This window comes from Benincasa hispida, chromosome 6, assembly GCF_009727055.1.
Source record: "Benincasa hispida cultivar B227 chromosome 6, ASM972705v1, whole genome shotgun sequence".
Taxonomy (NCBI): Eukaryota; Viridiplantae; Streptophyta; class Magnoliopsida; order Cucurbitales; family Cucurbitaceae; genus Benincasa; species Benincasa hispida.
Genome location: NC_052354.1, coordinates 41,257,008 through 41,329,096, shown reverse-complemented (window position 1 = coordinate 41,329,096; position 72,089 = coordinate 41,257,008). Strand labels below are relative to the sequence as shown.

The 72,089-nt window shown below is 35.5% G+C and overlaps 2 protein-coding genes across 3 annotated transcripts; one reads left to right on the top strand and one right to left on the bottom strand.

The window, feature by feature from the left end:
* Positions 1 to 26,320: 26,320 nt before the first annotated feature.
* LOC120079583 (DNA-directed RNA polymerase 3, chloroplastic) lies at positions 26,321 to 49,827 on the top strand. Of its 2 annotated transcripts, XR_005482273.1 has the most exons (20): positions 26,321 to 27,197; positions 28,243 to 28,443; positions 28,535 to 28,668; positions 28,985 to 29,054; positions 29,208 to 29,266; positions 29,441 to 29,558; positions 33,854 to 33,967; positions 34,348 to 34,476; positions 41,705 to 42,121; positions 42,492 to 42,542; positions 43,466 to 43,536; positions 44,433 to 44,517; positions 44,659 to 44,811; positions 46,325 to 46,399; positions 46,530 to 46,619; positions 46,884 to 46,931; positions 47,013 to 47,127; positions 47,894 to 47,997; positions 48,763 to 49,101; positions 49,175 to 49,827. XR_005482273.1 is itself a non-coding variant. In XM_039033816.1 (19 exons), the coding sequence occupies exons 1-19, from the start codon at positions 26,403 to 26,405 to the stop codon at positions 48,871 to 48,873; spliced, it is 2,940 nt and encodes a 979-aa protein (XP_038889744.1). In that variant the 5' UTR covers positions 26,321 to 26,402; the 3' UTR covers positions 48,874 to 49,827. The 2 variants fall into 2 exon arrangements, 1 of the variants encoding a protein (XP_038889744.1); XM_039033816.1 differs by having other exon boundaries at positions 48,763 to 49,827.
* Positions 49,828 to 50,264: 437 nt separating this feature from the next.
* Positions 50,265 to 56,478, bottom strand: LOC120080217 (serine carboxypeptidase II-2). The gene is made up of 10 exons (XM_039034798.1): positions 56,041 to 56,478; positions 55,696 to 55,803; positions 54,978 to 55,073; positions 54,787 to 54,879; positions 54,498 to 54,583; positions 54,146 to 54,403; positions 53,436 to 53,569; positions 52,367 to 52,462; positions 51,482 to 51,587; positions 50,265 to 50,602 (listed from the first exon to the last, which is right to left on the bottom strand). Exons 1-10 carry the CDS (start codon positions 56,312 to 56,314, stop codon positions 50,441 to 50,443), a joined length of 1,413 nt encoding a protein of 470 aa, XP_038890726.1. The 5' UTR covers positions 56,315 to 56,478; the 3' UTR covers positions 50,265 to 50,440.
* Positions 56,479 to 72,089: the final 15,611 nt, after the last annotated feature.

The window sequence follows — 72,089 nt, the reverse complement described above, 5'->3', positions numbered from 1 at the left end:
CCACAACTCAATCTAGAGCACTAAGAGGATAGTAGGGAAGATCTTGTGGTGGTCTACATAAGGATTCAGAAGATTTTACAGTTGAAAATAAAGATTTCGTTGGTTCGGCCAAAGTATGTTCATGAAACCCATTATACTCTATTTTCAACATGTTTCTTTACAACCAAAATTAATGAATTAGAATGCTTATGGATCTTGATTTCTTCCGTTGCATACTAGTGTCAATCCAACAGGACAACCCTTCACAGATCGCTCGTGAGTACAGCTGGGCCAATAACTGTTATGCCCCTATAGTTACATCTGTCTCCTTAAGTACCACTGATCCCTCTAACGAACATAAGTCATAGTCCTACTATGAATGAGTCCTCTCTTCCAAAGAGAAGTTGTGGCAACTATGTTCAAGCCTCGGAATCAACCCTTAAGGGAGAAATTTCTCTACTTATCCCTGCTTCAGGAAAATAGTGAATTCCATCTTGTGAATTGAGTTCCCAACTCCCAGATTAGACAAGTTCCCAGAAAGGTAGGCATGTTGAGTTGGCAATCTGGCCACTTTCACCCATAGTAATCAAAGAACCACCTTCAAAGGCAAGAGTTCCCAAAACACTCAGGATTGCGGTCATGCCACCTATGGTCGTTTAGGTGAGATGTAAGTCTCTAATATCAACAGTGTTATATACAGAGTCTAGTCATCTCATGGTCCAAGTCTTATACAAACTCTTTGTATAGGACACCTTCACTCGCACGTCTCCACATGAATGGTCAAGATCTACCATCTGTAGTAGTTTACAACACTTGCAAACCTCTATAAAGAGGGTCATATCCATAATGTTACCAGGATCAAGTATCCTGCCTTAATCCTTATCCTACAGACCTATTTAGGTTATCACTTAAGGCATGATCCACTTGTATATCACATTTACATGCTTAAGTTCACATTTCTCTAAAGAGGGTCATATCCATATTGGATATGAGTAAATGTCAAAATTAAATAACACTTATTTTATTCATTAAACAATGTGTATCTTTACAAAACAACGAGACTCAGGGAGAAGTAGGACACCAATCCCAACACTCCCTTGGGCAGATTCTTGTGATCATATATGAGAGCATGAGCAAGACATTCTTTGAGGATTATTCACCTCCACAGCCCCTTCCAAGTGACGATCAGAGTTTCGCCAGAGATAGAGCTCGAGAGAGACTTCTCTACCATCCATCCATGGCACCAGCAGAAGCCTTAATGCATTTCGGATGAAAAGCAAGAGATTGCTTACATCTAGCCCTCCAACTCTCCTCTTATCTCTGTATTGTATTACATTTTGGCTTAAGACATTAATACATTTTGTAATCAATTCATCTCTTAGTTCCTTCAATACCATCTTTATCATCTTCTTCTTCTTTATCATCATCTACATTCATCATTTAGTTAAGTATCAAAGATAGTCACATACTTAGTCATGCGGCCTAGAGATATGACGCATGTAGCAAACTACTGAAAGGTGTGTGTTACACGAGTATAGTGAGTTAATCCTCTTTGCTTAGTGTAAGGTTGTCGTAATGCTTGTCTATGAGCTAATTAGCTACGACCAACTACTCGAGAGGGTAAGTAATGGAACACACTAAAGCAAAGTAAGCATTATTCCTAGAGATAGGAATGATCTTATGCTCGACGCAACCATGCATTATAGAGATATAAGCATGCGACTGGTCACCGAGAGGTATGCGATGCGTTAGTGTGGTGAGCTGGGATTACTTGAGCGGCCAAATATAGTGAAGTCACCTTATTATGCATTAACAGTTGCTACATCTCTACCAATTCTCATAGTTAAACCTTCATTACTCAATCTGTTTAGTTAAGAATAGGAGTAGCGCATAATCAATTAACTTCTCTCTTTTTACTTTTATTCATCGCCTCAAATGCATTACGTCACAAACATTATTGAGTTACAAGTTCCTGTATTCGACCTCAGATCATCCCGAGAAACTTTTGTTCTTGTTATACTTGGCGAGAAAGCAAGAAAACTTGTGACAGGAACGCATGGTCATCACATACGCGCTTAACGCATATTGCATATTTTTCAGCCCAATGTATGACCATAAATGCATAGAGATTAACGCATAACAAAAGACTAGTGCATTTTTCCTTTTCACCTTTCCTTCGAACACTCTCTAAAAAGTTACCACTAGCAATTGGAATAACCAGATCGTTTCATAACTTCAACCAATATTCTTTCTCAAACAAAGAGATTTCCACATAATGCTCCTCCAAGCATATAAACCAATTTTGTAATTTAATTAACATTTATTTTATCATTCGTTTAAAATTTTTAATTTGATTTAAGACATTAATTTCAATTTCATTTTACCAACCAACCATTCATGTCTGACTTAGAATATATATTTTGAAATGAAAATTAAACATAGTATTACTCAATGTGTATGATTTTTTATTATTAACAATAATATTGAACTTGAAATACATAAACTCCGTTGAAAATAAATGTTAAAAGTTTAAATTCTACGATTAACATGTTGTAGTCAAACTAAACACATATTGACATAATTAATATGTACTTAATCCTAAATAAATAAATGTATGTGTCTCCATGTTGCGAAATATTACACTTTTACCATTAGGTTTTGAGTTTAGTTTCCATTTTGGTCCATAAGTTTTAGAATAGTGCATTATCATCGTTGAATGAGAAATTTTGGCCAATCACAAATCGTCATGTAATTTCTCAAATTAATGGCAAAATTAAAAATTGTTAATTTTGACGTTAATTAAACGTTGACATGTGTCCCAAATTGAAAGTAAAGGCAAAGGTTGGTGGATCCCAATGATGTTGTGTCGTTAATTAATTTGGTCAAATTAAGTATTTATATTTGGGCTTAGGTCCGATTAAACCCAAAAAATAGGTTTAATTTGGCCAAGAAGCCACCTAGACCCAAAATTCAATTAATTGAGTCCAAATGTCAAGTCTGGACCAACCAAGCCTAAGCCCACTTAAGGCCCATGGAAATGAAAGAACGGTAAAGTTTCATAGAGCAAGATCGTCCTAATTTTTGTTTTTCACATAATGAATTAAGAATCAAGGAAGAATTGAAACTTACCCTTGAAGACAAATTCTTCATGTATTCCCTCGATTCGGCCACGAACACTTCAATCTGGATCTCGATCTTCAAACACTAAAATCTCAAATAGCCACCACCAAGAGGTCAACCCCTGTATTCTCTTGGGAATAAGAATTCAGGAGTTGTAGGCTCTGAATTTTGGGAAGAGGGAGAGAATTTTGAGAAAATGAAAGGAAATTTGTGTAGGAGAGTTGTTCTGGACAAATCACACATAGAGACCACTTCTCTTTGAATCTTTTGTGAAGAGGATGATAAACCGTAAGAAACTGAACAACCCCTCATACACAATTTCCACTAGAGAGAAGAGATGGGGAGAGAGTTATTGTAACTCCTCGATTAATTTAAAATATTAATTGAAAAAAAAAATTAATGAAATTATTTTAATTATATGATAACTATTTTATCATATAATATATATTAAACTATATGTTATATCAAATATAATACATAACCTATAGCTTTCATATTGTATCAAATACAATATAACCCATAGTTTTTATTTCTTCTAATCATTTATGGTATTTAGTATAAATTACATTTATACTAAATTTAATAATATGAATCTCCTCCATATAATTAGTATTTGAATCATATTTAAATATTAATTTCTCTCAAAATAAACTTTATAGTATAATGTATCAAATACATTATATTAATTATATCATATATAACTAGTTTAATTAATTATATCATATATAATTAATTCATTTGATTAATTTGAACAATTCAAATTAATCTAAAATTAATTCTCAATACTCCCCGTTAAGCTACAAAGGGGACCTTATGGACTTGTACATTGAATCTCCAATGGTATTTTGATAATTAATTAAACTTTTTAATTAAATTACCCAACATCCATTAATTACTAATCACCCCACTAAAGACCAATAATATGTCGCATATCTCATAGACCTAAACTTTCTAGATGACCTTCGAACACTTTAGCTGTGAGAGCCTTTATAAATAGATCAACAATGTCGTGCTCCGAAGCAATCTTCATAACAATCACGTCACCTCGATGTATATTCTCCCAAATCAAGTGATATTTTCGCTCTATGTGTTTGCCTTTTCAATGACTCCTAGGTTCCTTAGAATTTGTCACAGCACCACTGTTATCACAATAAAGTGTGATGAGCAAAGACATATTTGGAACAACTTCCAAAATAGTAAGGAACTCTTTAAACCAAACAACCTATTTAACAGTCACATAAGCAGCTACGTATTCGACTTCCATAATAGAGCCTGTGATGCATCCTTGCTTGATGTTTTGCCAAACTATAGCTCCTCCATTCAAAGTAAACACTGACTCTGATGTGGATTTTTGAGAATCTCGATCAATATGAAAGTTAGAGTCCGTGTTGTTGGGGTTGATATCTCGTAAGGTCCTGTAGTTTGTAAACACATGTATGAACAAACATTTGGTGATTAATAATATGAGATATTTTATTCACTTCAATATATGAAATATGAGATATTTTAGTTGCATTAACCACAAACCAATAAACTAAGATCCCTGGTTATAGTTGTACCTTAAGCATGTATGTGGAGACGTACAAGTGGATCGTGTTTTAAGTGATAACATAAATGGTTTGTAGTATATGGGTAAAGGAGGAAGACCTTATCCTGGTGACGCTACGAGTGTCGCCTGTTTTGTAGATGTTACAAGTGTTATAAAGTGTTACTGATGGTCTAATCCTGACCATTTATGTATTAGACATGCGAGTGGGATACTCTATACAAAGGAGTTTGTATAAGACTGAACCACAAAATGTTTAGTCTCATTATATAACGTCGTTCATGACAAAGACTTTCATTTCACTAGGATGGTCATAGGTAACATGACTTTAATCCTGAGTGAGTTGTGAATTCCTGCCTATGAGGGCGGTTCTTTGATTTGCATGGGTGCGAATGACCAGATCGCCGACTCAAACCTACCACTTTGGGGATTCGTCTAATTGGGGAGCTGGGAACTCAACTACACAAGATGGAATCCACTCATTTTCCAAAGCAAAGGTAAGTAGATAAATTGCTCCCTTAAAGGGTGATTCTAGGGCTTGAACAATGTGGTGCCATGATCAAGTTATTTGTACTGCCTTATCTAGATATTGCGGCCAAAAGAGATTAAATATGCGCCAATTGTATGGAAATTAGCAATACAATAGTTATGAATTATCGCAATCACCCACTAACATTGTTAAGATGGAAGAAAAGGAGATTTCTACTCTGTTTTGCAGGAAACCAAGTCACCGCTTGCGATCAAGACTCAAGAAGAACTGACCAACGCATATCTGTCACATTACGCCCGTCAATCAACACTGAAAAGACGATTAACGCAATGACGGCACAATGCGACAGTCGATCCAGAGCTGACTTTCAACCACATGCGGTAATAAAAACAACACTGCATGCAAACACTCGATCAAAAGATGCAGTTGAGCAACAGAAAAGCGAAGGATTGTGACACGTGTATAACTAACGGTTGTGTAGATTCAACAGTCTGATTGCATAACAAAGGAATAATATCCCTCCATCTTCGGAATTTCCATAACAACAAGTAGGGACCACAAGGCCAGAGTCAAAGATCTTCACCTATAAATACCCCATAGAATTCATAGAAAAATAGGTTACTCGATACAGGGTGAATTGCTGCTAGTATATTGAGAGAAAGGCTGAGCTGAGTGCTAAACTGAAGAAATCCGGGAAGAAAAAGAGGCAAGGCCGAGAGGTTAGTCACAGTGTTCATCTGTCAAATCCCCGCCGCGAAGCTCTTTTACTTAGATCCCTGCTACCAGTTGAGCAAGCCTGAGAGGGAAGCTCATCTATTCGTCCAATCCATCCAATCCAGCAAGCAGATCTCCATCCAAATCGGTGTCGAGACGTTGGCACTATTTATATTTGTTTTATCTCTTTTCATCATTGTAGTTCATCTTCTTTATCTCTACATTCGCACACCATGTATTAGATGCTAAATAGATATATTGAATGTCTTGATCGCTTTCATCACCACTTTTCTGTCTATTTTCGTTCCTCCGTTTATCGCTTTCTTCATGATGTGTTCTTAATCCCCCTGGTAGTTAATATGAATTAAACGAGTACTTAATATGTGTTAAAGAGATAACTTGTGTTTAGCTAAGGCATGCTAGATGACATCTTCACCTATGAGAGCAGAATTGAAGATTCTTTCTGATCTATCGAGAGAAGGTTAGAAGAATGCATTAATTAGAGCGAGTAGTACTTCCAGACATGGAAGCAACCTTGCGTTCATTACGTTCGTCTCTGTTTCACCACAGACATGACCGATCACTGAAAGATGTACGCTAAGGGAAAAACGGAACCGTACTTATCACTTCAACGCAATTAAGAACTTGCGATGGTTATATTAGTTATATTTCAGTTCTGTTTCATACATAAGACTTGCTGCCGCATTACATGATCTTTGTAGATTCTTCACAACCAGCCTTGACCTCAGTATCTTGTATCATGAAGCCTGTATTTTGTACCATCTTAGCTTAGGTTTACTGCACTTTATTTTATTATCGCATTTTTATTGTTTTCCTTTACTTTATTGCAATTTTTATATACTTGCAAAAACTATACTTTTAAAGATTGAAAATCCTGGTCGCATGTATCATAAACATAACACAAACACTCCCTATGTTCGACCTCACTTGCAATGAAATTATACTTGGTTCCAACGTAAGGAAACTTATGATAACGCACAGAATACTACTAGAACATCCATGAATAATGCATATCTAGAAGTAGTATTGCATGAATTGAGTCAAGTCAGAGCATTATTGTATATCAATCGGCTTGAACCGTGCATGCATCGTATAACATAACTTCAATGTTACATGCCACACCTTCTTTTGGCCCAAGAAGGGGTTCACTCATAGTAGGACTATGACGTATTGTTCATTAGAGGAATCAGTGGTATTTAAGGAGTTAGATGTAACTACAGGGGCAAAATGGTAAATTAGCCCAGCTGTACGTACGAGCAATTTGTGAAAGGTTATAGTACTGTTGATTGGTTATATCCAATGGACACAAAAATATATTTGTAGTACAAAGAGTGCAATTGTCAGTCTTTAGAGGAATGTCCGCGGATGGTGGATATCGTGATTATTTAGTAAGTTATTCATATACCATTAGAGCTTTAAGCTACATGTCCATAAGGTCCCCTTCGTAGCTTAATGGATTCATGTTGATAATCAGTTTTTGGGTTAGTTTGAAGTGTTCAAATTAACAAGGGGGAATTTGATTATATACGATATAATTAAATCGTTTCAATTACATGTGATATAATTTATTTGATGTATTAGATACATTAATTGGAGGAATTAATATAAATATGATTTATATTAAATGCCATAAAGGAGAAAAATAACTATGGTTTATATATTACATATGATGTGATATTAAAACTTTAGGTTATAAATATAATATAATAAATTATTTATTATATTTATTTATAATTAAATTAATTATAAGATAATTGGCTTCAGTTTTCTCTAATAACCAAATGAGTGGGAAGTTATAATCAGTTTTTGATAACTGATGGATAATATGAAAATCTTTTTCATTTTTTCATAATTAAATGCACATAAAGAAAAATGATATATGATAACCTTGAGAGCGTAAACGATCAAGCATCGAGTTTTACTAGACAATAGCTATTCACTGCTAAACAATCGAGTACCCAAGTCTAAATGATAGACTTCTACATTCTCCCATTTACTCGATCGTCTAATGATCGTTCGATTCCTCTTTCCCTCTACCAAATCCATACAGAGCCTACACCTCCCAGATTCTCACACCGAAAATACCAAGTAGCCTCTTGGTAGTGTTGGGTTTATATTCGAGGGTCGAGTATTGAGTCTAACTCGATTGTGATCGAGGATTTGACAGTTCTTGCTGTTTGCTGGATTGTTTGTGTTGCGTTCATGTTGTTGAACGTTGGGTTGATTGATTAAGAAAATACAAGAAGAAAGGCTCTTCAAAGGTGAGTTTACTCGATCTCTTGTATTTTTTTTTGAAGCATGTTGTATTTTAGATTTAATGCATAACTATTTTGTTGGATTGTAAATGTTCATGTTCTTTCACAATGGGGTTTGGAATGATCTGCTTCCGCTCATTGGTTCTCTGTTTCAAGAGTTCATTCACATGTATCCTATAAGAATCAAATCCTTATCTCCATACACAAGCATATACCTCGTTCTCTGAAGGTACTTGAGGATTGTTTTGACCGTTGTATAGTGATCTATTCTTGGATTGGATTGATATCGACTAACAATCCTTATTGCATAGCAAATGTTAAGTTTGGTACACAATGATGCGTTATTTTATTAAGTGTGGAATATGGATGATATGTGTTGGTGGATAGCATTGTGCACTCAAGTTTCTCCAGCGGATTCCAAGTGTAAATTCCTCTGAGTTTCCTGGTAAGTCCAGGGTTGATCACAGGGACTTGTGAAAATAGTTTGCGTTGATAATTTTCTTATGAAAACTTTACGTTAACCGGGCAAATAAATGAAGTGGTTGGTTTGTGTTGTGTTGATAAAAGGAAATAAATAAATGCGGCAGAGTTTGAAAAGAGTTGACAACGGGAAATACGATGAATATACGGTGAACGGGTTGAGAAGGGTTTCAGCTAACACTCCCTAGGTTGCATTCATGCCTTGGGATCATGCAACATACATACAATAGTAAACCATCTCTCGACGTGAATGCCACGACTTCTAAGGCTAGAACGCATGCGATAAATATGCGATAAATCTACAAGGTTTACACATAAACCTCTATTTCTATTTATGCGATGACATTCACACAAATATGCGACCACATAATATCATTCCTATTCCTAGGGTGCATGCGATGCAAGTTGACAAAAAGAGCTTATCTCTTAGTCCCTATTTCTTGTTCATGTAGGCTTAATCTTGCTCTTTCAAGTCAGATTCTAACTTAGCTCTCTCGAGACATTAGGTTATTTCTTTAGATTCTCTCTCGAGCAACTCTAAAGGGATGTTTTGTACAGCATAAAACAAGACAATCGCAAGCAATGAACTTCTTAGATCATGTTAGCTTAGTTCCTCTCAACCCATTCAACTAGCTTAGCTACTCATGCGTATTAAAAGAGTGAGTAGATGTAGAAATATAACTTCCATTGAATAGATAAAAGATGAAGTACAGAATAACAATGCAAGTATAGTAAAGAGCTTGGAGCAATTTCTTGCCACCAGGTGTTACACTGTTCTACTCGTGCTCTAAAGATATTCTCGCTTTCGCGAGAGTCAACCTGCTCTCTGCTCTTATGCCCCAAGGTTCTCTCTCGAGCCGCCTTGGACGATCTCTAGCATCACCACTCTTCTCTAGCTCCACCGTGAAATGGAAAAGAAAACTATGAACAAAAGTGTGAACTTGTAAGGTGATGAAGTAATCGACTACTTAACCCCTTTTCTGAAGAATGCACTTGGTATTTATAAGGCATCAAAAGGTGAAAGGTGGCTTCTCTTTCCTGGTTATACAGATGGGACAACTTTAATTCCTGACTGATGCGCCGATAATTGTCACCGATAAAGCTGGATGTACTTTGTGACCATTATCGGCTGTCAACTTAATTTGGATCCGACTACTGTCAGCTTTCTGTCCCATCGATCTTAATTGTCCTTTTGTCCGGATGCGTCCATTATGTTGCGGTAATTCTTCTTGGGTGAGTATTTGTGAGCGCGATCAACGTAAAGTCTTGCAATGAAGTTGCGCTCGATCGATGAATTCCTATGATTGCAATCTCTGTAATTCATTAATGTGTATTCTGCACAAAAAATACAAAAATCAATAGTTCCAATGTGCTGACGTACGCGACCGCAATATTATAGATTTTATGCTTAATGGACGCAATTTATCATTTTTCATCAACGCAATCTAACATTGTTTAATAACTTAGCACTATGATAAAGTGCATTTCTGCCCATTATCACACAACATTGCACACATAAGGCTACCAATAACCGATGCATAGAGAATTCGTGTCATTGCCTCAACATCTTGAGGGTTCTTAGGACATTGTTCCTTAGACAATACAATTTCATACCTGAAATGTAATAGGAATTGTGCATCGAATATCTGACAAGCATCTTATCAACATATGATGCTTGACACAAGGCTAACTTTTTGGATTTTCGATCCCTGGTGATCTGTATCCAACAAACTGCGCCTCTCCCAAATCTTTCATTTGGAATTAGACGGTCAACCATTTATTACGTCGGTCAGAAAACCTACATCATTCCCAATTAGTAGGATATCATCCACATGCAGCACGAGGAAAGCTACTGAGATGTTAATGATTTTCTTGAAAATACAAGGCTCATCAACATCTAATCAAAGTCATAAGATTTGATCGTAGTGTCTAACCTTATATTTCAAGATTAAGATGCTTGTTTCAGCCCATAAATGGATTGATTAAGCTTGCAAACTTTTTACTCTTGATCTTGTTCAATGAATCCTTCTGGTTGATTCACATAGATGGTCTTTTCAAGATTTCCATTCAAAAAGATAGTCTTGACGTCCATTTGTCATATTTCATAGTCATAATATGTGGCTATGGACAAGAAAATTCTAATAGACTTTAACATGACAACGGGTGAGAAAGTTTTTTTATAATCCACTCCCTCAACCTGGGTATAACCCTTTTCCACAAGTTTAGCTTTAAAAGTTTGTACCTTTCCATCTACATCTATTTTTCTCTTGTAGATCCACTTAAAATCTATAGGTTTTACCCCATCAGGTTGATCTACAAGCTCTTAGATATAATTAAAGTACATAGACTATATTTCTTGATCCATGACTTTAATCCATTCATCCTTGTCAACATCTTCTATTATATTGCTCGTTTATAAAACAATGGATCCTCAACACCATCATTAGCTATGATGTCTTGGGCTTCTGTTAAACCCATGTAACGTATAGGTAGGTTCATAACCCTCCCACTACGTCGAGGTAATCTCAACTCTTGAGATAGATATGAATGACTAGATGAACCAACATCAACAACTATTGTTGATGCATCAGCCCCTTCAATAACCTTTGTTGAAGTCTCAGCATATTCATTAGAAATCTCACTTAAAACAATTTTGCTTCGTGGTTTATGATCCCTCATGTAATATTTTTCCAAGAAGGCAGCGTTTATCAATACAAACACTTTATTCTCTTTTGGATCAAAAAAGTACCCACCTCTCGTTTCCTTGGGGTAACCTACAAATAGGCAAACTTTTAAACGAGGTTCCAACATTTTGGGATTTGTCATTAGCACTGATAGACATCCCCTAATTATGAAGTGGCATAAACTACCTTTACGACCTCTCCATAACTCAAAAGGTGTTTTAGAAACACTCTTTGAGGAAACGTTGTTCAAAATGTAAACAACATTCTCTACTACATATCCCCAAAACGAGTTGAGAGGTTGAGCATGGATCATCATAGACCGAACCATATCCAATAAGTTTCTATATCTCCTTTCCGATACATCATTCTGTCGAGGTATACCTGAAGCTGCGAATTGGGACGTAATTCCATGTTCTATCATCTAGTTTTGGAATCATAAGTCCATATACTCTTCAACATGATCAGATCATAGTGTTTTTATCTTTTTACCTAACAAGCTTTCAACCTTAGTCTTGTACTCCTTGAACTTGTGCTTCACACTTGTGTTGCATTAGGTATAGGTACCCATATATAGAATAATTATCTATGAAAGAGATGAAATATTCATACCCTTATCGTACTCTTACATTCATCGGACTTTTCAAAACTCTATAACCTTGTCCAGTAACGTTTTCTTATTTTGCCTTTAAAGCATGACTCACATACAGGTAAAAAGTTTTTTTCTAAAACATTTAGAAGTTCACTTTTCACCAATATCTCAATCCTATTGAGATTAATGTGATCTAACCTTATATACCATTTTCTTTAGAAGAAATTCTCGGTCTTTTAACAGTTGTTGTTGTTTTGAACATTTCAGTATTTAGCACGACTTTTGTAACTAATGACCTTAGTATATACAAGTTACTTTCCATTAAACCAAAGCCTCGCTCCATTTCATTCTTAAAAATAAACACTTTATTTTCAGAGAAGGATAGATAATACTTTTTTTTTAATCAGACAAGAAGCATAAATTAAGTTCCTCTTGATATTAGGAACTACACGTAAGTCACCTAATAACATATATCGTTTCTTGTCCAAAAATAACTTAAGTCGGCCTATGGCAACAGCTGAAATGACCTCACCAATATCGACTCTGAGAGTCATCTCTCAAGCTACCAATTGTCTCCAAGAATTAAATCATTGATAGGAAGAACATATGTGATTAGTATCTATTGAATTAACTATCAAGGCAGAATCATCATTCTCTACTAAACACGTCTCCAAGATAAATAAATTAGATTTATTTTCTTCAAAGTTATTCCTTTTTTGGAGAATAGTGGGACCAACTCCATAACCTATATCATGAACTCCAAATTTCATCTCAGAGAACAATCCTCGTTGATTAACTTCACTAGATTCAGTAACATTTGCTTTCTCTATTTGTCCCTTGACATTCAATATGGATTGGAGTTTAACGCGGGAGCTAACATTACTGGTTTCATCGTCATCAACCCCATTTTTCTTAAATTGTGAGGACTTTCACTCGAACAATTATTGCATTGATTGCATGATCTGATATGCAGCACCCATGCTCTCAAATATTTTGGCTAAGGCATCAGGTATGCTTGCCAAAATGTAGATTCAGGCCTTATCATTAGCCTTGCTCCACATTTCGTATGCATCACGAACATTTCGTGTTGCATCAGGTGTTGGGACCTGAGGACATTCCTCTGTGCTTCACTGAACCGAGACACTCTCAACTAATTATTACACCATAATAACTCTTATTCCTATAACAATTAGTCATCATTGATTTGGTCAATAAATCATTAACTGGCTTAACAATTTCTCGTAAGTGTGACCCTTCATTTTAAACCCTAGAGTTTCGCCTCAATGAGCCAATCAAAGAGAAAAAATCAGTTGGGGTAAAAACTAAAGCGATCATATCCATTTATGAAGTTCACCTTGATATTAACCTAATGTACAAACCATCCCAAGGGGATGCTCCCAGAGCGCCTCGAGGCCATGCAAGAAGATCTCATATTGCAAACTAATGAAGGAAACTGTAGGACATATTGACACACATCCCTCTCCCACTTACTATAAATACTCTCTCCATTCACCTTGATATTGACCCATGCAAACATCCGAAAGAGTGGGCGCTCCTAGGACGCCTCGAGGCCAAACATGAGTCTCACGGTGTGAATATTAAAGGAGAAATGTGAGTGCAAAATTGAAGTATCGTATACATCTTTTTCCTCTCGCTGAGCATTTTAAAAAACCTAGGGTTTAATTAACTAGGGAAAAATACGGCTAATTATTTTTACTAAGTGATTGTTTAAGTTTGCCCAACAGTAACACTTACTTTGGATAGTTAAACAATTTTAATTAATGTTTGTTAAACACTTTAACAAACTTTAATCGACAATTGCATGCTTGTAGCAATTCTGTCTAATTCACCTTTTCATGTCAGTTCCTAGGTAGAGGTGTTTTATTTCCGTCAACTTTAATACCCCAACCTAGACAGAATTAGCCATAGACAAAAGCTCTCTTGTAGATACGTTTGCTACAAAATTTAATCTTTTATTAAAACTAATTTAATCATATTAAACTGATTAAAAAGATTAAACTAATTTCTAATCTCATTAGAAAAGTTGTGATCTTAATTCTATGTGAATCATATTTTAAAACTATTTTAAAAAATGATTTTAATCTAAGTTTGCATTCAATTATTAATTATTGATTTTAATTTATAATTTCATTTAATTATAACAATTATAAAGTAAACGAAACAAATTAAAACCATTCATTGCATCGAATGACATACTTAATAAAATTATAATAATTACTAAATTATCTAAAGTAGTGTCATGCATCGTGCAATTCTCATTTCATTACTAAACATATATAACACTTATATACTAAAGTAATAAAATAATTAATAACATACATACATCCATATATCCAAACTATATATTATAACTCTCATAATATAAATGTTGCATGACTATGTTATTAATGCATGCAAACATATATTATAACACTTATATTATATGATGTACGAACATGCTATAATTAAATCATGCAACTATATATTATAACATTTATAATATAAATGATGCATGAATAATGCATAATCTATGGTGAGATTTTACTATATGACATACATTATGACATATATCATAAAAAATAAATCATACATCAAATGCATAATTAAAACAACAATTTATGGATGGAGATTGGACTCATAAACCATTAATTAAATTAATATAACATTTATATTAATTTAGTTAATAAAAAAAACTAACTATCACATAAATAATAGCTTAACCGGTTCAAAATAGGTGAACTGCGTCTTGAACCACACGAATTGGACCGCCCACAAATCACTCGAACCAAGCGAACCGGACGTGAACCAACTCAACCACAAACCAAACCGCGTGTGAATCAATAAAAATTTTCGTCTTGGAGTGTAGTAATGTTGTGACCTACGGTTGCAACGTTACGGAAAATTTTTTTCGTCCGCCCTTCACAACGTTGCAACGCTACTGTATAGTAGCCACTATACATTTGCGCTTTCGTCGATTCTACTCCGATTTAGGCCTTGTCTTCACCAGTACATCGCCGAAAACATCATGGATGACTCAATATTTTAATAATATAGACTTAAATTCAATTAATGCAAAAAAAAGGCGCTCTTACAAACTAAATATGTAAAAGTAAAGCAGTATCCTGAATGTATCCACAATTACAAACTACATTCATGCATTCATCATTATGAATAAAAAAAAATGATACCCACCATAATTCTTTAAAAAAAATTGGAAAAAATAAATTGGGCCAAGAACTTGGTTCTGATACCAATTAAAGGAACGATGAAGTTCCGCAGCGGAAGCGAGATCGTCCCAATTTAGGAGTTGTGGATCTCGATCTCCAAAAACTGAAATTCCAAATGGTCATCACCAAGAAGTCAACCTCTGTATTCTCTTGGGAATAATAATTTAGGAGTTGTGGGCTCTGAATTCTTGGGAAGAGGAAGAGAATTTTGAGAAAGGGAAAGGAAATTTGTGTAGGAGAGTTGTTATGGGAAAATCACACATAGAGACCACATCTTTTTTAATCTTTTGTGAAGAAGATGATAAACCGTAGGAAACTGAACACCCCTCATACACAATTTTCACCTAAGACAAAAGAAGGGGAGAGAGTTACAACTCCCTCCTTAATTAATTTCAAAATTTAATTGAAAATAATTTAATACAATTATTTTAGTTATATGATAACCATCTTATCATATAATATATATTAAACTTGAAGGATCTCATATCTAAGAGTTTCATGAGTGCGTTCAGATTGCTTCGATCTCACTGTGACCGAAATACACATTATACATTCAACACATACAATTATGGAAATAAACTCTAATTAACGGCATGCTACAAACAACAAAATAACAAAGGGACAGAGTTCCATACCAGTTGAAGACAATCTTCACACTCCGGAACTCCAACGCAGCGGAAACCCTCCAAGAGATCTACCAACGCCCGGTGGGAACGTCGACTGCAACAGCACGATCAACGCGAACACGAACGCTGCAACGGGGATGACACCACCACTAATGAGCCCCGGGTATTCTCGGAATGAATACCCAAAGGGTGGGCTTTGGTGAATTCGGTAGAGGACGAAGGAAAAACGAGTTGTGTAGGGGATAAGAAAGTGGGAGAGAAAACAATGCTATCGTTAGCAGAAGTGTTTATCGCTTAGAGGAGCTACACGATCGTGTAGGATTTGCTTAACGACTATTTAAGAAAAGGTATACGATCGTTTAGCTAAATTGACACACTATACGATCGTTTATAGAAGCTATTTGATCGTCTAGGCAACAGTGTGCAATCATTTAGGCATGAGGTATACGATCGTTTAGGCGGAGAACGCTATCGCATAGGCTCTCAAGCGATCGTTTACTTTCACCAACGCGCGCTTCCGAATTCTTTTGGGCGAATGACCGATGAACGATTGAACCATTCAAAAATAAAAACCTTTTTCATTTTAACCCATCAGTTACCATAACCAACGCTACACACTAACCCACGTCCGAACGTGGTAAAATGATTAATTATCATATAATTAATCAATTATTAAATATAATCATATTATATTTATATCCTATAGTTTGATATTACATATTTACTATAGTATTTCCTCCTTTACTTGATATAAATCATATTTATATCTAATTTCCTCCAAAATAATTTATCTTATACATTTAGCCAATTATATCATATATAATTAACCAATCCAATTATATCATATATAATTAACCAATCCAATTATATAATATATAATAGAACTTCCTCTTGTCAATTTAAACATTTCAAATTAACCCAAATACTGGTTCTCGACTTTATCCAAGCTATCCAGGGGACCTAATGGACCTGTGGCTCGAAGCTCTAATGGTACATGAATAGCTAACTAAATTCTTTAACCACGAGATCTACCATCCATTAACTGTCAAGCATTCCACTAAAGACCAACAGTTGAACTCTTCTTACCACATATATATTTCTGTGTCCATCGGATATAACCAATCATGAGTACGATGACCCTTCACAGATGCTCGTAAGTACAACTGGGACAAATTATCGTTTTGCCCCTGTAGTTACATCTCACTCATTAAGTACCACCAATTCCTTTAATGAACAATACAACATAGTCCAACTATATGTGAACACCTTTCGAGCCAAAAGAAGGTGCGTGATACCACATCGTTCAAGCCCCGGAATCAGCCCTTAAGGGAGCCATCTATCTACTTACCCCTGCCTCGGGGAAGGAGTGAATTCTATCTTGTGTAGCTGAGTTCCCAGCTCCTAAATCAGACGAATCCCCAAAATGGTAGGTTTTAATCAACACCTGGCCACTCGCACCCATACAAATCAAAGGACCGCCCTCAATGGCTGGAGTTCCCAACTCACTCAGGATTGAGGTCATGTTACCTATGGTCATCCTAGTGAAGTGAAGTCTTCTGTTATGAACGGTGTTATATAACGAAACGTTAACACTTCGTGGTCAGGTCTTATACAAACTTTTTGTATAGGACGCCCCACTCGCTGTCCCAACACGAATGATCAGGATTAGACCATCTGTGACAAGTCACAACACTTGTGACCATTCCACAAAGCGGACCGCGTCGTAACGTTACAGGATAAGGTTTCCCTCCTTTATCCATATACTACAGACCATTTTGGTTATCACTTAAGACATGATCTACTTGTATGTCACCACATATTATGCTTGAGTCACATACAGATAACCAGAGATTTTATGTTTATTGGTTTGTGGTAAAGCAAATAAAACAATTAACCGAGCAAAATACAAGATGTGAAGTAAATATCATATATTAACAACACAAGTGTTCGCACATACTGTTTACAAACTACAGGACACGAGACTTTAGGGCATCAACCCCGACAAAACTATATGTTATATTAAATATAACAAATAGCCTATAGTTTTCATATTGTATCAAATACAATATAACCTATAGTTTTTATTTCTGTCAATCATTTATGGTATTTAGTATAAATCACATTTATACAAAATTATTTATATGAATCTCATCCATATAATTAGTATTTGAATCATATTTAAATATTAATTTCTCTCAAAATAAACTTTATACCATAATGTATCAAATACATTATATTAATTATATCACTTATAATTAATTTAATTAATTATATCATATAAAATTAATTCCCTCAACTAATTTGAACAATTCAAATTAATCCAAAATTAATTCTTAATAATTTATGTTGAGCAACAGAGGGGACCTTATGGACCTGTATATTAAAGCTCCAATGATACTTGGATAATTAATTAAACTTTTTAATTAAATTATCCAACATCCATTAACTGTTGATCACTTCATTAAAGACCGATAGCTGCACTATTCACATTACAGATATATTTTTGTGTCCATTATTTGTAACTAGTCAATATTGCGATGACCCTTCACAAATTGCTCGTAAATACATCCTGGCCAAACCATTTTACCCATGTAGTTACATTTAACTCTTTAAGTACCACCGATCTCTTTAATGAACAATAAGTCATAGTTTAATTATGACCAAATCCCTCTCAAGCCAAGAGAGGGTGTGACCACATTGTTCAAGCCCCGGGATCAACCCTTAAGGGAGAAATTTATCTACTTACCCCGACATTAGTGAAAGAGTGAATTCCGTCTTGTGTAGTTATTTTCTCAGCTCCCCAATAAGACGAATCCTTGTAATGGTAGGTATATTGAGTTGGCGATTTGGCCACTCTCACCCATGCAAATCAAATGACCGCCTTCATAGGCAAGAGTTCACAACTCACTTAGGATTCAAGACATGTCACCTATGGTCATCATGGTGAAATGTAAGTTTCTATTATTAACGACGGTATATAATGAAACTAATCATTCGTGGTCCAGTCTTATACAAACTCTTTGTATAGGATACCCCCACTCACATGTCTCCATATGAACGATCAAGATCAGATCATTTGTAGTACTTTACAAAACTTGTAACATCTACAAAGTGGGCTGTATCTGTAGTGTCACAAAGATAAGGTACCTGCCTTATCCATCTACTACAGACCATTTAGGTTATCATTTAAACATGATCCACCTGTATGTCTCTACATATATGTTTAAATTACATAAAATAATCTAGGGTCTTAGTTTATTGAATTGATTGTATACTTATAAAATAAAAATGATTTTAGTAATAATAATTTGTTTATACAAAGTTTACAAACTACGAGAATACAAGAGAGATTTAGTGTTGGGTTTTATGTCCTAAAACTCGTGGTTTGTAAACAGTATAACTTATTTTTTAAAATTCAATAAGTTGTTATTGAATATATTATTTTTTAGAAATTCAATAAATCTAAGTCCTTTGACTATTACATGAGTACTTGGACTTTACGTGGAGACATACAAGTGGATCAGGTTCGAGTAAATAGACAAAATAATCTATAGTATATGAATAAGGTTTGGTGCCTTATTCTGGTGACACTATTGGATACGGCCTACCCTGTAATTGTTACAAAGAGTTGTAAAGTGCTACATACGAAGTGATCCTAATTCATGCATGTTATGACATGAGGAGTGGGGGCGTCCCGTGCAAGTGAGTTTTGTGCAAGATCGGACCACAAAACCAGTTACTCTTACTTTATAATGTTGTTTACTATTTAAGACTGACTATTTCAAAGCGATGACCTAGGTAACTTGACCTTAATCCTGAGCTAACTATGAATTTCTGTTTGTTCGGGATTATCCTTTGATCTACAAACGATGAGAGTAAACCAAATGTCTCTGCTCAATAAGCCTCCCATTTTAAGGATAAGAGCGGATGAATAGCTGGGGACATAAGGTGCAAGACAGAACTCACTCCTACCCGATTAGGGTTAGTAGAGAGGTTGTTCCCTTCAAGTGCTGATTCTGGGTTTTGAACAAGAGTCCTCACCCTCTCATTGGCCCGAGAAGGATTCGATTTGTTGATTGGATCAAAAATTAATTATTCATTAGGGGATCAGTGGGACTTAAGAAACAATAGGTAATTTCGGGGGTAAAACAGAGATTCGACCCAGTTGTTATTATGAACAACCTGTGAAGGGTTAATTTACTAATCATGGTTATATCGAGTGAACATAATATATCTACAGTGAGGGGTGTTCAACTATGAGCTTGAGTGGAATCACCCATTAGTTAACGAATGAGGGTTAGTTCGGTTTAATGAATTTAGCCGATTAATCTCAGATTGTTGGAGCCCGTAATCTGTAATTTCGCAAGGTCCCCCTACTAGCTCGTAAATGGATTAGCGCTAGAATAACATGATAAGTTAAGTTGAAACGTTCATATTAGAATGAAATTAAATTGGATAAATAATATTTAAATATGATTTAAATATTTGAAGATGGAATTGTGTAAAATTAATTTAATATTTGATATTAAATTAATTAGAATTATTTAAATCGTTTAAATAATTATTTATTAATTTTATTAAGAAAATTAATTTATGACATTAATTTTTTAAAATTAATAATATTTTCAATTTTATTAAATAAAATTGATTTATGAAATCAATTTTGATAAATTGAAAAAGAAAGGAAAAACACAAAATGAAAATAAGTATTCTCCATTTTCTTTATCAAGTAGCTCACTAACAACCCACTTCTCATGCTTCATTAACTCCATGCATGAGCTGCATCTCATGCAACTATCTCTTTGCATGATTGTCTGCCATATATTGAAGAGATTGGAGTGTTTTGAAGTAATGCAACTGATCAAATTTTTCTGAAAAAATCGTGAGAAGAAAGGTGTTCTTCATTTGGGTTGCTGTAGTGAGTGTGTCTCCAAATTCCCTTAATTCAGGCTTATTTTGAGTCCCGCTACCCAATTTAGAGCACCAAGAGGATAATAGGGAAGATCTGGTGGTCTACAACAAGATTCAGGAGAGATTTGCAGCTGGTTTCAAGCTTTGAGGAAGTTCTACAAAAGCATGTCTTGAAACCCATTTATTTATGTTGAAGCATGCTTTCATTTTTGCCAAAATTAATGAATTAGAGTGCTTATGGTTCCTAGTCATTTCCGCTGCACAATAGTATATTCCAACATTTAGGACACCAATCCCAATAGGAAACTCTATAAATAGGAGTTTTACCCCTTCATTTCGAGGGAAGATTTGGAATAACTAAAGGCTAAAGCTCTAAAAACTAGAATTCCATAACTCTAAAGATTCAAAGGTTGAAGCTAGTTTTAAATATATGAAGAACAACTCCCTTTTGAAGATTAGAAGACATACTAAAGCTCTAAAGACTGAAGCTCCCAAGTTTTCAAGACCAAAGTTCTCAAGTGTCAAAGTCTGAAACTTCTCAAGTTCTTAAGACCGAAGCACTTAAGTTTTGAAGAAATGAAGATTGAAACTAATATAATCTTAAAAGATTAGAAGACTTCAAAAAAAAAAAATGTTCGTATTTTCACAACCTACAAGTTGACGATTCATTCTCCTTAAACTCAAACAAGTTGATCGACAAGTCAAAGACCAATCCGAGCTAATCAATAAGCCAGAGGCTGGTCATGGTTGATCAACAAGTCAGAGACCGATCATACTCGATCGACAAACCAAAGGCTGATTTAAGTTGATCAAAAAACAAATCAAAGGTTGATCTAAGTCGATCAACAAACCAACCAGAGGGCGATTCACGTCGATCAACAAGCCATATGGCAATCCAAACTAATCAACAAACCAGAGACTAATCCAACCCAATTAATAAGTCAAAAGATCAATCGTCCAAGAAGATAAACAAGCTTAAGAATTAAAGTTTACTTTTTGAGATAAAGAATAAAATAATCAAACATTAGAGATTGTATTCACTTTACTGAAATGACTACAAATACAAAATTCTATTTTCACAAATTAAATTTCTCCAGAAATCTTGTTGAATAGTCATTCTTAAATTTTGAGCTTTGTTTTCATTTAGTTCATAAGTTTCGATGTCTTACATATTACTCTTCAATCTTCACTAATACTCACTTTGGCATTTCACTATTAACTTCCAGTTAATTATTTTAAAATAACTATGATGTGAAAACTTTTAATTTATTTTGATAACGACGAGAAACTAGGGAAAACTAAATTAATTATAATTATTTCAATTATTTTAAAGTAATTTATAAACATCAACACCACAAATTGAAAGTAAATATTTAATTAAAAAAAGGTCAGAGACATAAATAAAAAGCACAAACACCAAAGAATAAGGATCGAATGGGAAAAGAAAACTCACAATTCAGGAGTAAAATGCAACAATAGAAACTTTTAGGGGTTGTTTGGCATACAATAAAAGCATAGAGTTTAGTTAAGTTAAGTTTATAATTATTGTCCGATGAGTTATGTGATCTGGAGAGTTAAATTGTTTGTGTTTGGGGTGTAAAATTGAGTTGAGTTGGTAATTATTGTATTTGTTTAGAGTACTGAGTTGATTTAAATCGAGTCAGAAAGTCTGTGTTTAGGATGTAGGGTTGAGTTGAGTTGAATTGGGGTATTTGAATCAGTTTTTCTAACTGAAATTGATTTTGTCTTGATTTTTTTTTGTTGCTAATATTGATTTTAATTTTCAACTATACACATATTTTCCTAACTTTTATAGGACAAAAAAAAGATAAATAATAATAAAAACTTCCGGTCTTTTTCCATTCTCAAAACATAACAAATTCTGTACAAAAAATTCATATGCTAAACACAATATATTCTAGTTGCCAAATTATAAGTGTATCTCAGTGACAAATATTCTTTGATAACTGATGATTCGTTGGGGATCTTTTCAATTAGTATATGATCAGGTTGACATATAGCTCATGGACTTAGACCTAAGGAGAGATCTTCAATTTACTTAAAATATATTTACCAATTATTTTTTAAAATTCATTTACCAAATATTTTTATTTTATTTTATTTATCAACTAATTTTGTAAAATATATTTACTAACTACTTTTTTTTTTTAAAAAAAAATATTTACCAATTATTTATTTAAATATATATTTAACATTGTTTTAAATTAGTTGGAACTACGTGTGTGTGTTGCACGTGTTTCATGAGTTGAAATAATAGTCTAGTACTTTATAATTATTTTTTTAAGTTTTTGAATTGGATTTTTATATCTTAATTTAAATTGTTGATAATAATAGAAAAAACAAACTTATAATATTTGCATTTATAATAAGAAGACTTTAAAATAAAAGCTAATTACTTGTATAAGAAAAAAACCTAATTCTAATATATTTATAACTCCTATTTAACTTGCTTAAAAAATACTATTCTTTTACTATTATTATTTTTTAAATATAGGCTATTCAATCTAAACCTCAATTCCATACAAAAGATTAAAAAACTACCTTTCACCTTAAACGATAAGCAAAAAAAGAAATTTGAAAAAGACAACATACCTTAAAGAAATAAAAAAAATGAAGGATTGTCAGTATAGATAGAAGCGATTATTCCATTCAAAACCAAACTTAATCATTAATTACTGTAAAAGTTAAATAGAATCGAAAGAATTAGTGCTAACAATAAAACTATTACCATTGTTTTAGATAGAAGAGATGACACTTAAATATTAATCTTAAAAAAACCTAAATTTTACATTTAAATCATAAAACCAATTATTAGATAGTCTTTTTTTATCAATATGTAGAATATGAATTAACTTTTTTCAAAACCAGTGAAAGAATCAAAATCCGAAAAGTCTTCTTTGTCGCCTTAGTGTACCTTTTTTTTTAACAAAAAAAACTTGAGCCATAATTTTAAATGTCACTATTTCATGAGAATTATGCAATATTTGAAAACATCAAGGAATAAATTGTTTAAAATATATCATTGAACTTTTGTTTAATGAAACAATAATAGGACGCTGTACAAAAATTAATCCTAGAAAAGGACTTGGTAACATAACAGAAAAATGAAGGTTTTTCATATTGGAAGTAAAAAACATAATAAACATTGTAAAAGTACTATAGCATAATAAAAAAAAATGTCACAAACAACCCGCAAATCACAAATGTCCATAATAAAAAAATGTCTCCAACAATGTCAATATACATGTGTAAAAATAAAAAGCCATGTACATTGATTACAAAAAAGATTACTTCGAAAGGAAAACTAACAGACCTCAAACTAATTAGGAATGAATAGTGCAATTAGTTTGGGTCCTGCAAGGAAAAAAAGAAGTATAGTTAGATTAAAATTAAAGTGAAAGCAACTAAAATAAGAAGTAAACATACACCAACATACCTTTTGATTATGTTCAAAGTGAATAGAGATTGAGAGAGGAGAAACATCTGGAGGCAGATCAAAGATTTTATCTAACAACAATATGAAACATGTTAGTGAAATATCTTATCTCATATAGAAGAAGCATACCTTCTATGGGGAAGGAAGCATACCTTCTATAGGGCACTCATTCTTTTTTTAACAACCCTTATATGATTGTAAAACCATTTAAAGAAAAAAAATACAACAGTCAAAGTATACCTATGAGAATGTACAAAAGACTTAGGCCAAGTGGAAAAAGAAAGTTAGATTAGGATTCCCCAACACAATGTATCAAAGGAGGCAGTGGAGAATTCTAAAAAAAATAGGAGGACGAACAAGTCGTGTATAAATAGAAGAGACAATAACGGGTGGTTGGTGAGGGGAGTTGGGTGCACTTAAGTGCATCAAACCTCAATAGATCTAAAGAGTGACCTCATTAAACACATATCAAAGAGAGTCAACTCAAAATTAAATAAAGTAGAGTTAAGTAAATATTAATTGGATGGTTGAGTATAAAATAAGATTATTTATTAGTGCATTAAATACAATATAATATATCAGACAAAAATAGACAAAAGAAAAAAAAAAATAAGAGGGCCTCAAGATTGTGTATGTCTCTTTCTCGGAAGAAATGCAACTAAAAAAAATGAAATTATCATATGAAAGTTTTGTAAAACTGAAGTTCAATTTCAATGTACAAATAGGAAAAAAAAAAGAATACTACAATCAATTTAAATGAAAGCAAAAAAAAAAAAGAAAAAAAAAGCCAATCGATTAGCTAAAAAAGGCAAGATGTATAAACAAAATAATTACAAAACAGTCCACAAACCATTAGCACAAACAGAGAATTAATGTTGTGAAATGAAAATGAGAATGCAAAATTTGAAACTAATTATCAAAATGAACTAAAATCAAATTTGAAATGAAATTCAAATATTAGAATACAAATTTTGTAACTTATCATCATCGACCCTTGAAAAAAAAAAAGAGATAGAAAACAAACCTATTGTGGGATGCATTGACCCCCCTCCCCCAAACCAAGCTCCAATAACGTGGATATCATGAATTTAGTTGCAAACCGAAATTTGATGAGAAAGCAGAAGACAAAAAAAGGGCAAGGAAAAGACACGTGTTTTATTATTGAAGCGACAAGAGGAGTTATGAGAAAAGGAAGGAAACCCGATGAAGAAGGGGCTTAGAAAGGGAAAAAATAGCAGAGATGAAGAAGTAAACATAGTAGAAGTATATAAAAAAAACTAATAAACATGAAAAAGGAAACGTAATAAAAGTGGGGAAAAAATGGAAAGCACGAAGAAGAAAAACATACAATGAAGGAAAAAAATAGCTGAGACGAAGAAGAACAAGAAACCCTACATGCAAAGAAGAATAAAACACGAGGAAATCAAAACATGAACATACAGATCCAACTCATAATATAAATTCAAAAAAAAAAAAAAAGAGAGTTGTAGGCTAATCTAACATGTAAAGAAGAACATAATATGAATGAATCAAAATGCGAATATACATATCCAAACCCATAACATAAATTCCAAAAAAATTTCAAATCGTGGGCTAAAAAATTTTTACGGCTATAGAAAAAAAAAAAAAAGAGAAAAGAGGAGTTGAGGAAGAAAAGGGAATATTAGAAAGGAGTAAATATAAAGAGAAACATAAGAGAGAGAAATGGTAAATTTGGCGAATAATATAATGAAAAATGTTGGAAAACAGTTGAGAGTGAAAAGTGATAAAATAGTGGACTATTAAACTCACAATTTTATTTTTTCAACGCAACAAACACGGATCCAATTTTTTTTACCTACCCAACTCAATTCGAGTTGGACTACCAAATAGTCTCTGAAGGATTAAATAGAAATTAAATTCAAAACCTATAGGTATAATAATATAAAATGAAAATTGAACTCGAAGCCTAAAAACCAACCAGGTATTTTTCTACAAAAATATACATTAAAATAACACGTTGGTTCTGTACTTTGGATTTCGTCATTCATATCCTTAAAAATTGATATTTTGATTGAAATTCATATTGAAAAAAGAAAGGAAAAAAAGGGGATATTTCCCCTTCTATATCCTAATTTATTTTTTTTTCAAGAAATTTAAAATAAAACTAACGGTTGTGGTGAAATTGGAAAAAGAAAAAAAGGGAAAAAAGTATCTTAAAAATAGTCACGTTGAGCAAGAGGTTTAAGAAGGGGTTTCATCGTTCTTCGTCCGATAGACTGTATTGTCTCTTCCTCAATGCCTTAATTTTATCTTCAAAAGAAATGACAACTGCCGCCTCCTTCTTCCCAACACTTCAAGCTCCGATTCATGGCGGCAATGCATGGAAGAAACCCACCAAGAGATGCAAGTGCGAAAGAAAAACCCACTTATCATTCATTTCAACCTTCAATTCCCTCTCAAATTCTCCTCTTTCTTCTGTTTCTTTCCCCATTAACTTCGATTCCACTTCCGAACCAGTCCAACTTCAACCTCTAGCTGATTCAGTTCAAGAAAATTTCACAGAAACTCTCGACGGTTCCATGAATTTGCAGATACCCATGAGCGAAGTTCGCCAGATTACTCGAGGGGAATCATCCCAAAGAATTTTCATTCAGGATCCGCCATGGATAGCTTCATTGTTCCTGAAGGGGCTTTACAAAAGCGTTCAAAAGGAAGTGAAGTTAGAATATATGGAAATTGAGAAGAGGAAGTATAATTTGCTGAGGAGGAGGCAAATTAAGGCGGAGACAGAGGCTTGGGAGAAGATGGTTGAGGAGTACAAGGAGTTAGAAAGAGAAATGTGCGAGAAAAAATTAGCACCGAATTTGCCTTATGTGAAGACGTTGTTTTTGGGTTGGTTTGAGCCATTGAAGCAGGCTATAGAGAAAGAGCAAAAAACGCAGCGGAGTAAGAAGCAGAAGGCGGCATTTGCGCCTCATATAGAGTTATTATCTGCGGATAAGATGGCGGTTATTGTGATGTACAAGATGATGGGATTGTTGATGGTGGCACAGCAGGATGGCTGTGTTCAGGTCGTTCAGGCTGCGGTTCAGATTGGTGGTGCTATAGAGCAGGAGGTGAGCATGGAAGATTTTTTGCTTTCTCTTAAGATGATATTTTAAATGAGCTATTACTATTTTTTTTTTTTTAATGAGAAATTTTCGATCATAATTTCATTGATAGTATGAAATTACAAAAAGGCATACGTGCCATAAGAGATTATACCTAGAATTTATAAACTTGTTGTAATAAAACACTAATTTCTAGAGTCAGTTAGTACACCTAGAATTTATAAACTTGTTGTAATAAAACACTATTTCTAGAGTCAGTTAGTGTCACTGTAGCTTGAAAAATGCACACCTTTTTTTTTAATATTTGTGAGTGTTCGAGTCAGCTTACGTGTATCTTGATTAATCTGGTCGGACAATCTGTCTGTCTGACCTTACAATATTTGGATGTCCAAAAAACTTGTAGGATATTAAATCCTAGGTAAGTAGTCACTCTGGATTGAAAAAATGCATAACTCATTTGGACAACTCTAAACTAGAGTACAGTTGCAATTCTACCTCAGACTTGTGAAATTGTTATAGCTAAATTAAATCATGAATGGAGTCATAACAGTATTGTTTAATTGTATTGCAACAATTTTGTAACTTAGGAGTATGGTTTATCGTGTAAAGAGTGGATTTATAAACCTTTTTCTTTGTTTTTCCCCTTCCTATTGGTATCCTGAAAATGCTTCTCTATTCTTACCAAGCACATTTGTTATGTTCTGCTTGCCTAGTTATTCATCATGCCATCTACGAGCAGACTGCAATGTATTCAACCAAAGTGTTTAAATACAGAAGTCCGTGGATATAGATATAGGTTCAGTTTAATTGCATAACAAACAATAGATTTTAGTTCTATGATTTGGCCGTCTTAAATAAATTTCAAAATGACTCCAATATTGATTTGACATGTTACTGAACAATAGTTTGTGAGTTTAAATCACTGTAATTTGACTCTTCTGCTTTAACAAGTTCTCGAGCAAGAATTGTTGCTCTTTTCTCAGTACTCCTAAGCCATCATCAATAAATAATTGTGTAAAGGGCATGACTCTTCCTCTGAAATTTAACCCAGGTTAGAATTCAGAGCTTTCTGGACAAGGCTAGGAGTAACCAGAGAACAAAGGTTCCAGCTGATACTGAGTGTTTGAGCAAGGAGAAAGAGGTATTGAGGAAACGAGTTAATGGTCTAATTAGGAGAAGGAGACTGAAAGAGGTCCAAAAGTTGTTGAAGAAAGAAGAATTTAAGGCTTGGGGTCGAGACACCCAGGCTAAGGTTTGTGGCTACCATCTGTTATCTTATATGATTTGATGTAATCAATTCAATACCATATTTGTAAGGCTTCTCTACCAATCATACTTTGCAGCTAGGAAGTCGTCTCATAGAATTGTTAATTGAATCAGCTTTCATCCAACCTCCAGTTAGCCAGTCAGCTGACAGTCCACCTGATATTCGACCTGCATTCTGGCATAGGTTTAAACCTGTTGCAAAAACTCCAGGGTGAGATTTATTTGTTCTGTCCATTTTCCATTTCTTACAAATTGACAACCAAGCTACCAATTATGGTCCATTTAATCAACCTCCTATTTTTTCATTAGATTATGCACAGTAGGTAATGTTATAAAGCAATGAGTCGGGGATATTTGGTGCTGGTTTTTGTCATCCTTCTTTGGGTTTTCTTTTCCCTTCCCCCCCTTTTTGGAGTGGGTGAGCTGGGTGGATGGCTGCTGCTTGACAGGATCAAGTACCCAACTCTTTTCATGGCAGTTTTTTCTGAACAGCTTATCATGCTTTTGCATTTTTTTGGTGCTTGTAGGCAGAATATTGTGAAGAATTATGGAGTTATTGAATGTGATCCGATAGTTCTTGCTGGGCTTGACAGAACTGTAAGCGACTTTGTTATTCCTCCCCAACGCACACCCCCCACCCCACCACTACCTTAGAAAATTAAAGGAATAAAGTGACATATTCTTAAATGGAACTTTTTCTGCTCCTTGAATTTTCTTTTCTGAACTATTACTTTCTGTCTTTAAATGCAGGCTAAGCATATGTTAATTCCTTACATCCCTATGTTGGTTCCTCCTAGAAAATGGAAAGGGTATGGAGCAAATTGAATAAGTGCATTTTATACTGTATATTTTGGGTACTTGCTGTTGGTTACTGCATCAAAAGATACTTTAAATCTGGCTAATAAGAGATCCCGAGTGCTTTGAGGCACCTGTAGATTGCATCTTATATTTGCTATGATTATGTGATGGAAATACACTTACAGGTATGATAAAGGTGGACACTTTTTCTTACCTTCTTATGTCATGCGTACTCACGGATCAAGTAGGCAACAAGATGCCATGAAGAACATTTCTGGGAAACAGATGCAGAAAGTATTTGAGGTTTGTAAAACTTGAATTTCCCTTTTTAACGTACTTGAAATTAGTTTATTGTTCATCTGACCCCCCCCCCCCCCCCCCCCCCCCCCATCAGATTCATTTTTCATTGTCCTTTTCTTTTTTCTCCTTCTCCTTTTTTTTTTTTTTTTTTTGGACATTTATGAGTGTCTAGATCAAGTTATGTACACTTTGTAACCTCACAAGACAATTTTTTAACTTTACAATACTTAGCTGTCATGAAATTCATAGGATGATATCTTAGATAGGTGGCTTCTATGGAGTTTGTACTCGATCTCCCAAAATCTTTTACCTTTTTCACATGTCCCATTGTGCACTGGCCCACGCACAGTGATTATCGTGCATTTCTTATTTAAAGCTATGTTTCAATTTAGACTTGAAAAGCAATATTATTTTTAAATGGTTCGAGATATAAAATTGTTTGGCAATTTAACATTCAACATGTTCCTGCAATGATATATTTACCTTGTTATGGTTCTTCTAGAGCATCAGCCCATTTAATCATACGTGAGGAAGTATACGATATACAACTAGTTTTATAAAGCTGATTATTGTTAGTTGTTCACAATTTCTGTTCTAAAGTTTAGTTAGACAGCTTGTTAATAATTAGTTGGACAAATTGTTAGTTGTTTTGATAAATGCTTGTAATAAACTTTTCCTATAAATAGATATCACCTCCCCCCTTGAAGGGAGAGTTTTCATTTCCAATAAAAATCAGTCTTTGGTTTACACAAAATTGGTATCGGAGCGGCTCCAAGATTCTGGGCAAATGGTGGGAAGAAGAATCCTCCACCCGAGAGAAGGAGACAACCCACAGAAAGAATGAGAGGCGGAGGATACATCCGTCCTCTCTCCAAGAACCACGACGTCATGCTTGCTGTCCATCAAAGATTCATTGGAGGGAATTCAAGAAACATTGATTACTAGTCAAGAATCGATAGTGGCACTTTTGAGGAGGGTAGATTTTGTCGAAGCGCCAACTCAAGATGATGAAGAAGGTCTAGCCTTCAACCGACATTGTGCAAGAAGGGGAAGGCGTGGCACGAGAGGACCAAGATTCATGGAAAATCTTCAAGAAAGACCTCTAAGAGTCCAAAGACAGCAGCTAGATAAACCAAGAAGGCAATATTTTGTTCAAGAAAGGTACCAATAATATCAAGATTGAGACTCGTCAAGTGAAGATGATCAAGAAGATGAGTTTCTTCTTCCAAGAAGGGGAAGAGAAGTTAGATATGATGTTAGAGGAGACCCTCACGATTACAAGATGAAAATTGATTTACCAACTTATGATGGAAGGCAAGACATAGAGACTTTCTTGGATTGGTTGAAGAACACGGAACACTTCTTTGCATACACGAATACACCCGAAAATAAGAAGGTCTAACTTTTGGCATTGAAATTGAAGGCTGGCACATCAGCTTGGTGGGATCAATCGGAGGTTAATAGAAAGAAATTGGGCAAGAGACCCGTTCGGTCGTGGGAAAAGATGAAGCGGTTGATGAAAGAACACTTTCTCCCTTATAACTATGAACAAGCTCTTTACAATCAATACCAAAATTGCAGACAAGGCCCTCGGTCAGTCGCTGAATACATTGAGGAATTCCATCGGTTGGGAGCTAGGATTAATTTGATGGAGAATGAGCAACATGTCATTGCTAGGTTTGTTGGTGGCCTTCGCATGACATCAAGGAAAAGGTAAAATTACAACCTTTTTATCTTTTATCCGAAGCCATTTCTTTTACTGAAACTGTGAAGGAAATGAATGAAATTCGGTCCAAGAACTTTTCAAGAAAGGGACCTTGGGAAGCATCCATGAGTAAGAAGCCCACTGCTGTGAATAAGGTAGTAAACCAGTCAAACCGACCTTCCTTAGCTAAAGGGAAGGATAAAAAGCCCAAGAAGGGGCCCTTATAACCGGCCTTCCTCGGGCAAGTGCTTTCATTGTGGCCAAGCTGGCCACCTTTCCAACTCATGTCCCCAGCGCAAGACTGTTGCCTACTTAGAAGATGAAGAAGAAAATGTGTTCGAGGGTAGTGAAAACAGTGAAGATGAAGCATAGTTCATTGAATTGGATGAAGGAGATAGGGTTTCTTATGTTCTACAAAGGGTCTTAATCACCCCAAAAGGAGACACCAATCAACAAAGACATCGTCTTTTCAAAACTAGATGCACTATCAACGGGAAGGTGTGCAATGTGATTATTGATTGTGGGTGTACCAAAAATTTTGTTTCGAAAAAGCTAGTGGCTGCTCTAAACCTCAAGGTGGAGGCTCATCCTAGTCCTTACAAGATTGGGTGGGTAAAGAAAGGAGGTGAAGCCCAAGTAGCTGAAATTTGCACCGTTCCACTTTCAATTGGGAGTGGATATAAAGATCAAATAGTTTGCAATGTAATGGAGATGGATGTTTGTCATGTACTTCTAGGGAGGCCGTGGCAATATGACACTTGAGCCTTGCACAAGGGGAGAGAAAACACATACAAATTCCAGTGGATGGATAAAAAGGTGGTATTACTCCCTTTGAACAAGAAACTTGAAGATGGAGTGAAAGAAAGAAAGGGGACAGCAAGCATTTGTTTACCACTGTAAGTGGCAAAACATTCTTGAAAGAAAGGGAGATTGATATCCTAGGACTTGTTGTTGAAAAGTCCATAAATGCACAAACTGAAGAAGTTCCAAGAGAAGTACGAGAACTATTTGCTGAATTCCCTCAGCTAATGAAAGAACCCGAGGGACTACCTCCCATGCGAAACATTAAATTGATCTACTTCCGGGAGTTACTCTTCCACATTTACCTCATTATTGAACTCTCAGTTTAGTTTGGTTCAGTTTGGTTCAATTACTTTCGGTTTTCAATCTGGTTCAATTAAACTTGTTTCAGCAGGTTCAGTTTAGCTCATTTGGTCCAGTTTTTCAGTTTGGTTCAGTTCATTTGAGTGGTTCAAATCAGTTTATTTTGGTTCATTCAACTCAGTCCGATCCTGTTCAGTTTACTCCGTCTAGTTTATTTCAGTCATCCTAGTTTGGTTCAGTTTAATTAGTTTTATTCACTCAATTTGGTTTGGTTTAAAGTTGGTCCAATTTGGTTTATTTGCGATTATGGCAAATCTCCTTTTTCACAAAGGTTTTTGTTCCAATTTCAAATTAGTCGTTCGTTGGGATTTGTTTTAGATCTCTATATGAGGATCTTTGTTTTCAGCCTAGAAGTTATTGTAGGTTTTATTATAGATCTCAGTATGAGGATCTATGTTTCTAGTCTAGAAGTCTTTGTTTTTGTTCTTCGTGGGTTTCTGTTTCTAGCCTACTTTATATTTTCGTTCTTCGTGGGTTTCTATTTCCATCCGATATCTGCAGATTTGTTTCGGAAGTTATCTTTGCAAACTCAAGTTATTCGCCGATCTACCACCTTGAGTTTGTGGGAAGGTGTTAAAAGGAAATTAGGATTTTATTCCTATTTTGTATTTTCCATCTTAATATTTTCCTTTTTTGTTTCTTTCCTTTGTTGGGTCTACTAGAGTCTATTTATTTTGTAGTTCTTTGTACTCTAAATTATTCAATTATATATACAAATTTAACAATGATCACTTGCAAAAAAGTACTTCATCATATAAAGAAGCAATAGACAAGTCACGAAGCGAAGTTGAATTCCAAATAAGAGATCTAAAGGTTTCCTATGGGAACCTACAACAAGTTGAAAGACAGACAATTGGGGCCGTTCAAAGTACTAGAGAAATATGGGTCAAATGCTTACAAAATAGAACTACCAAATGACTTACACATAAACCCTGTCTTCAACATCGCATACCTGAAGCCATACTTTGCTCTGGATGACTTCTGCTTGGCAGATTAGAAGTCCTCGAGGACGAGTCCAGTCCTAGGGGGTGGAATATGATGTACAACTAGTTTTATAAAGCTGATAATTGTTAGTTGTTTACAATTTCTGTTTTAAAGTTCAGTTAGACAGCTTGTTAATAATTAGTTGGACAGATTGTTAGTTGTTTTGATAACTGCTTGTAATAAAATTTTCCTATAAATAGATATCACCTCCCCCCTTGGAGGGAGAGTTTTCATTTCCAATAAAAATCAATCTTTGGTTTACACCACTAAGTTTTTTCCATATGGTAGTGCATTGGTAATTTGAATTTGACAAGACATTTTAGCAGTTTTTTTTTGTTGGTGACACAATCTTTTTATTTTATTTGGCTTATGAGTTTCCTTTGGTGCTTCTATCATATTTATAGTTGAGTCAACCTGATAATGTGCTGAAATGGGTTGTTTACAGGCGCTGGATATGCTAGGGAGCACCAAGTGGAGGGTGAATAGAAGGGTACTTAGTGTGGTGGAGAGTATTTGGGCTCAAGGTGGCAATACAGCTGGCCTTGTTGATCGAAAAGATGTAAACTCATGATACTGCCAAAGCCATTCCAACAATTATTTTCCCTGTGAAAGTGTATTCTCCTTAGTATCATATCGGATAATAGGATATCAGTAACAATATAGTCAAGCTTAATGCTAACTTGGATTTCCATTCATAAGTGGCCATGCTTCCTCTTTTCATATTTTCTTTTGCCTAGGTATGGTCATGCTTATTAAATGACGAATATTGCACATAAAATAAAATGTTATATAATGTGAAATTCTGTTAAAAAATTGGTCCTTGGTGAATAAAATTCTTGGTTGTGTCATAATGGCTATTATTAGGACAAGGATTCTGCATGAATTTCTGGTTATATGCTTATTATGTGGTTGATTGATCCACTCTTCATTGGCATGTAGGTTCCAATTCCAGAGAAGCCTCTTGGGGATTTGACAGATATGCAAGAATGGAAATGGAGCATGAGGAAGGCAAAGAAAATCAACCAAGAGTTGCATTCCCAACGATGTGATGTTGAACTTAAGCTTTCGGTAAGTTTCTTTTCTAAAGTTGGAATGAGGATAGCTTTCCTCTACCTGAGAAATGTAATATGCTGCCTAGCTAAGAAGCATAGATACGGACACAAACACGACACGACACTTCGATATGCTAATTTCAAAAAACTAGAACACGAACATGTTGGGGATACACTCTTTTTAATTATTATTCAGTATTCTTTTAGGATATATATAAATTTAACATAAAATACTAAATGCACTATCAAGTTAATTAACAACTGTAGGAGATGAAACGTTCAAGTTTCTAATTTCAATTTTGTCTTTAAAATTAAAAAAAAAAACTTAGTTTAACATATTATTGATTTGGGCTTTAAAATTGAGTCCAACATAAAAGGTTAGACCATTTCCACTTTAAAAAAAAATTCATGCGTGTCTAGGAAGTGTCCCAAACGTGTCTGAAATTTTGTTTTTTTTGTTGTTGTTGTTGTTTTTTTTTTTTGTTTCCCCCCTCCCTCCTTTCATGTTTCATTTAGATAAGAAATATTTTGTTGTTAAATGAAATGAGGGGAAATCCCAACCCCAATAGATGCTTATGACAACGTTTTTCAATTGGAAACTAAATAAGATAAACTAAAATGAATAAATGAATGCTTAATTTTGCACCAATAAAAAACAGTGGACAAAACCAAGTCCAAAAACTTTTCAAAAGAGGAAAAAGAATCTCTGAAAGACATCCATGGCGCTCGCCCAAAGAGTCCAAAAGAAAGTATGCATAATTGCCAATCAAACCATTTTTTTAGTACCACCAAAAGGATGACCCACCGAAAGTGACACATGGATGTCAAAAATGTTATTAGAACATGCCAGAGACTAGCCAAAAGCATCCAAAATAATATGCCAAAATTGAGAAGCATAAGGACAATAAATGAGTTAAGGACTCATGATGGCTCTGACACATGATGCACCAAGATGGAGGAAGAAACATATAAGGCATACGACGTTGTAAGTGATCAATAGTATTAACAGCACCAAGGCTAAGCTTCCATAGAAAAATTTTAATTCTCTTAGGATAGTGATCTGTTCATATAATGGAATAAAGATTTTTCACAAGTGCCTCAACCATACCCTCAACCATACCCACTAAGTCTTCCATAAGAGATTTAACGGGAAAAAGATGAAGATGGATCAAGGAACCAGGATCAATCATCAGGAGAAGGTAGGAAACTTAACAGTGGACAAAAGATGGGATAATGTAGCCTATTCAAGCATCTCCAAATCATTAAGATTACCGTCTGTCTGAAATTAAAATAAATAAATAAAAATAAGACACAAACACTCTCCTTAAAATGGAGTGTCTTGTGCTTCTTAGCTGCCTAGCTTGTTGAATGGATATGAGGTCTGATCAAATGTGTTGTAATACATAACTCTTTCTTTTATTTCTTGTGATGATTTTACAAGAGGGAGCACCCCTTATATACACAACTATGATAGCTAAGTATGGAAAAACCTATAACAGTAAAAAAAATGTACATATGGTAAGAATAAAAATAAACCCTAATTACAGGGAATAAAATCATATGTACAAGGTAGGAGGAGATTTTCCATATTCAACACTCCCCCTCAAGCTGGGCGATATATGTTGATTAGGTCCAGCTTGGTTTTTAAGTCTTCAAACATATTCTTGAATAGGGCTTTTGTTAGTATGTCAGCAATTTGCCTCTTGATAGGTATGTAGTTGAGTGAGATGCTTTTGTTTTCAATTTTTTCTTTAATAAAGTGCCGATCAATGTCCACATGCTTTATGCGATCATGATAGACTGGGTCTTTGGCGATACTGATAGTAGCTTGATTATCACAGTGTACCTCCATTGGTTCTTTTGATTTGATTTTAAGTTCAGATACAATACTTTTGAGCCACATTCCTTCACACATTCCTTAATCTAGAGCTCTTAGTTCTGCTTCGGCATTGCTCTTGGATACTACAGATTGTTTCTTGCTTCATCAGGTGACTAAATTCCCCCATGGTGCAATATCCGGAAGTTGACCTTCTGTCTATTTTTGAGCTTGCCCAATCGGCATCTGTGAAGATTTCGATGTTTCTTCTCTTAGATTTCTTGAAGTATAATCCCTCTCTTGGAGTTCCTTTCAAGTACCTAAGTATTCTTTATACAGCTTGCATATTGTCTTCTGTTGGATTGTTCATAAATTGACTTACAAAGCTAACTACAAAACAGATTTCAGGTCTTGTGTGAGTTAGGTAAATCAATTTTCCAACTAGCCTTTGATATTGATCTTTGTTAACCATTTTGTGATTGTTTTCTTTGATTATGTGATTATTTGTGTCAATTGGCGTATTAGCAAGCTTGCAACCAAGCATTCCAGTTTCCTTTAACAGGTCAAGGACATATTTTCTTTGAGAAATGCTCAAGCTTGTTTAGCGGGCTACTTCCATTCCTAGGAAGTATTTAAGGTTGCCTAAGTCTTTTACTTCGAATTCCTTGGCTAAGAGAAGTATTAGATTTCTTATTTCTTCTTCATGGTCTCTTGTAAGGATAATGTCATCTACATAGACAATGATAATTGCTATTTTACTCGTACAAGAATGTTTGATGAAGAGAGTATGGTCAGATTGACATTGTAAGTATCTGTTTTCCTTTACCACTCTTGAGAATTTATCAAACCATGCCCTAGGAAATTGTTTTAGGCCATATAGGGATTTTTTGAGTTTGCATACCTTATTTATAGTTTGAGTAGATTCTACACCGGCCGGTATATCCATATACACTTCTTCTTCTAAGTCTCCATTAAGGAAGGCATTCTTTATGTCTAATTGGTGAAGAATCCAATTATTATTCACAGCTAGGGAAAACAGGACACGAATAGTATTTAATTTTGCCACCGGGGCAAATGTTTCTTGATAGTCAATGCCATAGGACTGGGGGAATCCTTTGGTGACGAGTCTAGCTTTGAACCTATCTATTTCTCCATTAGCCTTGTACTTGATGGTGAAGATCCATTTGCATCCTACTGTTTTCTTTTCTGGAGGTAGGTCTGTTATTTCCCATGTGTTGTTCTTTTCCAAGGCCTTTATTTCGTCTAATACAACAGCTTCCAATTAATGTCCTTGAGGGCTTCATAGACATTGTTTGGAATGTAAACTTGGGATAGTGTAGTTGTGAATGCTTTAAATTTGGGAGAGAGGTTTTTGTAGGACAGGTAGTTTTAGATGGGATGCATCGTACAGGTTCTTACCCCTTTCCGTTTTGCAATAGGAAGATCAATGTCTTCAGTAGGTGTTTCAATTGTGGAGTTGGAGACATGATTTTCCTGTATTTCGGTTGGATTTTGATTGAGTACTGGTGCATGTTCAAGGGTGTTCTTCCTTCTAGTATAGACTATAGGATCTTTCCTACTTTCTGGTGGGCTTTGATTGGGAATATCTATTTCATGTATATAAGGAACATACGGAGCACTCTCTTCAATGAGATCTAGTTTTTGGTTTCCTTCGTTTTCCAGAGGTTTTTCGTGTTCTATGAGGGTGGAAGGTTCAGTGGTGTCTTGCTTTTTGAAGTAAGGTTGGGTTTCAAAGAAGGTTACATCTATAGATGTATAAAACCTTTTTGTAGTTGGTGAGTAGCATTTGTATCCTTTTTGGCTTGGAGCATAACCGAGAAAGATGCATTTTATTGCCTTAGGATCTAACTTACTCCTATTGGGTCTATGATCTTGGACAAAAATTGTGCAACCAAATATTTTTAAAGGAACCTGAGAAAATAATCTATCATGAGGAAATACTTCCTTAAGTTTTTGTAAGGGAGTTTTGAAGCCTAATATTCGAGAGGGAATTCTATTAATAAGGTAGGTGGCTGTTAGAACCGCTTCTCCCCAAAGAAAAATAGGGGGTGTTAGCGTGACACATTAAAGCTCTAGAAACTTCTAGGAGATGTCTGTTTTTTCTCTCCGCAATTCCATTTTGCTGGGGAGTGTTAGGACATGTACTCAGGTGGGCAATATCTTTTTCATTTAGAAAATTTTTCAAGGAAGTGTTAAAATAATCCTTAGCATTGTCAGTGTGAAGGATTTAGATTTTGGTGTTAAAGAGATTGAGAATCATGGCAAACAGATTCTGGAATATGGAAGTAACTTCAGATTTTTCTTTCATTAAAAATACCCAAGTAAGTCTAGTGTGATCATCGATAAATGAAACAAATCATTTAGCTCATGTTACATTTTGAACTCTACTAGGTCCCCAAACATCACTATGCATCATAGAAAAGGGATAAGAGAGTTTATATGCGCTTACCGGATATGAGGATCGAGCCAACTTTGCCATTTCACAAGACTCACATTGAAACACCTGAGAACTTTTATTGAAAATATCTGGAAACATTCATTTCAAATATAGAAAATTAGGATGTCCTAAACGATTATGCCATAACATTATTGTACTATCATAATTGTCTTTAGAAGCCAAAAGTAGATGTACTAACATAATTATCTTTAGAGACAACAAAATTAGATGTACTAGATGCACTATCATAATAGTCTTTAGAAATAAAACGAGATTTGCTAAGACCTAACTCCTTGACTTGTGGCTTAAGAGCATTAAATATGTAGAGATCCGAGGTTTCCTTAGCGTTGCCAATCATCTTCCCCGAATTCAAATCCTGAAATATGCAATTATGTGAGTAGAAAGTTGCACTGTAGTTTTTCATAGACGTTTGTTTGCTTATGGAAAGAAGATTGCATTTAAGATTTGGGACATGCAACACATTCTCTAATACTAGATCTTTAAATACAAACACATTGCCAATTCCCATTACTTTAGAATAGGTACCATCGGCAATCTTTACAGTAATTTGACTGTTACAGTGTGTGTAGTTAGTTAAAAGTGAGATGTCACCTGTCATGTGATCTGATGCACCAGAGTCAATAATCCAAGTACTACAATTTTCTTTGGTTGCATTAAGGGCACAAAGAAAGTTACTTGATTGTGCCATTGTTGCTACGCTGGTTTCTGATGTTTTTTGAGTAGGTTTCGGTTGGCCGAATAATTTTTGGAGAAGGTCCAACTGCTCCTTAGTAAACACATTATATTCAGGGTTGACGTTACCTTCTGATGATGTACTTGCTTGATAGGCCACGTTTGTCTCCTGCACCTTTGTTGGGCTTCCAATCTGGAGGTTTTCCATGAATATCCCAACACACTTCTTTAGTGTGTCCTGGTTTTTTACAGTGTTCACACCATGGTCTTGGTTTTCAATTCCTGTGTAGTTCTGATTTCGATTGTAACGGTTATCACGAGAATTACCAAGGTTTCGAGCAAGTAAGGCTGATCCTTCAGATTCAGAATTTGCAGTCACTCCTAACATTAGTTTCTTCCTACTTTCTTCTCTTCTTACTTCTGCAAACACTTCTCTGATGTTAGGTAATGGTTTAATAGCTAAGATTCTACCACGTACCTCATCGAGTTCTTTATTAAGGCCAAGCAGGAATTTGAACACTCGTTTTTTTTCAACTATCTTTTTGAATGTAGCTTCATCTGTAGTGCACTCCCACTTATGGCTTTCAAAAACATCCAGTTGCTGCCAAAGGCGAGATAGTTGAGTGAAATAGTGAGTAACTTGCATATCCCCTTGCCGTAGCTCATGGATTTTTCCTTCAATTTCAAATGACTATTTTCTTGGTCAGAATAAGTTTCACGGGCTGCTTCCCAAATTTCGCTTGCAGTTGAGAAGAGTAAAAATCTTTCACCAATCTTTGTCGTCATGGAGTTGATTAGCCATGATATTATTTTCCGTTTTCCATGTCTTGTATCTTTGATCAGTTTGGTCTAGGATAGGATTTTTGCTTGATAGGTAGTTTTCCTTTCTTTTTCCACATATGAACATCATGACTGATTGTGACCAATGTAGATATTTCCTTCTATTTCATTTGTGATTAGTGATTGGAAGAATGGTCCCTTCAGTATTGTTAGAATTTATGGATGCCATAGAAAAATAGATGAATGGCAAAACAAGAAATTAAGGATGAAATAGGAAAAAAAAAGGAAAACTTATAAAAAAAACTCTCCAGACCCGGTTTCTGTCAAAAAACCCACTCCAGACCTGGTTTCAATTGGGTCCAAAAATGCTCCAGACCCGAAAATTTCTCCAAACCCGACCCGACCGGGTTAACAAAAACTTACCGACCCGATTAGGTTAAAAATTGCTTGACTCGTCACGATCCTCCTTAACATGATCCAACCTACGATATTTATCGACCCGGTTCAGCAGTCGATCACCACTCTGCATCCACGATCAGCAGCCACCCACGATCGGAGACGACGCTTACGAGAATCGGCACCCATGGTCGACGACTTTGAGCCACAGTTGACGACTTTCGGTTGATGAACGAGCTTCGTGGTCGTCGGTCGAAGAATGTATTTTCGGCCGGGAATGCTTCGATTAGTATCAGCTGTTCATGAGAGTTGGAGTATGAATTTGCTTCGGACGTGAAGCTCCAAGGAATCTGATGCACTGCTTCAAGGAAAACGGTATGTTTGAGATTTCAATGTTATGTTTTTCTTTTCTATGGTTTTGGACGTGAAACCTATAGAAAAGATTCAAAGAGAGGGCTCTGATACCATGTTGTAATACATAACTCTTTCTTTTATTTCTTGTGATGATTTTACAAGAGGGAGCACCCCTTATATATACAACTATGATAGCTAAATATGGAAAAACCTATAACAGTCAAAAAATGTACATATGGTAAGAATAAAAATAAACCCTAATTATAGGGAATAAAATCATATGTACAAGGTAGGAGGAGATTTTCCATATTCAACAAAATGTGCTAAATGTAATATCTCCCTTCTTTTGTGGACTTGGCCTTTTTGGATGCCCTTGAATTCTTTCATTTTTTTCTCAATGAAAGTGTGGTTTCTTATTTATTTTTTTTTTTAAAAAAAATGCTAAATTGGTTATGCCCATCCCCCCAATAAACGTCGTTACAGATGTTCTTACACATGAAGATAAATTATTTCCCTTTTTTGTTGAAATTTTTTGAGATTTCAATCAACTACAGATCCCAATTCTATGAATTATTTGAAGGACATACCAACAATGGTCCTGAAATTTGATTAGTGATTTTCATCCACTTCCATCTTAACTTTTAAGAATAAATGAATAATTCAGTATGTTATGTATATGCTAGACTTTTCATTATTGTGGACATAATTATTTAAAATACCATTAATCAGTTATTTGCCTTGAGCTAGGTTGCTCGCAGAATGAAGGATGAGGAAGGCTTTTATTACCCTCATAATCTTGATTTTCGTGGCCGAGCTTACCCAATGCATCCACATCTAAATCACTTGAGTTCTGATCTCTGTCGAGGAGTCCTCGAGTTTGCTGAAGGACGACCTTTGGGAAAGTCTGGTTTGCGTTGGCTAAAGATACATTTAGCTAATTTGTATGCTGGTGGTGTTGAAAAACTTTCCTATGACAGACGTGTAGCATTTGTGGATGACCATCTGGATAGCATATTTGATTCTGCAAGTAACCCAGTTAATGGAGATCGTTGGTGGTTAACTGCTGAAGATCCTTTCCAATGCTTGGCCGCTTGTATCAATCTATCCGAAGCCCTAAAGAGCTCATCACCTCACACTGTCATTTCCCATCTGCCAATCCATCAGGTGGTATTCCTTTTTTCCCCTCAGATACAACTTTCACGTGTCTGTATAATCAGTTTTGTGACATTTGTGTCGAGATAATCTGTTGGATGATTTCTTATAAACATTCTTCTTCCATTGTTCTTCTTGAAGTCAAGTATATTCCTGTACAAGATGTTTTTTCCATCTCATACCTCCTTGGCTTTACAATTTTCATCAAGGAAGATCGTCTATATTTTGTATCTTTATTTGAAATAAGTCGTCATTCCCAGAAAAATCTAGATTATTTGCTATCTTTGTTTGAACTTGATATCTCTCATCTTTTGTACATTGCTCGATATATATTTCTTCATTTGAGCAATGTAATGACAGCTTAAAAGTCATGATTTTTCAGGATGGGTCATGCAATGGCTTACAGCACTATGCAGCTTTGGGAAGAGACACTGTAAGGCCAAATAATCTTTCCCATCCTCATATTCCTTCCTTATTTATTATTATGTTTTTAAAACAAGAATCAAGCATTTAATTGATATGATGTAAAAGAGTATGAGTTCAAAGAGATACAAACTCACTACTCACAAGGGACTGAAGAAGAGCAAGAAGTCAAAAAGACTACATTGAACGAATAAAAGCATCCCAATTATTATAAATATTATTAGGAGACTAAGACTCAAAGGAATTGTAGAGAGAACACCATAAGGAGGCCTTAAACTTGGCAATATCAAAACACTCCTCCCAAGGTTTGCTCTTGCCTTCGAAAATCCGTTGATTGTGCTCACACCATAATTATGAAGATATAACCTTGGTTACATTAGAGCTGTTTTCAAATATAGGAAAATGAACCAAAATATTTACAAAAATAGTAAAATTTCACTCGCGGTCTATCGCAGATAGACTACGATATTTTGCTATTATTTGTAAATATTTTCAGCAGTTTTGCCTTTTAAAATAATTCCCTTTGCATTACCCATGACATTCCTTCCTTATTTTATGATTGTTCGTACAAAAAATTAAAATTAGTATCAGTAATTCCCTCAACTTCTTCATGAGTCGTCAAATAATATATTTAGTGACGGTAAATTATAATGTGATAATGTCACTATCTTCCTTTCGGCTTCAAAGTTTATTTCTTTTGTCTTGCATCAGCAATTCTGTTCTTTTTCAGGATTTTCCGCTTCTTTTATCTCCTAAATGTTTTCATTAATAGTTTATGAAAAATAAGAACCCAGGTTGCAATAAAAGCTCCTTCTTTCATTAGGATCTGCATGGCTGATCTATCACAGGAGTCTCTTATTATCATTTCACATGTGGTGTACTTGCTGATGTCGAAATTCTAGATTCTAAAAGAGTATGTTTATGGATTTCCAGTTAGAAGCAGCTGCTGTAAACTTAGTTGCTGGAGAAAAACCTGCTGATGTTTACTCGGAAATTGCTGCCAGGTATGTTCAAGTCTTCAATCCAAGGACAACTTAGTCATTACTGGTAGCAGTTAGCAGTATACTTTTGTGGTACAGTAACTGACAGATCAATGCCCTGTAATTTTTTTTTTTTGTTTCCTGTAAAATAAATTCCTGTTACTCATGCGTCATTACTTCCAACAAGAAGCAAATGTGTTCTGGTAATTTTTCTGCCAGAGATAGTAGTGAAAGAAAATTTTTGGAAAGAGAAATTTGAGAGACCATTCGTTGTATGACTTCTAAAAGTTCTATATCTAATGTTCCCTTTTGGTTAACACCTATTTGATGATTTTTTTTTACTTCAACTTGTTTCGTTGATTTTTTTTAATCATCCTTTTTCTTTACTTTTTCTGGCCGTCCAAAGGACTTCTAAAGATGCGTGAGGGTCTAGAGGATTTCTGGGATTTGGTTAGATTCCTAGTGTCGAGACAATGCACTCCTTAATGATTTTTGTAATTTCAACTCCCTTTCAATTTAGCCAAGTGGGGAGTGCCTTTGTATAACTTCCTTATTTGGGAGATTGTTTATCTTTATACAGCTTCTTAATTAAAATTCCGTTTCTTACAAGGAAGAAAAAAATGGTTAGCTACCTATCCACACAAGATCAGATTAAATTTAATACCTCTGTGAGGGCTTCCGTTCCTAAGATCTTTTGTAATTACAATACTACTAGCTAGATGTAATTGTTTTGGATTGGGGTCCTTGTGGTTAGTTGGACTTTTTGTTAGGTTATTTATTTATATATCTTTTTTTCGTGTACCCTTGTATTTTCTTTCATGTTTTTCAATAAAAACTTGGTTCCCATTATATATATATGTATATATTTTGGTGAAAATTTATCTGTCCACTTTTGTTTTACTTCTATTATTGGTCAACAGGGTTCACACTATCATGATCAGGGATGGTAACAAGGATCCAACGACAAATCCAAATGCTTTACTGGCTAAGATCCTCATTGATCAGGTTTTTCTTTCTTGGCTTAGCCACCAAGCTACAGTTTATTTCCCCTTGAAAGTAGATATTTTATGAAGATGCCGATTTTAAAACTTTTTGCTTGTTGAGATTTACGTACTTTTTGAATTAGTCTATCTTTTTGAGGTTCAGGTTGATCGCAAACTGGTGAAACAGACAGTGATGACTTCTGTATATGGTGTCACATATGTTGGTGCTCGCGAACAAATTAAAAGAAGACTAGAGGAGAAAGGCGTTATTTCTGATGATCGACTACTGTTTAGAGCGGCCTGTTATGCTGCTAAAGTGAGTACCTTACTAATAGGGGATCAAGTACATCATTATACGGATAGATTAGCATTGTTGTTTTGGAAATTGAATTTCTCATACTTAAAATAATAATGGGAAATGATAATATTAATTTCATTGATTGAATGAAATTACAAATAGGCGAAAGCGCCATGGGACTTACATATTACTTTTCCATTCTGTAATAAGGGAGGTCAGATTGTAATTACAAAAATCAGACACCAAGAAAGCGAAGTATATAACACGTGATCTAAAAAGTCCGTGAAATCTAACTCTATCTTAAAAAATGTGGCAATTTCGCTTGTTCCATAGGAGCCATAAGAAGCCTTTAATGATGAAAGTCCATGTAGTCTCAATCTCATTCTTCAAGGGATGGTCAATAAGGAGCATATTTAAAAGAATGAGAGGGTCATTTAGGAACACCATGTTGTAATTGAAGTAGGATAATATTCTCCTCCAAAATGATTGTGCAAAATCACAGAAAACCAAGATGTTCATAATAGTCTCATTGTTTGATGACATAGGGCACACCAGCTCGGGGTAGATATAATCCATGGAGCCTTTTTTAGGAGAACATCATCAGTGTTTATGCTACCGTGGCTAATCCATCAGTGTTTAAAACTAAGACTTCCTTTGAACCTCATTGTAAGGGAATATTTGGTAAAGAAGTGTGAAGATGAGTCACCAGTCTTGATTTGTTTGCTCGTAACATTGACAGCCAACAGCCATAACTTTTTTTGTGTTGTCCGTGTCCCTAGCTTACAAGAGTTTGAACACCCCCCTCTCCCCAAAAAAAAAAAAAAAAAAAAAAAAAGAGAGAGAGAGAGAGAGAGAGAGAGAGAGAAATGAAAGAAAAATCCTGACCTAGGCGAATCCACCATTGAAAATCCCCACAAGTCTTTGCTGTGAAGCTTTCTGGTCGGAGTAATGATCTAGGTTTCCAGATCACGAATACCTGACCTAGGCTATAGAGGATATATCTCTTACGTCAGTCTCAAAATTTACCTTAATCATACTTTGGATGAAGACCTCCGGACCCTTGCTGGTCTTCACTTAGCCCCCTTGCTGTTGGAGTCCTTATGCTCATCTCCCCAAAATCCTGTCTAGTGGTTTTGTGGTAAGGTGAGAGTTACATAAAGGAATGCGATTTAGTGCAAGGATTTTTCTCCTCTCGTTGGAGAGAGAACAGAATATTTCAAGATCAGTTTAGAGCTAATGGAGTTTATGTGTGTGTGCTTGTATATTTTGCAGCATAATGCCTCCACTTGGAGGGTATTACAAGGGGAGTTTTGTAACTTTCCCTCTTTATTTTGTTAACCTTTGGATTTTCTTTTTTCTTTATTTAATGCCCAGTGGATTAGGTTGGGGCTGGGAGATGTTTTATTTCCTTGGTCCTTACTTTTCTACCTCTTCCTTTAATAAATGGGAACGGTTTCTTTCTTTCTTTTATTATTATTTTTGTTTTCCAAAATGGTGACCATGTCTAATATTATTATAACCTTCTTTATAGGTGACGTTGGCTGCACTTGGAGAGATATTTGAAGCTGCACGTGGGATAATGGGTTGGCTTGGTGATTGTGCTAAGGTATGCCATTCTGACTTGTTCTGGCCTTCTGGATGGTAGGCTACTTGCTATCTACATAAAATGACATACTTTGGGCATTCCTTTTAACTGTCACTTGAAGTTTTGATTGTTAAATTTGTCATTCTTGAAGGTAATTGCTGCAGATAACCAGCCTGTGCGTTGGACCACTCCCCTTGGTCTCCCTGTGGTACAACCTTACTATAAAAGTGAACGGCATCTTGTGAGTAACTGCTTTGTGGAATCTTACAGCTATATAAGCGTACAGAACTCTGGTGTAATGGGCATGGGAGATTTTATAGCGTTAGTGGTGCAGAGTTAGGAGGATAATAGTTTTTTAGTTCCTGAGCATTTGAATTCATTTTTTGTGCTCTGTACATGAATATACTTGTATACTGGCCTAAGAACTGTGGTCGATTATCTAAAATCTAACTGCAAGCATCCTTATTAAGGAAGACAGTCATCAGTTTTTATTTTTGTGCTGCAGATTAGGACATCTCTTCAAGTTTTGGCATTACGACGAGAGGGTAACTCGGTAAGCTTAGTCACTGGTCATGAATCATATGATATTCTCCAGATTGTCATTGACCTTATTTGACTGTTACATTATTTCCAGGTGGATGTTAGAAAGCAGAGAACTGCATTTCCTCCCAATTTTGTACACTCACTGGATGGTTCACATATGATGCTCACTGCTGTTGCCTGTAGAGATGCTGGCTTACGTTTTGCAGGTTAGTTTTTTCCGGTTTATCAGAGCAGATCCTTGACCATTGAATAATCTTCGCACTGGGGAAGGGAAAATTGTCAATTGGAAATAACTTGAAGATATAATTCACATGAACTTGGTGGATTAAGGCATTAGCTCAATCATTTAGAGATCTTACTAGACTGTCAATTTTCTTGGTATTAATCCTTCCCTGTTCATGGCAACGACTTCTAATTTGTGCAACAAATCTATGGAATATTCAAGTGCACTATCCCAAAACCAAATGAAGCCACATAATTATGGAGAGATTATACAATGATGTGTGCTCCCCATTAACTTGTGCTGCTTGTACTATTACGGGGTCAGCAGTAAACTCATAGATAAGTAGCACGGAGCACTTATAATTTTTACTCTAATTCTAAGCGAGCTTCCAGTCCATTGCAAGGTATATGTGTTCTAAAACCCATAATTCAATTGCGCCATTTGTTGGTGGTGTGGTCAACTAAAGCAACTGTTGTGGACCTTATTGAATTATTCCTCAAACAGTTTATCTATCAATAGATTATTTGACGTCAGTAGTTATATAGAATATCCAGTAAAGAAAATGAGAAGTAGAACAACGAACAAGGTGCACGAGCAACAGAGTATATTATTATTTTATCGATATGTTGTCACAAATAAATGTTAATTCATTTGGTCTTAATGATTTTCGAGAATGATAACTTTCGAGAATTAAAATCTGTTAATGTATTCTCAGTCTCACCTCACCTAGCCAAGTACTTCTGTTTCAGGGGTGCATGACTCCTTCTGGACACATGCCTGTGATGTAGACCAGATGAATCTGATACTAAGGGAAAAATTTGTGGAGCTTTATAATATGCCAGTTCTTGAAAGTGTAAGTATGCTGTTATTAAGTTTCTAATGGGAAGAGCTTCTACCAGCAATTAAGAAATTCAGTCTATATTTAAGGAGTCCAAACTTTTATTTTTAGAAACCAATATGCCTACAGGTGTATTTTGTGTAACAGTCCCCATACTTCCAAAAGTTATATTTTAACCTCTGTGGTGACAAGTATTTCCACTACTTTACACTTTTTGACGTATTCTGCAGATATTTTTCAGTTGTAATTTTTTGTGATAATCAGCTCATTGCCCACCTTACTAATTGTCAAGAGAGACTATTTTATTGGTATTTGAATTAGACATAAGTTACCCAAATGAGGGTTTTTGTGGAATCTTTGAAAGGAAAGAAAGAAAGAAACAGTTGGACTTTTGAGGATAACTGCTGTTCTTTTGATTCTTTTCGTCTAAATGTGCAACTTCGATGCTTCTTGGTGTGCACAATTCACACAAAATTATTTTCTTTTGTTATTATAGCCTTTCCATCATTATTACAATTGAAAAGCTCTCTCATTTAATTGCTACGATTAATTCATTTTTTTCAACGTGTTTGTTTGAATTTTTTTACTTTCATTTTTTTGTTTCTTTTATTTTTGTGGGGTTGACCAAAGGGAAGTGGATGCGTAAATGTAATAAAAGTTGATATACTTTACACTTGTTTCTCGACCTTGTTTGATTTTTGGACTTTTTCCTGGTTGAATTTTGATCAATTAACTATATACCTAGATAAATTATAAGAAATTATTTTGTTTTCTTGCCAGTTGCTCGAAGGCTTTGAAACAACATATCCAGGGTTGACATTCCCTTCCCTTCCTGAGAGAGGCGATTTTGACTTGCAAGAGGTTCTTAAGTCTCCTTACTTCTTCAACTGATTCTTCGCAGCCCAACAGCAGGCATGACATTCTGCAGAAACAAGATTTAGTGAAAACTTGTATAGGAAACAATTTTAAGTAGTAGATGTAAAGCTGATACAAGAAACAGGAAGCGCGAAGGCCAGAGCTGCTTTGATCGTGGCAGGAATGGCGAAAGCATTCCAATTTGTTGCTCAGCTCTTCTTGCTCTGCAATCCTGTCAGCACACTATAAACATCCTGCTTTCAGGTAAATGAACGTTTTCTCGGGTTGTCTCTCTAGCAGATCTTGATGGATACTCACGCTATCTATGAGCTGACAGTAATTCAGCCGAGACCGAGACTCGAGCAGGCATCTTGGAGTTGGCAGCTTTTTTCATCTGACTTCCGACTTTGAGCGTTCACTTACATGCTGCAGATGAGTATTCTTTTCTCCCATATCTTAATGTATAAAATTTACTCAGTATCAATTAGAAAGGAAAAGCAGGGTATTAGAAAGCCTTTGTTTTCAATTAGAAAGGAATGTGAGCTATTAGAAGCCTTCATTTTGTGTATGTGTATAGGTTCCCTAGTAAACTATGTACCATATTCTTTCAATAATTAAAGCAAGCTATCTTTTTGAGCCCTCCAAGTTATATTTAAACATTTTTTAATCATACAATTTTCTTAATTGCTGAGCATCCAGTTTGACCACTAATTTTAAAGCCAGGTATGTGGAAACTTTTCTTGTAGAAAATCTTGAACTCGTCCTCATTCCTCAAAGTTGGAGATGTGGGATGAAATTTTCCTCAGGGATGGAGAAGCCCCAGTTCAACCTTGCCATCCTTAATCAATCAGATATTGTTTTACTTAAACAATAACAAAATGCCAGTTATATTATTGTTACAGTTTCTTTAGATTAATTATTTTAAAATTATTTGTTAATGGCAACATGTAAACAAGTTTATTTTGATAACGTATTTACTCCTTTCTTTAAGATTGAAAGTTTAAATTCACACGTATACGTTTGTTGTATAGATAATAAGGAAATTTTGATTTAAATTATAAACATCTCAACCAAACTAATATCAAACAATTCTTAAAGCCTCGTTTGATAACAATTTTGTTTTTAAAATAAAGCCTATGAATACTATTACTTTCAAATTTCTTCTTTTGTTATCTACTTTTCATTAATAGTTTAAAAAATCAAGCCAAATTTGAGAACTACAATAAGTAGCTTTTGTTTTTAGAATTTTGGCTAAGAATTCAACAATTATGCTGAAGAAAGTAAGAAATATGGATGAAATAAGTTTAAATTTCAAAAATAAAAAATAAAAAACCAAATAGTTACTAAATGGGGTCTAAGAAATCTATTTCATCAATCAAAGAGCCAAACTTAACCCAAAAATGAATAAAAAGTTGAGAAAGGAATTATTCCAATCTAAAATCACATTGTCTAATGTCATAACAATTTTATTGATTTTAACTTGAATCAATGTTCATGTTGAACAAACCATGGCTTAGCTAAGAAGGATTCCACTCATTACATTCCAACAATGAACACATTTCTTCTCCTTTCGATTGAAGCTAAAAAAGAGATTTGAAGTTTTTTAAATGTCACTGTGGAGTTGAAGGGATGGGAGTGAGTTTCCTGCTAGAAAAGCCTTGATGAGTTGAAGAGCCAGTTTTGGTTGGTGCAAAGGGACTTCATGGCCTGCTCCTCTCACTGACACAAGGGTCAGCCCTTCATATTCCTGAATCCATCCTCCAACCTGTACAAAACAACTAATTTCATTTAATTTGTATTAACTTTTTTCCTGCTAAATGAACTCGTCGTCTCAGGCTGTCGAGTAGTTTACGACAATGAGTAAACAGAATCATAACAATTTGATGAAAGTAGGCAACTGATGTTTTCCAAGTTAATTCAACGTGCTTTTATGAGTGACTGAAAAAAAATTGGAATTTGTTCTCTATCAGAAAACATAAATATCAATATTTACTAGTCACCCCATTATATTTTTAAAATTTTGAAAACAAAAACATAAATATATCTTTTGATAACGATTTCATCTTTAATTTTCTGCTTTTGAAATTTTAGTTTGTTTCCTACTAATTTTGTTTTTAGAAAAATGGAATTCTTAATCAAAATCTAAAAATGAAAATATGTGTTTTTTTCTTTTTTAAAGTTTTCAAAATTTGTATTAGTTTTGAAAACATCGGTAGAAAATAGATAACGAACAAAAAAATTTATGAATGAAAATGATATTTATAGGCTTAAATTTCAAAAACCAAACGCCAAAACTATTCTGGAAACAACCTCCTAGATTGTCCCAAACCTTTGCTTTGTCCTCCTAAAATAGAATAACTTTACTATGGAAGAACGGTTAAAAACTGACTGATATTCTAAAAAGTTGAAGTCGTCTTTAAATGTTTCTTAATTACAGTTGAACTTATTTCATTGATAAATGCCTTTAAGTATCATATATCCTCAACAGATAAAAACAGATGGCAGGTGAGAATAACAACAAAAATCTTAAAAGATATAGTTTTAGGATACCACTAATGAAAGTACATACTTGAAAACAAATATTGAAAACCAAACCTGCAGACCATGAATTATATGCATATGAAGCTCTTAACAATGATTTTACCTGGCCATCATCATACCAAGCACGCCAAGGTCCAATTACTGGAAGCTTAAGGGCATCAACGCTATAACGGGTAGATGTGATTGGGAGTACAGCATCAGTGTCACCACTGACATTAAGAAACACAAACAAATGTTCAAATTCAGTAAATTGAAACTGTAATGGATGATTCAGAAACTGGAGCAGCAATTAAAATGTCCCAAAGCAGTTTTTCAGTAGAATATTTCATCACTAGTTTAATATGAAATGTAAGACATCAGGGTTGCATTTAGGGGTGTAATTGATTCAATTTGGCTCGGTTTGAGTGTCAAACCGAAACCGATCCATTACAAGTTTATAACAAACCAAAGGTTTGGTCGGTTTGGCCGTAGCCATTCACAGTTTGGCTATATGCCTTGGCCTAACTCCCAAGGCTGGGCTGCAAGAATGGGCTAGTGGACACTGATGATTTCAAGCTTTTCTGGTTCACCCCCACTCCCCCAAAACCGAAACTGCCAACAATCAGTTTAAGCGGTTCTTTGGTCTTTCCTGCAACCCTAGTCGCATTGTCAAAATAATCAGGGTTATGCAAGGATCAGTTTGGTGATCACACTTTTTCAATAACCATCCCAATCCCGAACTCATAGACTAGCAGCTACATGTGTGATACAACTGTCTTTTCTTTTTCAAATATTCATGAGCGTTTGGACTAGCTTACATGCACTTCAACTGAAAAAGTTACCTCATCCTACTAGACCTTTTTGCTATTTTCATGGTCTTTACTGACCACCAGAACAACCCAACATTGTTATGATACAGTGTAGTATCAATTAGATCTCGTTTATCAATGTAAGAGCATAGACGAATTGATTCTTTTTCATGATGTAAACTTTAAATTTCAAGACGAACCTGAACACCCATATACGAAGTCCTGCTTGTATCAGCTCCCGATATATGTCAAGCACTGAGCCAGCAGAATCCTTCCAATTAAGGTTAACCAGTTCACTGTGGACATTAAGAGTTTCGTCAAACACAAATAACAAGAACATCCTTACTTGAGGATACTGTTATCAAAGGAAGAAGTGTGCCAAATAGAAACTAATAAAACTTTTGAAGTTCCGAAAAGAAGTAATGAAATGACATAAATAAAAATTCTTTTTGAAGAAAAAGAAAATTATTTGTTTCCTATAAGAAACTGTCGGATTTAAACCTGTAAAATTCTCCACACGATCTACTTGAAATTCAAGGGGTGAAATTTAGCTAACTAAGATGTCAATGGAATCATTTAAATGTTTGCACTTTATCCTGTTTATGTCAGTGATGAGCTAAAAATAAACATATACACTCGTTGCACGCTACTTTCACCCATAAGTTTCTATGTTTTGTCATCCATTTTCTACCCAAATTTTCGGAACTCAATCCAAGTTTTGAAAACTAAAAAAATAGTTTTAAAAAATTTGTTTTTGTTTTTAGAATAGGAATTCAAATGTTCCTTTAAAGATAGGTGAAAACCATAGTAGAGAAATTGGGAGGAAACAAGTATAAATTTCAAAAACAGCAAACTGAAAATGAAATAATTTGTAATGGGACTTTAGTTCGAAGTGTAACCTAGAACTAGCCAAATGAGAGTTTAGTTCCAAGTTACCCCAGGGATGGCCAGCTTGACCATAGCTCAAAAGCATTCTAACCTCGACCAAAGGGTCAAAGATCCAAATCCCCAACCTCAGATAGTGTTAAACTCCAAAAAGAAGAAGAAGATCCGCCAGTGAAAAACATAATAATTTTTAAAATCTACGTTGCTTCCTAGAATGGCTTTCGAGGGGGCAAAGCCTATCTGGGGACTAGTCAAGTTAATAGTTATATTTACTTCGTGAAATTTATACCTAATCTTTAGAGTTCTCTATTATTACAAGTTTATCTGGAAATATATGCTACAAATGCCACAACAAAGTTTATACTTGTTCTTCAAATGTTGTACCTGCAGGTATCCCATTTAGATGGCGCATATTTGGGATCGACATGAAGCGCCTGTTGAACTTCAGGTAGATTGAAGTATGCAACCGAGTGCTTCTCAGTGCAAGGATCATAGCGTTCACCAACACGACCAACCATCTAAGAAACAGTTATAGTACATTAATGGATATAAAAACTTATGTAATCAATAACATTTACAGAAGCTCTCTCCACCACAAATGAAATTTTCAATGTTGCTATGAAGGGGTACCTGAAGATGTCATAACTTCAAATGTACTTATAATAGCTTATACTATTGAAAGATTAAACGAATACTGAGAAAAAGAAACAAACTAAAATCTTGAGATTATTTCAGGGAATTCCAACTAGATCACCTACTACAATCTTGAACTTATTTCAGGATGTGGTTAGAACTTTGAAGTGTAAATTAATGAAGTAGAAGATTAGCGGGAGTGTGATTAGCAATTATGTGCTAGTGCCAGCAGGAAACCTTCTTGCTTGGTGCAAATTTATCTCCATTATTTAGCAAATCAGGACATCCCTAATTTGCACTGTGTTATCAGTAACCATGTGCCAGAAGGAAGGGAAAGACCAAATGTTGCTGACATCTATGTTTTTTTAGAAAAAAAAATTATATGTTAGCTTCAATCCTTCACAACCAAGGAAAATAAAAAGATAAAAAAAATAAAATAATATATTGATCAGTAAACTCACATGCATTCGCTTTCGAAGCCGATTTGAAGAGCTATCAGTGCATGGAGGAGTGAAGATGCTATAATGGTCAATGTTTCCGAGTTCTTTGTTGGCGACATCAAGTATCTCGTCACAAGATTCTGAGGAATGTACAAAAGATTGATTTGCACATAGTAGATTAAGCTGTTTGTATGTTTGATCAGAAATCAAACCGGTAGACCACAAAAATTCAAAAACTCCCACATGATCATGATGATCATCAAAAAGAGCATTGCCCACCTACACGAGCAATGTATAGAAGTGAATATAACAACTTTATATACAACTTAGTATTACTAAAAAGTTGGATGTTGTGAGAAGAAAATCCCAATACCATATAACCCTTCAGATTGATGGATTTTTCCTTGAATAGATGGTTGTTCCTTACAATAGCTTGGCTTAGCTGAGGAACATAATGCCCTACATATTCATATCATTTAAAATGAAAAAGACACGACTAAAACTGATTAGGGAGAATACAAAACAAATTGCAAAGAGTGGAAAGAGAAGATGGCAAGAATAGATAACAACCTTAGAGAAACCAACCATTTTTACATGAGTACTTGAAGATAAAAACCACTGTTATTTTATACCATAAATTTGAGGAAAGATTTTTTCCTTACCCCCATAGCTCTCTCCTGTAATATAAAAATCGTTTCCTTTGAATTGGGAAAAGCGCTCGAACCACTTCAATAAGAAAGTCAGAGAATCCTCGGCTAAAAAATCAGAAATTGAAACATAGTCAAATTAGATGGCTTAGCAATGACATAATATGTCCAATCAAAGCAAGTGTAACATGTTGTCTAAGTATTACCTGTCCTTTTATCTCCATTATTCACCAAATCTGAAGATGTATTTGAATATGAAAAACCAACTCCAACAGGGGATTCGAGAAATAATACGTTGGCAACTGTAAAGATGATGCAAAAAGGTAAGAAAAGTTTTTATTTTACCATTCAAAATAGAACATTTTGAGGCATTTCTAAGGAATCAACTCTGATCTTATCAATGAGCGAAAAGGTTGAGAGAGCTTCACATGAGAACAAGCCAAGCTCATTTGAGAGGGCTAAATAATCTCCTACCATACACTCTACAAAATACTTTCTATCTCTCGTTCATGACATTCCTACATCTACAACATATGTACTGCACCAACTTACCAACAGAGGGTATATTTTCCTTTTTGCACTTTCTAACATAAATATTACTATTGGAAATCTAACAATTTACTAAAATAACACTGTCATACCAAGTCAACCCCAATATAGCAGTCACAGTCAGCTGTGATAGAATATTTGTAAAAAAAATTAAATAAATAAATAAAATAAAATCTAACATTTATACTCATCATCTAGACGCTCATGCTGCATTACATGGATGGACAACTGAACACAAATGCTGGAAGAATTTGTTTTATATGAGATCTGTATACTCCACCTACTCATTCGTAATCCGTTAATATCTAAAGTAGGGGAAGGACTGGAGGAGGATCGGAGAAAGGGAGAAATAGTCCATATATATATACATCTTACCTTCATTCCAAGAATAAGGATTCAAGTAAACGGATTGCCCATCAGCATTAATGTGAAATGGGCCAATTTCTTCTGCCTCGCCATAAGCAATAGATGAACATCCAGGTCCTAGAGAAACAACTCAAGATTTAAAACCCCATTTTGCAGTGTACTATAAAATTATCATAGAAGCTATCTATCAACTTGCACAATTATGAAAAGAAGAAAAGAGCGTCTTATTTCACTCGATCGCATAGCCAGAGAAGCATAGAAGATGCCATGGCCTATCGTCTCTTCTCTCTCTAATAGACTAGTTTCTACCGTAATCTAGTGGTCCCAAAAGAGGAGATAGTTCAAGACTAAGACCTCCATTAAGCCATAGAACCAGAGGTTTAGAGGCAGAGTCCTGAGTAGCCTCAAAAAACCAGTAGAACAGCGCTCTTCCTGAATCTTCATTGACAGTGATATAACCAGAATAATGTGCAAATTTCACCCCAAAGTTCTGACCCGGAAGTTCAGCGATCCTGTCCAGTTCTTGCTGGCGAAGAGGGTTTTCCGAAGAAATTGGAACGCCAATACCCAGATGAAGAAAGCCGAAAATGGCGAAGACCTGGAGGAAAACCCAGGTGGGTCGTGCCATTTTGATGAAGCTCGCTTCGCCTTGACAATGGCGGAAGAAGATGGAGTGCCTTGAAATGCGAAAATGGATAGGAATTATGAAAAGGGGATGAGTAAAAAAGGAGCGAAGAAATTGGAAATGATTGCGTTTTCATGCCCTTCTGTGTTGGCGTTTTCTGAGGATGCGTTTTTGAGTCACCAATCAACAGCTTTGTTTATTGCACGCTTCATATTCTGGTACGGCATTCATAATGTATGTTGAGATTCGTAGTGATTTTTGTCCGCTCAGAGTTTAAAATGATTAAAGTTATTATTTTTTAAAAAAATTTATTCTAGAAATATTTTTAATCATGTAAAAAACTGGGATGAAAATTATGTTGAAAAATGCTTCATTAAAAATTGAATCATTTTGAATGTTTGAATAATTTTAAAATGGTTAAAATCACTCAAAAATACGTTTTTAATAATTAAAATTTAATTTTATATTTTCAAATACAATTATCATATCATGAAATTTAGCTCTCAATCATTAAAAACATGTTTAAGAGTGATTTTGAAATGACAAAAATGATTTTAAATATTTTTTTTTTTTGAATATTGATATTCTCGATATTTTAAATAGTGATACTATGCATTACAATAAAATAGAAAGCTGGATATTTTAATTTGATGCTAAATGGATGTGATTGAGAGAGTGGAACCTTTGAGAATGGGACCACTGTGGATTTTGATTCTACAAAGAAATTTCAAACATCTATAAAAGTCAAGTTTCTTTTGTTTTACTTTCATGTCTCTCTACCGATGACTTGTTTTCTTTAGAATAATTGAAAATTCTCTCCTCAAGAAAACACCATTCTTAATATTTGGAGAAAGTCTAGAGAAAAAGATATTTGGAAAAAGTTGCACAAATCACTAATTGACTATTGACTTTGAAGTTGGTTGGAAAATCGTCGAAAATAACCCAAAATTAACTTTTTTTATTTTTTTTATTTTTTATCAAACTAACATATTTTTTGAAAAAGTGTTTCTTTACCTCTATGAGATGTGAAATATTCATTTTGCCCTCAATTTTAAAGGAACTATTTCTCACTTTCCCCTCAGTTTTTGGGTTTCTCTTATCTATGTTTCTTCTTATACTACTAAAACATCAAATACCAAAAACGATCTAAGCATAAACTCTATGAAGCTATTTAAAAGTAAATATGCTCTAACATTTTTGCTCAATTTATAAATATGATTAGAAACAACACGAGAAAACGTAGGATAATATGAGTGATCATTTACCTAAAATGAAGTTGTATCGATGAAGATATGATAAAAAAGATAAATAAATAAAAGTTCACACAACAAAATGCTTGCGATTGTTGGGCTCTCACATTGCAATTTTATTTTGGTCATGTGTTCGTTAATACAATTTTGTTTTAGCTAAAAGACCACTTGTTTTCATACGCTTTTTCGTGTTCTTTTCCAAAATGCTTAAAAAAAATGCAAAATTTAAAAGAACGTTGAATTTAGATGGCTTTACCATGTTTAAACATAGATAAATCTGACTTTTGGAGTATTAAGTCAAATATTGTTTAATTTTTTGTTTTGTTTACCAGCATAGTTGGGAAAAGCACAAAAAAAAAAAAAACGTGTGAAAACAAGTTGTCATTTAGTTAAAAAAGAATTGTATCAATGAAGATATGACCAAAATAAAACTAATGTTTGTGTTGCAAAAGATGCATAATTGCTCACCCGAGATTAGCAATCACACACTTTTTACTACGTGAACGCTAATTTTGCTTTTGTTCTATTGATTTGTTGGATATATAGTGAAAGAAAGTGAAAGTTTGGTGAATATTTGAAACATAAAAATGGATTTAATTGCATAAAAATTCATTGTTTAGAAATTTTCAAATTGGAATGAAACTTCGAAATAGAATTATGTTTCATGTACAAATTTAACATTTATGAAAGTTAATTTTGTAGTTTCTTCAATTTGAATGAGTTATGTTTAATCTTTGTCAAGTAACAACTCAACTGAGTTAAATTTGACAAATATTTTAATTTTTTGTATTTTATTTTATTTTATTTTGTATTTTGGAGAGTTACTAAGTTGCTAGCTATAAATAGCAACTTGGTTATTCATTTATAGCATCTACTTCAAATTGAGGAGTTCTCTCATTTCCTTCTTTCTTTCTTTTGTTATTGAGTTGAGTTGAGCAAATATCCAAGAGTTCTACCAAATTCGAGTAGTTCGAGATTACAATTCTATCGAAGTTAGTCGTTGTATCCTGCTGAGATGATCATTTTAGTCTACTTGCAGCCCTTGCATAGTGAGTAATTGTCTTCAGGACAACACTCATCAAAAGCGTGTCTTAACTACTTTTTGAGTCTCCAAAGGTTTTGAGGTTCTTTCAAGTCTTTGATTATTTTCATATCTAAGTTTTGTTATATCAATTGGCTTAAGTTTCAGTTTGAATATTATATATTGAGTATAATGTTTTGTAGTTGATGTGTAATCAGTTTGCTAATGTATTCAGTTCATATATATATTCATTTTCCCATCATAATTTTGTTGGGAAAAACCTTCTACTACTATAGGAATAAGTAAAAAAAATAACAGAGAAATTAAAAGAAAGCAATAAAACTGGAAACACAAGAACTTACATGAAAGACTCTCAACTCGAAGAAAAACTACAGCCCACTAAAAAGAAATCCACTATGTGAAAAATTGTTACAATCACACAGAACAATTCTCTCTCCCGACCCCAATAACAAAAGCACTCTCTCAAAACTTTTATATTACGCATCATTTTTCTGTTGAGGTTGATGCCCTAAAGTCCCGTGTCCTGTAGTTTGTAAACAATTTGTACAAATGCTTGTGATGTATAATATATGATATTTTACTTCACTTCTTGATTTTGCTCAGCTATTTGTTTTATTTGCTTTACCACAAACCAATAAACCCAAAAATCCTTGGTTATTTGTATGTAACTTAAGCATGTATGTGGTGACATACAAGTGGATCATGTCTTAAGTGATAACCAAAATGGTCTGTAGTATATGGATATAGGAGGGAAACCTTATCCTGGTAACGCTACGGATGCAACTCGCTTTGTGGAATGTTCATAAGTGTTGTGACTTGTCACAGATGGTCTGATCCTGATCAATCGTGTAGGGGACATGCGAGCAGAAGCGTCCTATATAAAGACTTTGTATAAGACCTAGCCACGAAGTGTTAACGTCTCATTATATCACACCATTCATGATAGAGACTTCACTTCACTAGGATGACCATAGGTAACATGATCTCAATCTTGAGTGAGTTGGGAACTCCTGCCATTAAGGGTGGTCCTTTAATTTGCATGGGTGAGAGGAGCCAGGTCGCTGACTCAAACTTACCACTTTCGAAATTCGTCTGATTTGGGAGCCGGGAACTCAGCTACACAAGATGGAATTCACTCTTTCCTCGAAGTAGGGGCAAATAGATAGATAGCTCCTTTAAGGGCTAATTCCAAGGCTTGAACGATGTGGTGCCACACACCTTTCCTTGGCCCAAGAGGTGTTCACGCATAGTTGGACTATGTTGTATTGTTCATTAAAGGAATCGGTGGTACTTAAGGAGTGAGATGTAACTACAGGGGCAAAACGGTAAATTGGCCCAGCTGTACTTACAAGCATCTGTGAAGGGTCATCGTACTCATGATTGGTTATAACCGATGGATACAGAAAGATATCTGTGGTAAGAAGAGTTTAGTTGTTGATCTTTAGTGGAATGTCTGGCAGTTAACGGATAATAGATCTCGTGGCTAAAGAATTTAGTCAGTTATTCATGTACCGTTGGAGCTTCGAGCCACAAGTTCATAAGGTCCCTTTGGTAGCTTGGATAAAGTCGAGAATAAGTTTTTGGGTCAGTTTGAAATGTTCAAATTGACAAGAAGGGGTTCGATTATATATGATATAATTGAACTGGTTAATTATATGTGATATAATTGACTAAATGTATGAGATACATTATTTTGGAGGAAATTAGGTATAAATATGAATTATATCAAGTAAATGAGAAATTACCATAGTAGATATATGATATCAAACTATAGGTTAAGAATATAATATGATTATATTCATTTATTATTTAATTAGTTGGTTATGTGATAATTGACCGAGAATTTCTCCTAAATCGTGCGAAAGTGGGAAGATTGATTTCAGTTATTGTAACTGAAGAATAAAATGAAAATTGGTTTCATTTTGTAAAGAGTTAGAAAAAATCGCTCACAGTGTGGAAAATTCACAATTGCTTAGTTGAGAGTCTATACGATAGTGCCTTATCACGTAAACAATCACACACCCGCGCACTAAACGATCACATGCATTCTCTAAACGATCGCTCACCTTCTCTAAACGATCACTTGGCACATCGAGATTTTCTAAACGATCACTTAATATTTATTAGACGATCGCTTAGTAAAACCTACACGATCGTGTACCTTTCTCTAAGCAACAAGCACCCGACTATACGATAGTCACCTACTATCTCCCACTTGCTTGTTGTTCTACACGATCGTCCTTTCTTCCTTCCTCTGCCAATTCCATCAAAGTCCACTCTTTTGATTCTCACTCCGAGAATACCAAGGTCTTTGAGTGGTGATGTCGTACCCGGTCGTGTTTGTTTGTGTGCTGCCATTTGTGTAGACGATCGTGTTGTTAGACAACTGATTGCTGGCCGATTTGGACCGTAGAGAAGTTACTTCCACTAGATTAAGTTTAAGTGAAGACAGTCTTCAACTAGTACGTTTACTCAATCTATTGTATTTTCTTGTGTCAAAGCATGCCTATAATTAGTGTTAAAATGCATACCTGTTTGTTAGAATGTGTGTGTAGTAATTCGGTCACAATGAAAAAGGAAAGATCTGAACCTGCTCATGGATACTCTTGTTTAAGAGTTCCTTCAATTGGTATCAGAGCCAGGTTCTGATATTCTAATTTCATTGATGCAATGAATTGCATATACATTTATGGTGGGTGCATATCTGCTCTCTGTTTAATTGTTAAATTGTTTGTGGATATGCGGATTAATGGAGTTTTTTGGGATGTAGCCTCAGTTTGATTTAATTCTTTTGCATTTTCGGTTAATTGTAAAGGCCCCTACATTTTTGGGCACAATTGTTTATTATCGAGTCTATAATTCAAAGTCAATTTGAGTCTTGAGTCGTTTGTGAAGAAGTTCATATCAAGAGTTGCTGTTATTCGAGGAAGAATACGATCAAGATTGATCAAGTTGTGTAGACAATGGAGTAAACGATCACTGAGTTTTAGATGCTCGGGTATCGTTTAACATGAACGCTTAGTAACTGACTAAACAATCGCGAAGTAATGCACGGTAAATCGTTTACCTTTCGCCGTGTTAAGCAATCGCCTAGACGATCAGGCTTCGCAGCCTCGTTGTCGTCTAAGTGATCATTTAGCTTTTGCACTATTGTTTAGTGTGCGCTAAGCAATCGTTTACCTGCGGCGTTTACTAAACGATGGAGTTCTCCTGGTGGTTTAAGACCCAGTTCGCCTGTGAATTGGTTTACTCGGTGGAAAATGTAATAGATAAAGTTATTTCATTCCAGTTTTGTAAAGGTTCATCCCGGTCTATTAATCCTTGGTTTATTCATGAGATGTATGGTTATTTATATGTCATATGATATGCACATATAGTAAATTCCACCTTAGGTTATGGGATTAGTCATACATCATCTATTTATTCTAAATGTTATAATTTAGAGAAACATGATTTAATTATGTAAAAGCATGCTCATACATCATATAATATAAGAGTTATGTTTATGCATGCATAAAAAGCATTGACATGCATCGTCTTTATATTATAATTGTTATGTATAAAGGTGTATGGAAAACATGCTTGCTTGGTTATTATGCTTATATATAAAAGTTATGTATAGTAATGACCAGACATTGCATGAAGCATGACAAATAGGTTTCTTTATAAGCATTATAAACACCAAGTTGTGCGCAATGTGTTTTAGTTGTTTCTTTTTAATGTTTAAAGAGAAATTAGAACTAAAAGCAATAAGAAAGACATGCATGCTCACTTAGGCTTAATTCATGGTTTAAAAATGTTTAAAACTTGGATGACATAGACCTAATATCACGGTTCTAATATGATTAGCAACCATTAGGCTTTAATCTTTTAATCAGTTTAATAGGATTAAATTGACTAATAAAAGGTTAAAATGTAGCAAATCTATCTATAAGGGACCTTTTGTCTAAGGCAGGTTCTGTCTAGGCTGGGGTATTTAAGTTGATGGAAACATAACACCCTACCTAGGAACTTACCTGGAAAGGTGAATTAAATAGATTTGATGCATGCATGCAAGTTAAGGACAATCCATTAAAGTGTTTAAATGTGACTATTTGAACTTGTTCATATTTCATAGACAAAAGTTGTTTATGAACGAACTAAAAAAGATGACTTAGACTAAAATCAGTAGCTGGATTGTATATGAACCCCTAGGTAGAACGTTCAGTGGGAGGTACTTGGGGCTATGATGCTTCACTTAAACCTTTCACGTTTCTCTTATATAGTCCACATCGTGAGATCTACCCTCGGCCTCGTGGCACCTTGGAAGTGTCCCCCTAAAGGATGGTGTTTGGGTAGGTCAACATCAAGGTGGATGGAGTGTTCACAGTAAGTGGGAGTGGGAGGTGCGATAGCATATCCCTCGGTTTCCCTCGTTGGATTGAATAAAGTTTCTGCGCATTGCCTCGAGGCACCCTAGGAATGTCCCCTTATAGGATGGCATTTTTGCGTGTTTCTTTATCTAATCTCCTATAAGAGGATAATGTTACTTAATCTCTTGTTCTAATATGCTTCTTCTCTACAGTTGGCTCATTAGGGCGGGGCTCTGGCACCGAAAGCGAGGGGTCACACTTATGCAAAATTGATAAAGGTTAATAGTTCTGGACCAAATAAATGGTAGCTGTTAGGTTCATTTCCAAGAGAGGTTCTGCCTAATGGTTGAGAAGGTCTCATCCTAGTGATCTGATCACCCCACCGGTGACGTTTGTCCTGCCTTGTTAGGGCATCATTGCAAAATAGAAGTCTTATACTTAGGGGCCGTTTGGATTGAGGTTTTCTCAATGCCCAGGAATTAAGGATGTCCCAAAATTATATGTCTGGGAATAAAATTACTGGGAATTAATGATAACTATGTTTGATTATGCATGAGAAAACAATGTTTGGGAATAGTATGTAGGAATAAAAAAAATTGAGATTATGAAAACAAGTCCAAACGATCGTTTACAAAATACTATACGATCGCTTAAATTATCTACATGATCGTTTACAAAATACCGATTGCTTAAATTATCTACACGATCACTGAGTAATAAAATTCTATACGATTGCCTACCCAATGCTATACGATCATCTACCAAATGCTATACGATCGCTTACTAAATGCTACACGATCACTGAGCTCGGCTACACGATTGCTAAGTAACAAAATGCTATACGATCGCTTACCAAATGCTACACGATTGCTAAGCTTGGCTATATGATCGCTGAGCTCTGCTACACGATCGTTGAGTAACAAAATATTATATGATCGCCTACCCAATGCAATGCGATCGCATACCAAATGCTATACGATCACTTACCAAATGCTACACAATCGCTGAGCTCGGCTACACTATTGCTGAGTAACAAAATACTATATGATCGCCTACCCAATGTTATATGATCGCTTACCAAATGCTACACAATCACTGAGTAACAAAATGCTATACGATCGCCTATCCATTGCTATACGATCACCTAACAAATGCTACACAACCGCTTACCAAATGCTACACGATCGCTGAGTAACAAAATGCTATACGATTTCACGGCTGAAAGGAAGGAACATCGTGGTAGGAAGTGGAAGAAGAAATGAAAACCCACACTTCTCAATGGGTATGCAATTCCTTCATTTGTGTGGGTAAAAGATACCTAGGAAATTCCTTTTCCAAGATAAATAAACAAATCCCACTAACCAAATATGGGCTTTGTAAACTCATTTCCATTCCCACCCTCTTTTCCCTCCAACCAAACAGCCCCTTAGGGTACTTGAAACTGTTTTGCAAAATTAATTGGTTAAAATGTAATTTAGCAAAATCTAATAGAAGTTTTGTTCGTTTTTCAGCAACAATCTTTTGAAAAATTGCCACAACCACTTTAGCCTTGCTTAGCACCGAGAAATTAACTGGCGATAACTTTTCAACATGGAAACACATGATTGATCATTGAGGATCTCATGTTTGCCCTTACGGAGGTCTGTCCTCTGATTCCAACTCTGAATGCCGCTCGAAATGGTCGGGAGGCATACGAGCGTTGGACACGGACGAATGAGAAGGCCGAGCCTATATATTGGCAAGTCTTAGTGAAGTCTTGGCCAAGAAGCATGAGCCCATGGTCTCAGCGCGTGAGATCATGGAGTCCTTGTGGGGAATGTTTGGACAACCGTCTGAACAGCTCATGCACGAGGCTCTAAAGTATGTATTCAACTCCAAAATGGAAGAAGGCACCTCTGTTCGTGAACATGTGCTTAACATGATGGTCCACTTCAATGTGGCGGAGTTGAATGGGTCTACTATTGATGAGGGCAGCCATATTAGCATAATCCTGCATTCATTATCGGAGAGCTTTCTACACTTTGTTAGTAATGTGATTATTAACAAAGTGAAATACAACCTTACAACTCTCTTCAACGAGTTGCAGACCTACCAATCTTTACTGAATAGTAAGGAGAGGAAGGCTGAGGCAAATGTTGCTTCATCTTCCAGGACGTTCCATAGAGGTTTGACCTTAGGAACGAAGTCTGCACCTTCTACTTCTAACTCTGCAAGGGGGAAGAAGAAGAAGGGTGATAAGGGAAAAAGGAAGGCGCATGCTAACCCATTGTCTGTCGCCCCAAGAAGGCATCCGCTGCCGGTTGAAAAGGAAAAATGTTTCTACTGCAACCAGGATGGACACTGGAAGAAGAACTGTCCTCGATGGTTGAAGGAAAGGAAGGCCGCCAAGGCTAAGGCCAAGGCAGACAAAGGTAAATACGATTTACTTGTACTTGAAACTTTTTTAGTGGAGAATGATGATTCAACCTGAATAATTGATTCGGGACCCACTAATCATATTTTTTCTTCTTTTCAGGCAATTAGATCCTGGCGACAGCTAGAGGCTGGTGAGATGACGATGCGAGTAGGCATCGGGCACGTCGTATCAACTGTGGTAGTGGGAGGGATCCAGTTATCTTTGCAGAATAGGTTTCTAATTTTGAATGATGTATATATTGTTCCTGAAATTATGAGGAACCTTATTTCTGTAAAGGCTTGTTACAATATAAATACACTATTTCTTAAAATGTGGATAAAGCGTTTATTCATAAAGATGGTGTTAATATTTGTACAGCATATCTAGAAAGTAACTTGTATGTGCTAAGGCCGTTAGCTATTAGTTCCCTCCATAACACTGAGTTGTTTAAACTACCGTAACTAAAACTAAACGTCGACGTATTTCTAAAAAAAAACCCCAACTATGGCACCTTCGATTAGGGCACATCAATCTCAATAGGATTGAGAGATTGATAAGAATGGACTTCTAAGTGAGTTAGAAGAAAATTCTTTATCGGTGTGCGAATCTTGCCTTGAGGGTAAGATGACTAAACGACATTTTACTACAAAAGGTTATCGAGCCAAAGAGCCTCTTGAGTTAGTACATTCTGACCTTTTTGGTCTTATGAATGTGCGAGCTCGAGGTGACTATGAGTATTTTATCAGTTTTACTGATGATTACTCTAGGTATCGTTATGTTTATCTTATGCAATGGAAGTCTGAATCCTTTGAAAAGTTCAAAGAGTTCAAGGCTGAAGTTGAAAAAGTATTGGATAGACGGATTTAAACACTTCGATCGGATCAAGGTGGAGAGTTTTTGGACTCGGTATTCCAGGACTATTTTATAGAACATGAAATCGTTTCCTAACTCTCAGTGCCAGGTACACGTCAGCAAAATGGTGTAGTGGAGAGAAAAAATAGAACCTTGTTGGACATGGTTCGTTCGATGATGAGTTACGCTTCCTTACCAGACTCGTTTTGGGGTTTTGCAGTGGAGACTGCAGTATATATCTGTCTCTTATACACATCTAGATGTGTATAAGAGACAGGTATATACTCAACTGTGTTCCCTCCAAGAGTGTTGCGAGAACACCTCTGGAGTTGTGGAACGGGCGTAAAGCTAGTTTACGTCACTTCTGCATTTGAGGTTGCCCTCACATGTGCTTCAGGCTAATCCCAATAAGTTGAAACCACGGTCGACGTTATGTCTTTTTATAGGCTACCCGAAAGGTACACGAAGGGGTTATTTTTATGATTCGTCGGAAAATAGGGTGTTTGTTTCCACAAACGCTACTTTCCTTGAGGATGATCATATTAGGAAGCACAGTCCACGAAGTAAAGTCGTGTTGCATGAGCTTTCTAATGAAACTACTAAAACTTCAACAAGAGTTGTTCAAGAGCCTGCTTCATCAACAAGAGTTGTTGATGGTATTTCATCTAGTAGGTCGGTTCTACCTCAAAAGTTGAGGGAACCTCGACGCAGTGGGAGGGTTGCGAACCCGCCCGTTTGCTATCTGGGTTTCACGAAAATCCTTGCTATGGTAGCAGATGGCGACGTTGAGGATCCGTTGTCTTGTCAGAAGGCAATGAAGGATGTAGATTGGGATGAATGGGTCAAGGCCATGGATCTCGAGATGGAGTTGATGTACTTCAATTCAGAATGGGATCTTGTAGACCAGTTTGATGGGGTAAGACCTATAGGTTGTAAATGGATTTACAAGCGTAAATAGGGCACTGATGGGAAGGTGCAGACCTTCAAGGCTCGACTTGTGGCAAAGGGTTATACCTAGGTAGAGGCAGTCGACTATGAGGAGACTTTCTTACTTGTTGCCATGTTAAAGTCGATTCGCATCCTCCTGTCCATTATAGCTTATTATAATAATGAAATATGGCAAATGGACATCAAGATGGCCTTTCTAAATGACAATCTTGAGGAGACCATTTACATGGTGCAACTCGAGGGTTTATAGCCCAAGGTCAAGAGCAAAAGGTTTGCAAGCTGAATCGGTCCATTTATAGGCTGAAACAGGCGTCTCAATCTTGGAATATACGATTTGATATTGTGATCAAGTCGTATGGATTTGCCCAGAACATTGATAAACCTTGTGTCTACAAGAAGATAGTGCATCGAGGGGACGTGATCATCACGAAGACCGCTTCGGAGCACAACATTGCTGATCCTTTTACAAAGGCTCTCACGGCTATAGTGATTGAGGGTCAACTTTAGAGCATAGGTCTACGAGACCGCCCGCTGCTGGACTAGGGCAAGTGGGAGATTTTATTGTACTGAGCCTTAATGCCCTAGTTTATTATTTTATACTAGTTTTTGTACACTCCACTTGCTTTAGGACAAGTGGGAGATTATTGGGGATCATGTCTTAAATGATAACCAAAATGGTCTATAGTATATAGATATATGAGGGAAACCTTATCCTGGTAACACTACGAATGCGGCCCACTTTGTTGAATGGTTACAAGTGTTATGACTTGCCATAGATAGTTTGATCCTGATCATTCGTGTGTGGACATGTGAGCAGGGGCGTCCTATACAAAGATTTTGTATAAGACCTAACCACGAAGTGTTAATGTCTCGTTATATAATGTCATTCATGATAGAGACTTCACTTCACTAGGATGACCATAGGTAACATGACCTCAATCCTGAGTGAGTTGGGAACTTTTTCCATTGAGGGTGGTCCTTTGATTTGCATGGATGCGAGTGGCAATGTCACTGACTCAAATCTACCACTTTGGGGATTCGTCTGATTTAGAAGTTGGGAACTTAGCTACACAAGATGGAATTCACTCCTTCCCCGAAGTAAAGGTAAGTAGATAGATTGCTCCCTTAAGGGATGATCCCAGGGCTTGAACGATGTGGCGCTAACATCTTCTTATGGCCCGAGAGGTGTTCACACATATTTGGACTTTGTTATATTGTTCATTAGAGGGATCAATGGTTCTTAAGAAGTTAGATGTGACCATAGGGGCAAAACGGTAAATTGGTCCAACTATACTTACGAATATCTTGAAGGGTTATCGTACTGATAATTGGACATATCCAATGGACACAGAAATATATCTGTGGTAAGAAGAGTTCAGTTTTTTATCTTTAGTGGAATGCCTGGCAGTTAATGGATGGCGGATCTCATGGTTAAAGAGTTTAGTCAGCTATTCACGTACCGTTGGAGCTTCGAGCCATAGGTTCATAAGGTCCCCTTGGTAGCTTGGATACAAGTTGAGAATCAGTTTTTGAGTCAGTTTGAAATGTTCAAATTGACAAGAGGGAGTTTGATTATATATGATATGGTTGAACTGGTTAATTATATATGATATGATTGACTTTATGTATGAGATACATTAATTGGAGGAAATTGGATATAAATATGATTTATATCTAGTGGAGGAGAAAACACTATGGTTGATATATGATATTAAACTATAGGTTAATGAAAATAATATGATTATATTTATTATTTATTAATTTGGCAATTATGGGATAATTGGCCACCGTTTTCTCCGTAACTGTGCGTTAGTGGGAAGTTCCATTCGGTTTTCGTAACTAGAAAATGAAAACTGTTTTCATTTTGTAAAGATATCGAAAGAACACGGTTAATAGCTCACGAAGTGTTTGCATCCCATCGTTTAATGAATTGAGAGCCTATACGATAGCTCACATTTCCTAGACAATCGCTTACATGTGCGCGGTGCTTACTAAATGATCGCTTACCTTTTCCTAAACGATCACTTAGCGCCCGAGCTTTACTAAACGATCATATAGAAAATCGCTTACCTTTTCTTACACGATCGTGTACTTCACCTAAACGATCAAGCATCTTGACTATCGATAGTCGTTACCTTCTCCCACTTACTTGATCATGGTATACAACCTCTTTTCCTCCTTCCTTCTACCAAATCCAAACAGAGCCCACTCTTTGGATTATCACTCTGAGAATAATAAGGGCTCCAAGTGGTCGTATCGTTCCCATTTCCTACTATTTGTGTGAAGCCGTTTGTGGTCGACAACCGGGGTGTTGCTGAATGATAACTTGTCGTTCTAGTGAGAGCGAGAGCATCCGTTCGTGGAGAGAACGAGATTTGTCGACAAGAAAGTCTTCAACTGGTAAGTTTACTCATTCTCTTGTTTATTTACCTTTAAGCATGCCGGTAATTTAGTAGTTTAATGCATATCTGTATGTGTGAATGTAAATGTAGAAATTCTGTCACAATGTTTTGGAAAGATCTATTTTCACTCAGAGGTACTCTTGTATAATAGTTCCTTCATTGGTGTTGTAAACCACTCCCCTAGGATCAAAAGAAAATTTATAACACCAATCTTACTCCTATCTACAAAGACATAGCAATAGTAGTAAGTCTGAGTCGATCTGCAGGGAGGCGTGAACTTAATTTCGTTGAGCTAAATTAATAGTTATAACGATAAATATTGGGGGGGAGAGGGGGATTGGTGTGGTTAAGAATTAAGCATGCAAGAAAAGTAAAGATAAAGTGGATAAATGTAATTAGGGATTAGAGATTCTAGCCTTGGGAGTAAATTGAGTTCCTATGCAATTTCCTATCATTAGGCTATTTTGACTTAACTCATATTTGCTCAGACTTTGCACAACAACATGCTTGACCCGACCTAACTAGCTTCTACAATGGCAGATAACTAGCTAAACTGACCCATGTAAGTGACCTAAGTAATACTTAAAACTCCAATGAAGCTCTAACTAATCTAAATGCAATTAATTCTACAAAATCCTTATTGGTCATGAAGATTCAGTTAGCATTTGATTTAAGTCATATGTTTCTATTTTGTGGTTAATTAATCAGAAAGCCCAACATAATTAACCAAATTTCTTTTATCCTAATTAAATCGTGAAATTTAGAGATTCAAGATTAGATACAAACCTTAGCATGCAAGATCCAACTATTGATGCTTATAAATTTAAGCAAGATGAAGATGGGAAACAATGAGCAAGCCAAAATTCTCTAGCATAAAGTAATTAAAATTGAATCAAAGATACATAAATCAATGAGGAGTCAATACAAAATAATCCTCAAGTAGTTATATAAGTTTAACTCCCAAGATCTAGAAAAGAACAACTTACCTCACTCTCTTCATAGACAAAGGAAGAAAAAGAAAGAGACTCCAATCCGTGATTACAATCCAAAATCTAAGTAAAAATCTAAGCTAAAAATGCCTAAGAGATAAAGGAAGAATAGAGGATTTTTGTCTCTCTTCGGCCTCCATTCAAGTCTGCATTCTTTTCTATTCCATCCTAATCAGTTTGATGATAATTAACCCAAAACAAAATGAAGGGAATATAAAACGAGTTGGCAGAGCACAGCTGCGCTATGATTGGAGCACCATTGTGCTCTGGTTTGTTGGCCGAAGGCACAACGCTATTGTGCTTAGGGGGTCCCTTTTTCTTCGTGCATGTTGCAAGCGCTGGGGAAGTCCATCAAAATCTGGAATGCTATGGCGCTCCAAATCAGCACCACAACGCTCTCACCAAAACCAAGCTACTGCCTTTACGTGCAGCATAGGGCACCGAGCAAGGGCAACCCTGTGCTCTTCGAGGGTAAAATCGTAATTTTTCTTTCCTTTTCATTTACTTGCTTCATTTCGACCCAAAATCCATCCAATTCATCTCGATGGTCTCTTTTGCTCATTTTTCTGCCAAAAATACTAAATAAAACATTAGATACATACACGATTTAGGCGGGAATAAATAGCTCTTTTGGAGAGTTATCATTGGTGTTGGCACGCACGCGCATGGACACGGGCGTGCGTTGAGTGGGCACTCAGCTAGATAGATGTGGATACAGTGTCGGGTGCCTTTTTGCATGCATGCTGCATCGGGTGAGGTGTGCAGGGCTAGGTGATGCACGCACGGCGTGGGCTGTGAACGGGGTTTGCGAGCAAGTAGTGTGCTGACTAGTCTTCTTTGCGTTTAGCTAAATCTTTCTCACTTGTTTTCGAATTTTCCCAACCTTCTTGCCCTTCAACCTTTCTGGCAGCCCAAGACACTTTCCTCACTCAAATATCTTTAATTTTGCTCAAGAGCATTAGAATTTGCCAGCTGGTTTTAAAGAACTAAGTGTCCCTTTGCCCTCTTTATAGTTGTCCAAAATTCACCCTTATGCGCTAGCTCTTCCTTGCATGCATGTTTATGTGTCTTCAGCATGCAAAATCTAGTACACATACTCTTTTGAGGTGTCTTCGCCAGCTCTTTGCATGGCTTTTCTTGCTCTATTGATGGTCACCTCCTACTTCGGCTTAGTCAAGATTTCTTCCAAATTAGCAACCTCCTAGCTGTTAAATTGGCCTTGCTCCCCAAGTAACCCTTAGTCCAACGCATCTCCCACTTTCCTTAAATGCTTGTTCCCTCCAAGTTCAATGCATGCTTCTCCTCATGTGCCCAAGATAGCCCATCTTCTAATGACCCATGTATTCAGTGTACGTTCAAAGTAGATACCCTTGCATCCGATGCACATCTTTTTATTCTTCAAGCATGCATCCAAGATAGTGTTCTATGCATTTAGGTTGCCTTGTCTTGCATTCAAAAAGTAGCAAACTCTTACCTTCTCATGATTTCCTATATCCATCTATGTATGATTAACCTTAGATACGTCCAAGGTGGTCTTCTTTACCCTAG

Excerpts from the sequence above, each read along its gene's own strand:
- LOC120080217 (XM_039034798.1), bottom strand. The coding sequence starts at position 56,314 with ATGGCACGACCCACCTGGGTTTTCCTCCAGGTCTTCGCCATTTTCGGC. Across the intron at positions 54,880-54,977 it reads TAATGGAGATAAAAGGACAG|CCGAGGATTCTCTGACTTTC; the intron begins GTAATACTTAGA and ends CTGATTTTTTAG. Across the intron at positions 54,584-54,786 it reads TACAGGAGAGAGCTATGGGG|GGCATTATGTTCCTCAGCTA; the intron begins GTAAGGAAAAAA and ends ATGAATATGTAG.
- LOC120079583 (XM_039033816.1), top strand. The coding sequence starts at position 26,403 with ATGACAACTGCCGCCTCCTTCTTCCCAACACTTCAAGCTCCGATTCAT. Across the intron at positions 29,055-29,207 it reads TTGCTGGGCTTGACAGAACT|GCTAAGCATATGTTAATTCC; the intron begins GTAAGCGACTTT and ends CTTTAAATGCAG. Across the intron at positions 29,267-29,440 it reads CCTCCTAGAAAATGGAAAGG|GTATGATAAAGGTGGACACT; the intron begins GTATGGAGCAAA and ends ATACACTTACAG.